The 72,089-nt window shown below is 39.9% G+C and overlaps 1 protein-coding gene across 1 annotated transcript; it reads left to right on the top strand.

The window, feature by feature from the left end:
* The first annotated feature begins 30,530 nt into the window (after positions 1-30,530).
* Positions 30,531-70,493, top strand: SMLR1 (small leucine rich protein 1). The gene is made up of 3 exons (XM_060167666.1): positions 30,531-30,603; positions 65,424-65,675; positions 70,408-70,493. The coding sequence occupies exons 1-3, from the start codon at positions 30,531-30,533 to the stop codon at positions 70,491-70,493; spliced, it is 411 nt and encodes a 136-aa protein (XP_060023649.1).
* Positions 70,494-72,089: the final 1,596 nt, after the last annotated feature.

Below are 72,089 nucleotides of genomic sequence, written 5' to 3'. Positions count from 1 at the left end.
CTGAAGCCCGTGCGCCTAGAGCCCATGCTCCGCAACAAGAGAAGCCACCTCAATGAGAAGTCCGTGCACCGCAAGGAAAAGTAGCCCCCGCTCGCCGCAACTAGAGAAAGCCCACGAGCGGCAACGAAGACCCAACGCAGCCAACAAATAAATAAATAAACAAATAAAAATGGAGAACAGACTAAGGTTTTTAAAATCTACAACTGCCAGGAATAAATAAACTTTTTAAAATATTTTTAAAGATCCTTCCGCCCCTCCCTTTCAAAGCCCTCTAACAGTACAAAATAGCTCAAGAAGAAATTCTGCTTGAGATAGATGGCATATCAACTACAGAAATAATAAGGCTAGTTAACCTATGTCCATGTAAAACTAGAACAATCAATCAATCAGCAGACAGCTGAGTATCTATGAACAAAATACTGCTCTCACTGCCATGAAGCCATTCAACACTAAATGCTGGTGATGGAAAAATTTATCAGTCAATCTAAGAAAGAAATGGAAAAATTTTTTGAGTCAAATTGAGGATTATAACCTGGGAACAGCCTCTCAGAACACTCTCAGAACTGTTTCACTCATCAGAGGTCAAAGCACAGTTATATAAGGTTTTGAGACAGAGGGCTGTACCTTAAATGACGTATTATTGAGTTTACGCAATCCAGATCTATGTGTGCAAAGCGAGTAGTGAGTGAGTCATGGGTCATCATGGCCCCTTACAAGATTAAGGAGGAAGGTTATTGCCTAAGGAGTTGTCTGGTTGGTGCTGGGAGAATGTTGCTTTTTATGGTTGTGCAGGTATTTCTGCCAGTGGCGAGGTCTGTTTGATGCATAAAGTAGATACACAGTGCAGGGTAGAGGGCAGAGGGGAAGCCAAGGTCAGAGAAAACTTTTTTATGTTTAAATTTTCCTTGACCTCCCTTAGAATATGAATTTTTATTTCATCAATACAGTTCAAAACTGAATAAGCCCTCCAGGGGCTTTGAATTCTAGAATTGTGGTAAGAGATCCAATTTTTAAGATAAATTCAGAAAACAGAGAAGCTGTGTTGATGCTTGTTTAGTTTCATCAGGCCTGGATATCTTATCCAACCAATAAGGGTAATAGTGCCTATTCCAGGGATCACTGAGACAATTATGTCAGATGAATGTCTCTAAAACGCCCAGGGCAGTACTTGACACTTAATCAACATTCATTAAATGACAGTAGCAGAGGCCAGCATTGCTGCTACTCTTCTTGCTGCTGATGATGTTAATGAAGAGATCACACTGAAGAGGCCAATTGGGAAACATTTGTTTTATACATGATTGGATTTGAAGGACAGATTATATTTGAATTCTAAATAAATGGGAAGATCGATGTGTCCTAAGGTCCTCTTGAAAAGCAAGTGGGGAGGGGGTTGCCTAAGAGATACCAGCTGTGACTGTGACCTCCTTCTAGGTCTGCCCTTGGGAGAGACCACACACCCACGGCTTGGGGAGATTAATCAGGGATTCGGAATCAGGTGGGAGTTGCTAATTCGATCTCTCTTCACAACGACATATTTCTTCCTGTTATCTCAGAAACTGAAAGGCCTAAAAGAGGAAAACCAAGATAGATCTTTTCCTAACTAACACCTCTCAGAACCTGAATCTTCCACGTTCCCCTAGAGTTAAGCCCAACACACAATAGTGTGCGGAGTGGATGGGGAAGCAGACTGGGCCTCTGTTTTTCCCAGTCTCTCTCCCTTTATCTCTGGTTTTCCATTTCCCTGTCTCACTCAGAAAAATCTCTCCTCCCTGTACTCCAATCCCCAGACTTTTGAACTCAAAACTGACTTATCCTTATCCTAGTCACCACTATTGGATGCCCCAGAGAGGATATCTTGAGGTGTGGCTTTCAATTATGTAAGGGAGGAAAAAAACTTTTTCCTCCACACTCTTAGCTTTATTGTCTGGGGCCCTGCAAATTAGACTGATATAAGACAGACTAACAGAAGAAAAGGCATATGAATTTTATTTGATGTTAATTTTTACATGACATAGGGGTCTTCCTAGAAAAGAAGCGAAAACCCAAAGCAGCAGATAGGTCTGAGAGCTTATATACCATTTTTAACAAAGAGCGATACACTGTGGAGATGTGACAACACAAAGGAAAGGGGACTTTAGGTTTCTAGGGGCTTTACTGTGGAAAAATAAATATACAGGGAAAGTTAACAGAAGATGGGGCTTTTGAAACCGTGGGTAATCATTAGTCAAATCCATTTCACCTGGCTTCATTAATCAAGGTCGTTTTAACTGTTGCTACAAAAGACTTGCATGTCCTCCAAGAGGCATGTAGCCTAAACAGTAAAATGCCTGAGTTATTTTCCAGGAACTTGGAGTCAGCTGTACCTAGTCCGAGCTGAGCTATTTAAGACTAGAGAGGACCCCAGACTCTCCAACTGGGCATGCGAAAGTGTCTGCTTGGTGATCTTTTGACGTCAGAGGGCTGAAAACTTCACCCTCAGGTCACACTAAGCACCTCCGTTTTCGAATGTGCAGAGGCCTGCAGCTTAGTTACACCTGCACAGAACGACAATTACCCCTTTTTCCAATCACCTTTCCTCACGCTCCCCATGTGCTCCTGACTCCTCAGACCACCGTGCTTCTTTATCCCATAAATACCCTGAGCCCCTTGCCTTCAGGGAGGTGGATCTGAGACTTGCTCTCCCATCTCCTCCCTTGGCTGCCTTGTGAATAAAACTCTTTGCTGGAAACCTCGGCAACTCAGCATTTTGGCTTGCTGTGCGTCAGGCAATGTGAACCTGGTTCGGTAACACCATCAGCAAAGGTTGTTTGTGCAGGTCCATCTTGGTGCCAACTTTCCCTCTTCTTCATGGCCATAAAACTTCCCCGGGAGAGGGGATTTATAGCTGTTTTTATTTCTCAGGAGTTTCTGCTTTTAGTCAGATAAGGGAAGTTCCGGGAAGGATTTTTTCTGCATCTGTTGAATCTCAGATGTCTTTAGCTCAAAATAATCCTTATGCCAAAGTGATTTGTTTTGGGGGTGGTGTATTCTGATCTCCTTCAAATTACGACATGTAAGCAAGACAGTATTAAACTTTCAAAGCCTGATTTTGGCTCACCCCATTCATACTCCATATCCCATACGAAAAGGGTAGTAAGATTGTCACAAAGGTAATACTTTTACTGTTGAGTGGTTATTTTAAGGTCTCTGGGAATACAGCTTTAGAGGGAACTTCTACAAGGCACCTTCACTAACACAATCTGAACTGCAGAATACACATAAAATCATCTAGACGGACTCTGCTAAGGTTTCAAGGTTATGTGTGTATATAACCACACAGGCACGTGGCATAGGTTGTGATGAAATTTAGAGAATAGGAATTTGTCAAAGTCATGATCTCATTTCTATTCTTTTCATGATCTTTAATGGAACTATGATTCCAAATTTATTTCTTAGGATATTCCTGATGCAGAGAGAAAAATCATCAGTGTAGGCATCACACACAACCTTTGGAATTTCTCGCCCACACCTAACTTCTCCTAGAAAAAGCAGAAGCCAAGCTTTTCTTATGATACAAAAGACCACACAGAAATTCTCAGTAATTTTTGGTTCAACTTATGGTGCTGCATTTTCAAAACCAAATGCTTTTTGCGATTTAAAATGCTTATTACAAGTTTCATGTCAAGGTCACTGTATGTCAATGGTAGCATCTGTGTGTTTCTGCACTCCAATACTGCCAACATTTCTCTAGTACTCCATTACTTCAACGCACTGGGTTAAGTTCAAACTGCAAGTTACTGTGACAACAGAGATAACTGTGGCTGCTGACCAGTGTGCTCCTCTGTAAATCACACTTTTAAGGGTAACTTTTCTAACGAAGCACTGTTTAAATTGTTTCAAAGTTACAGCAATTATGTTTCAGAATGTAAACATCAGAGGAGAGAGAAAAGCAAGTTCAGTAACTCTAGACCAAGATTATAACAAGGCATACTACAGACAGATGCAGTTTTAGTGGGTGAGGCTCCCTGCTCCACACACACTGCTGTTGGTTCTGGGCAGAGTAATGCTGGCATCTCATTTCAACCAGGTGTACAGAGTGGTAAAATCATCCATGCTGGTCTTGCCTTCCATTTCAACTTATTGTCATACTGTGATTTTTCAGTATGTTGCCATGGAAATGGCTTCTTTGATACAAATGAGATGGAAATAACTCATTTTCTACTATTAATTTCATCCATTCAAATGGCACAGTACTTAAAGGGTCACTTATGGTTCCAACTTCTTCTATATATTGAGTGATCTCCCATGAGATTGCAGAGGAACAGGGCTGCAGTCATCTCATGGCTCAAATGGGCTGAAGGACCTGCTTCTAAGATCATTCCCATCATTTCTGATAGACCACAGTTCCTCATGGGCTGTTGGCATCCCTCAGTTCCTCTCCCATGGGCTCCTCCCCAGGACAGCTCACAGCACGGAAGCAGGCTCGCCCCGGAGCAAGTGATCCAAAGAAGAGAGAGAAAGTATTCAAAAGGAGGGAAATTAAGTTCTACTTCTCGAAAACAGGAGGATCAAACAATTTGTGGGGGCTTCCCTGGTGGTGCAGTGGTTGAGAATCTGCCTGCTAATGCAGGGAACACGGGTTCAAGCCCTGGTCTGGGAGGATCCCACATGCTGTGGGGCAACTAGGCCCGTGAGCCACAACTACTGAGCCTGCGCCTCTGGAGCCTGTGCTCCGCAGCAAGAGAGGCCGCGATAGTGAGAGGCCGGCGCACCGCGATGAAGAGTGGCCCCCGCTTGCCACAACTAGAGAAAGCCCTCGCACAGAAACGAAGACCCAACACAGCAAAAATAAATTAATTAATTAAAAACAAAAGTACCAATGCCACCGTGGATGTGAGGATTAAATTAGTCAATGCTTTAAAAAAAAAAGAAAGAATTTGTGGAGATATTTTTAAAACCACATCAGAGTTATGTAAAGTGTCAACTAGTATTACCCTTCTGATACTTTTACCAAATCTATTGTGGCTAGGTAACAAATCTATTGTGGTTTTGTTGTTCTCTTGTATCTTTCCTTTTCTCTTTCTGCCATTCAACAGGTAGCTGGTTGACCGCTCGTTTCCTCTAGGGACTTACGTGGCTTGGGGAAAGCAGAACTGGCCTACCAATCTGCTTAGGCAAAGCAAAAGCATAATCCCTTAGAATATCAAATATTCTTAGACATTATTTTTTTTTTTTGGCCATGCAGCTTGCAGGATCTTAGTTTTCCCGACCAGGGATGGAACACGCGCCCCCTGCCGTGGAAGCACGGAGTCTTAACCACTGGACCACCAGGGAAGTCCTCTTAGACACTTTCAAAAGGAGTGATATCTGCGGGTACAAACAAAATATTTGGGGGGAGAACACCGGAGGGAAAAAAAGAAAAGGAAGGTTCTAGGGAGGGCTAAGAAACGTTGGCACTGCACCAGGCTCTCTGAGCTACGTATTAGGCCATGAGATGTCAGAGAGAGGTGTGGCTGTGGTTCACCTGGAAGATGGCACATGGGTCACCTATGCCATCGTACATATAAAAGATCCCCATAGGGCTGGTGGCAGAGAAAGCTGAGGGAGCCTGCAGACCAGAAAGGGCCAAGGAGGCAAGACTAGTGATGTTGAAAAATGACCAAGAAAACTTCTCCTCCAATGCCTGCCACTCTTTGTCTCTGAAAACAATGGAGGAGAACTGAAAACTGGAGGAGAACTGAAAACTGGCTTGAATAAACACTATGTTTGATTGTTAACTATTATAGTTACTGTCGCAATCATTACAACTAAAACCACATCACACTTAATATTAGGATCAACAGAATCAGAAACAATATAAACTTAATGTGTTGTCTTTGTCTTTAGCTTCTAGGCACCCCTGAAATATTGGAGTCAAATACTGAGTCAAGGACACAATAAGAATTACCAGCAGTGTTTTAATCCCTGTGCAGTATGTGTAAGATTTTCCTTGCTTCACATCCTTTACAAACTGTAATTTCCATGATGTTAAAGTGTTTTCCACTGTGACCTTTAGCATCAAGGCAGGGCCTTAGCAAATGAAAATTTATGCCATTTCATAATGTCTAGAAATGCAACAGGAATATATTAGTAATGAATCTTGTTTCAAATCTTTGAGTAATTATTACTAATTTCCTTTTCACTACATTTTCACCCAAAAGATACAGCACAGGAATAATAAAATCACCCAGAGACTCTGTAGCCAAAAAAACAACTATAAATTGGATTTAATTTATGGCATTTATCTATTTTTAATGCTGTAAATACTCAGTCTTTTTGTATTAGAAGGACTACTAGAACAGACATCTGAATGGATAGGAAGAGGTTCAGGACTTGTATTAAGCCGTTAGTTCTGAACTAAGCAACACCCCCAAGCAGTAGTCTCATCAGAAGGAGGCTGACGAGTGGGTGGGCTGCCCCCACCCTTACTTCTCTATCCATTCAGAAGCTGCCATTTCTCCATTCAATAAGATATAAAGTAGGGGAACACAGGTTGATACCTGGGAGGGATAATTCCCACGAATGCTGTACTTCAGACAGAAGCAGAAAGTTTGCTATTAGTATATGCACATTTTCTTCTGTTTTATTTGCTCAGAGTACCAAATTGAAAGGAAAAAAATTCCAGAGAAAACATTCCCATCTCAGCACCCTGGAACTAGATGAATATGCCCAAACCTGGAAACTGGGTTGGAACATGCACACGTGGACTTGGCCCCCAGCTATGGATCTGAGGGGGGAGTTCCGCCAGCATCCAAGGAGACTGTGAGTCACACCTAGGGGAATCCACTCACTTGCAGATGGACACTGAATCTAGAGTTCTCTCTTGTTCCAGAGGTTAATTTAAAAGCCTGCATGAAGGGTTCATCCTCAAGATTCAGAATGAGACTAAACTTTTAAAAACACGTACTTCATGAACCGAAGTTTCCAAATTGTTTGATATCCTCGGTAGACTGCAAAAGTATTCTGCCTCTATTATATATTTTAAAAAGAACCAAAAGTCATAGGAACCAGTTGATATTAAAACAAAATTAGAAGTAAATGAAAAAGGAGATAACTGGGATAATAAAGAACTACAAGGAAACAAAATTACAAGAGAATGTCTAGGGTCTGCATGTATGTGTTTTCCCCCAAATTCCTGTGTTGAAATCCTAATCCCCAAGGTTTTAGGAGGTGGGGGCTTTGGGAGGTGATTAGGTCATGCAAAGGCACAATGAAGGAATTTCTTTTGAAACTGATAAAATACCTGAATGTGAAGGTTACAGGTGTTTACTGAGATACAAGCTCAATCAATTCAACGACAGTATTACATCCTGAGTAAAACTTTCAATTACTGCCATGTAATTAGACCAAAATGTTTGTGATCCTCAGTCTTTACCACACACATTCAGCTGTTGCTTTACTTGTAATGTTCAAGTACTCATTTTGGACTGTGATGGATTCCAAGCCAAATGTTCCTCCTTCTCTAGTTCATCAGGGATTCACTGCAAAATCCCCTTCTCCATCTTGACGTAAATTCTATCAATCAGTAAGTGAAATATTGCAGTCAAAAAGACCAGTCCAGGGAGGTCATCCTTTTCTAGAAAAATGATTCATCTTAAACTTCAGTCTCACTATGACTCAGAAAAACCACCCCAGCCAGAGGCCACTGGCATAAGCAATGCTTATATTAGAAACACAGCATATTAAGCTGAGGGTTGGTGAGCATATCTGGACATGAGGGCACATGTGCCTTATGTGCCCACTGCATAATATTCTTGTTGCACATATAGTCTCGTGGTATATAAATCCCTGATGAATGCTTTGGGATTTAAAGGCAAGCCAGTTCTTTAGTTTCAATACCAAAATCCAAATGAGAGTTAATGGACCAAGACTGAAAAATAAAGGGAAAAAAATCTACAAAAGATCAAGCAGAAATTACCCATTATTTACAAATATACAAAAGAAGACGACTTAAAATGTCTCCCCAGCAAGACCAATTGGCAAAAGACAATGGAGCAATGTCTGTGGAATTTAAGAGGAAAAGAATATAAACAAAGAATGTCCAGAAAGTCAGTCTCAGGTATGAAAATGCCCAGAAAGACTACACATAGGTTCTGGGGGGGAAAAAAACCAAACAACTTAATAGAGTACTCCAACCAAGATGAATCAAAAATGTAAAAACTTTATAATGGCCCAGCTTTATAAAGGTCTCTTGAGACTTAACTTATTTACTTAGAATTCCAAACTTGGAAATGCAATTGGATATGTGTTCTTAGAAGTATTCAATAGCCTGGGGACACATCTTTCTCAAGTATTTCTCCTTTGCTTCTGGGTTGTTGGGCTTCTTCCCATAATTCTAGAAAATGTGTTTCTTGAGCCCCATTCTTCACCCCCGAGTTCAGCTGGAATCCTTTGTTTGCCATATTTAATGATCATTTGAAAGACTACTTGACAAAGTTGGGGTCCAGCAATGCTAACAGTGACTAAATGATTTCCTGCAGTTATGACACCGACTGGGAGAAACCCATAATGGGAAGTTTCTTCTCTCCAAACTCTGTCTCCTCTTCCCTCAACACATAATCAGAATTTCCTGGAAATAAGTGGGAACTATTTTCATTGCCAAGTAAACTGAAAACTTATTTTCAATATTTTAATTCATTTTTGATGACCTAACTCATTAAGTTTTTCTATGAAAGATAAATAAACATATTATCTGTCACTACCCCCACTGCACAGCATCTTCCACCAAAGTTCTGTGATATTCTTCTGCTCATTATGCCATAAAAAATTACTATTTATTGTGTATTTTTCTTTCTTTCAGTGTTACCTGTATCTTTATTAACATTAGCCTCATCCATGATTTACATAACAATCCATTATTCATTATTAGTGTGCACTTTTAAATATACACAAATATGCAAAGAAAAAATATTATAATTAGAAGTAAACTATTGATAGTTGTTATCCCTGGGTGGGATTTGAGATTAGTTTTATCTTCTTCTTTTTTTTATTTTCCAAATGTTCACTAATGTTACTACATTGCCTTCATAATCAGAAAGAGATGTTTTAAAACCAATTTATACAATTTATATGTCATATAATCCCGATTATTTCTGAATATAAACAAAATATCTGGGCCCAAATACACAAAAATAATATTAAAAGCTATTATCTCTGGGTGATGGATTATGGGTAGTCTTTCCCTCTTGTGTATTTAAAAATGTTTTTCTATAATGATAAACTATTTTATTATAGAAAAGGCTATCCTTATAAAACTCAAGGGTACAGAATGGCTCTGAGGAACATGTAATCACCCATACCATAAAATATTTATTGTGTTTTATTTCTGTTTCACACTTAGAATTTAATAGACTGCAAGACCCTCTACAGAGAAGCCACCTGGTGCCCAACTAGCTATAATAAAACAGGCAGAAGCGGAGAGGTGACATATCAGGACTGTTTTGAGATGCTGCATATGTCACAAGAGAGCAAGCACTGCTTTAATTACTAGTCATTTGAATTTCCGATAGATATTATGGCAAAATTTAAATCTTGTTAATTTACTTTGGCAGCTTGACAAGGGGCTCATTTACAATCCTTTGAGGGAATTGCAAATGTCCCATGCTTCGACTTGGGGTGAGGTGGCATTACTCATACAAGAGCATGTGGTGGAATTAAGGGTTGAACATTACTCAGAATATATTTTTAACCCAACAGAAGCCTAAGTCATGATTTTTAATGTTTGGAAGAAATGGTACAGGAAAAAAAATCAGTTACAAGCTTATAAAAATTCAAACATGGTCCAACACTGATATTTATAACTTTTTAAATCTAAAATTTTATCATTGGAATATTTTCATAGAACTATAGGATAAATGCTAAGTTAAACGGACCCCTCCCAAAAATCTTCCAAAATTCTTTTGACTAATATCTTGAGTAGTGTAGGTTCTTAAAAAAAAAAACTACACTTCCAATTTTAGAACTTAAACCCCACAAACACAGAAATTTTCCCTTTCCTCATGTTTACCTCCATCCAAGCCCCCCACTTCAATGCCATGAACATTAGGAATGCTAAATGAACTCTGTATCTCAGGAGTGGGGCAGAGGTGAGGCCCAGGCCAAGTTAAAGAAAAAAAATATGAAAAGATTCAAATGCAATTTGTGGATGCTTTGAGAACAGTGAAAACTTTTCATTCATAGAAGAGACTTAAAGCTTCCAGGTTTTGACTTAGAATCTTCTTCACACAGGCCAAATGTCAAAAGGGACTTGGGTTAACATTTATAAAGCAGACGTGGAGGGGAAGATGGCGGAAGAGTAAGACGCGGAGATCACCTTCCTCCCCACAGATACACCAGAAATACATCTACACGTGGAACAACTCCTACAGAACACCTACTGAACGCTGGCAGAAGACCTCAGACCTCCCAAAAGGCAAGAAACCTCCCACGTACCTGGGTAGGGCAAAAGAAAAAAGAAAAAAACAAGACAAAAGAATAGGGACGGTACCTGCACCAGTGGGAGGCAGCTGTGAAGGAGGAAAAGTTTCCACACACTAGGAAGCCTCTTCGCGAGCGGAGACTGCGGATGGCGGAGGAGGGAGCTTCGCAGCCGCGGAGGAGAGCACAGCCACAGGGGTGCAGAGGGCAAAGCGGAGAGATTCCTGCAAAGAGGATCAGGGCCGACCGGCACTCACCAGCCCGAGAGGCTTGTCTGCTCACCCGCCGGGGCGGACGGGGCTGGGAGCTGAGGCTCGGGCTTCAGTGGGAGCGCCGGGAGAGGACTGGGGTTGGCGGCGTGAACACAGCCTGAAGGTGTTAGTGCACCACAGCTAGCCGGGAGGGAGTCCGGGGAAAAGTCTGGAGCTGCCAAAGAGGCAAGAGACTTTTTCTTCCCTCTTTGTTTCCTGGTGCGTGAGGAGAGGGGATTAAGAGCGCTGCTTAAAGGAGCTCCAGAGACGGGCGCGAGCCGCGGCTAACAGCGCGGACCCCAGAGACGGGCGTGAGACGCCAAGGCTGCTGCTGCCGCCACCAAAAAGCCTGTGTGCGAGCACAGGTCAATATCCACACCCCCCTTCCGGGGAGCCTGTGCAGCCCGCCACTGCCAGGGTCCCGGGATCCACAGACAACTTCCACGGGAGAACGCACGGCGTGCCTCACGCTGGTGCAACGTCACGACGGCCTCTGCCGCAGGCCCGCCCCGCACTCCGTGCCCCTCCCTCCCCCCCCCCCCCCCCCCGGGCCTGAGTGAACCACAGTCCCTGAAGCAGCTGCTCCTTTAACCCCGTCCTGTCTGAGCGAAGAACAGACGCCCTCCTGCGACCTACACGCAGAGGAGGGGCCAAATCCAAAGCTGAGCCCCTGGGAGCTGTGAGAACAAAGAAGAGAAAGGGAAATCTCTCCCAGCAGCCTCAGAAGCCGCGGATTAAAGCTCCACAATCAACTTGATGTACCCTGCATCTGTGGAATACATGAATAGACAAAGAATCATCCCAAATTGAGGAGGTGGGCTTTGAGAGCAAGATTTATGATTTTTTCCCCTTTTCCTCTTTTTTGAGTGTGTATGTGTATGCTTCTGTGTGAGATTTTGTCTGTATAGCTTTGCTTCCACCATTTGTCCTAGGGTTCTATCCATCCGTTTTTTTGTTTTTTTAAATTTTTTTCTTAATAATTTTTATTTTAATAACTTTATTATATTTTATCTTTATTTTATTTTACTTTATCTTCTTTCTTTCTTTTTTGCCTTCCTTCCCTCCTTCCTTCCTTCCTTCCTCCCTCCCTCCCTCCTTTCTTTCTTTCTCTTTCTATCTTTCTTTCTTTCTTTCCTTCTACTAATTCTTTGTTTCTACTTTTTCTCCCTTTTATTCTGAGCCGTGTGGATGAAAGGCTCTTAGTGCTGCAGCCAGGAGTCAGTGCTGTGCCTCTGAGGTGGGTGAGCCAAGTTCAGGACACTGGTCCACAAGAGACCTCCCAGCTCCACATAATATCAAACGGCGAAAATCGCCGAGAGATCTCCATCTCAACACCAGCACCCAGCTTCACTCAACAACCAGCAAGCTACAGTGCTGGACACCCTATGCCAAACAACTAGCAAGACAGGAACATAACCCCACCCATTAGCAGAGAGGCTACCTAAAATCATAATAATTCCACAGACACCCCAAAATACACCACCAGACGTGGACCTGCCCACCAGAAAGACAAGATCCAACCTCATCCACTAAAACACAGGCACTAGTCCCCTCCACCAGGAAGCTTACACAACCCACTGAACCAACCTTAGCCACTGGGGACAGACACCAAAAACAACGGGAACAACGAACCTGCAGCCTGCAAAAAGGAGACCCCAAACAAAGTAAGATAAGCAAAATGAGAAGACAGAAAAACACACAGAAGATGAAGGAGCAAGATAAAAACCAACCAGACCTAACAAATGAAGACGAAATAGGCAGTCTACCTGAAAAAGAATTCAGAATATTGATAGTAACGATAATCCAAAATCTTGGAAATAGAATAGAAAAAATGCAAGAAACATTTAACAAGGACCTAGAAGAACTAAAGATGAAACAAGCAATGATGAACAACACAATAAGTGAAATTAAAAATATTCTCGGGCTTCCCTGGTGGCGCAGTGGTTGAGAGTCCGCCTGCCGATGCAGGGGACACGGGTTCGTGCCCCGGTCCGGGAAGATCCCACATGCCGCGGAGCGGCTGGGCCCGTGAGCCGTGGCCGCTGGGCCTGCACGTCTGGAGCCTGTGCTCCACAGCGGGAGAGGCCACAACAGTGAGAGGCCCGCATAACGCAAAAAAAAAACCAAAAAAAAAAAAAAAAACGAAACAAAACAAAAAAATATTCTAGATGGGATCAATAGCAGAATAACTAAGGCATAAGAACAGATAAATGACCTGGAAGATAAAATAGTGGAAATAACTACTGCAGAGCAGAATAAAGAATGAAGAGAACCGAGGACAGTCTCAGAGACCTCTGGGACAACATTAAACGCACCAACATTCAAATTATAGGGGTTCCAGAAGAAGAAGAGAAAAAGAAAGAAAATATTTGAAGAGATTATAGTTGAAAACTTCCCTAATATGGGAAAGGAAATAGTTAATCAAGTCCAGGAAGCACAGAAAGTCCCATACAGGATAAATCCAAGGAGAAATACACCAAGACACATATTAATCAAACTGTCAAACATTAAAAACAAAGAAAACATATTAAAAGCAGCAAGGGAAAAACAACGAATAACACACAAGGGATCCCCATAAGGTTAACAGCTGATCTTTCAGCAGAAACTTCAAGCCAGAAGGGAGTGGCAGGACATATTTAAAGTGATGAAGGAGAAAAACCTGCAACCAAGATTACTCTACCCAGCAAGGATCTCATTCAGATTTGATGGAGAAATTAACACCTTTACAGACAAGCAAAAGCTGAGAGAGTTCAGCACCACCAAACCAGCTTTACAACAAATGCTAAAGGAACTTCTCTAGGCAAGAAACACAAGAGAAGGAAAAGACCTACAATAACGAACCCAAAACAATTAAGAAAATGAGAATAGGAACATACATATCGATAATTACCTTAAATGTAAATGGACTAAATGCTCCCACCAAAAGACACAGACTGGCTGAATGGATACAAAAACAAGACCCATATATATGCTGTCTACAATAGAGCCACTTCAGACCTAGAGACACATACAGACTGAAAGTAAGGAGATGGCAAAAGATATTCCATGCAAATGGAAACCAAAAGAAAGCTGCAGTAGCAATTCTCATATCAGAAAAAATACACTTTAAAATAAAGACTGTTAGAAGAGATAAAGAAGGACACTACATAATGATCAAGGGATCGATCCAAGAAGAAGATATAACAATTGTAAATATTTATGCACCCAACATAGGAGCACCTCAATACATAAGGCAAATACTAACAGCCATAAAAGGGGAAATTGACAGTAACACATTCATGGTAGGGGACTTTAACACCCCACTTTCACCAATGGACAGATCATCCGAAATGAAAATAAATAAGGAAACACAAGCTTTAAATGATACATTAAACAAGATGGATTTAATTGACATTTATAGGACATTCCATCCAAAAACAACAGACTACAGTTTCTTCTCAAGTGTCCATGGAACATTCTCCAGGATAGATCATATCTTGGGTCACAAATCAAGCCTTGGCAAGTTTAAGAAAATTGAAATCATATCAAGTATCTTTTCTTACCACAATGCTATGAGAATAGATATCAATTACAGGAAAAGATCTGTAAAAAATACAAACACATGGAGGCTAAACAATACACTACTTAATAAGGAAGTGATCACTGAAGAAATCAAAGAGGAAAAAATACCTAGAAACAAATGACAATGGAGACATGATGACCCAAAATCTATGGGATGCAGCAAAAGCAGTTCTAAGAGGGAAGGTTATAGCAATAAAATCCTATATTAAGAAAGAACAAAAATCTCAAATAAACAACCTAACCTTACACCTAAAGCAATTAGAGAAAGAAGAACAAAAAAACTCAAAAGTTAGCAGAAGGAAAGAAATCATAAAGATCAGATCAGAAATAAATGAAAAAGAAATGAAGGAAACGATAGCAAAGATCAATAAAACTAAAAGCTGGCTCTTTGAGAAGATAAACAAAATTGATAAACCATTAGCCAGACTCATCAAGAAAAAAAGGGAGAACACTCAAATCAATAGAATTAGAAATGAAAAAGAAGAAGTAACAACTGACCCTGCAGAAATACAAAAGATCACAAGAGATTACTACAAGCAACTCTATGCCAATAAAATGGACAACATTGGAAGAAATGGACAAATTCTTAGAAAGGCACAACCTGCCAAGACTGAATCAGGAAGAAAGAGAAAATATGAACAGACCAATCACAAGCACTGAAATTGAAACTGTGATTAAAAATCTTCCAACAAAGAAAAGCCCAGGACCAGATGGCTTCACAGGCAAATTCTATCAAACATTTAGAGAAGAGCTAACACCTATCCTTCTCAAACTCTTCCAAAATATAACAGAGGGAGGAACACTCCTAAACTCATTCTACGAGGCCACCATCACCTTCATACCAAAACCAGACAAGGATGTCACAAAGAAATAAAACTACAGGCCAATATCACTGAGGAACATAGATGCAAAAATCGTAAACAAAATACTAACAAACAGAATCCAACAGCACATTAAAATGATCATACACCATGATCAAGTGGGGTATATTCCAGGAATGCAAGGATTCTTCAATATACGCAAATCAATCAACTTGATACACCATATTAACAAACTGAAGGAGAAAAACCATATGATCATCTCAATGGATACAGAGAAAGCTTTCGACAAAATTCAACACCCATTTATGATAAATACCCTGCAGAAAGTAGGCATAGAGGGAGCTTTCCTCAACATAATAAAGGCCATATATGACAAACCCACAGCCAACATTGTCCTCAATGGTGAAAAACTGAAAGCATTTCCACTAAGATCAGGAACAAGACAAGGTTGCCCACTCTCACCACTCTTATTCAACATCGTTTTGGAAGTTTTAGCTACAGCAATCCGAGAAGAAAGGGAAACAAAAGGAATCCAAATCAGAAAAGAAGAAGTAAAGCTGTCACTGTTTGCAGATGACATGATACTATACATAGAGAATCGTAAAGATGCTACCAGAAAACTACTAGAGCTAATCAATGAATTTGGTAAAGTAGCAGGATACAAAATTAATGCACAGAAATCTCTGGCATTCCTATACACTAATGATGAAAAATCTGAAAGTGAAATTAAGAAAACATGCCCATTTACCATTGCAACAAAAAGAATAAAATACCTAGGAATAAACCTACCTAAGGAGAGAAAAGACCTGTATGCAGAAAATTATAAGACACTGATGAAAGAAATTAAAGATGATACAAATAGATGGAGAGATATACCATGTTCTTGGATTGGAAGAATCAACATTGTGAAAATGACTCTCCTACTCAAAGCAATCTACAGATTCAATGCAATCCCTATCAAACTACCACTGGCATTTTTCACAGAACTAGAAAAGAAAATTTCACAATTTGTATGGAAATACAAAAGACCCCGAATAGCCAAAGCAATCTTGAGAACAAAAAACGGAGCTGGAAGAATCAGGCTCCCTGACTTCAGACTATACTACAAAGCTACAGTAATCAAGACAGTATGGTACTGGCACAAAAACAGAAAGATAGATCAATGGAACAGGATAGAAAGCCCAGAGATAAACCCATGCACATATGGTCACCTTATCTTTGATAAAGGAGGCAGGAATGTACAGTGGAAAGGACAGCCTCTTCAATAAGTGGTGCTGGGAAAACTGGACAGGTACATGTAAAAGTATGAGAGTAGATCACTCCCTAACACCCTACCCAAAAATAAACTCAAAATGGATTAAAGACCTAAATGTAAGGCCAGAAACTATCAAACTCTATCAAACTATCAAACTCAAACATAGGCAGAACACTCTATGACATAAATCACAGCAAGATCCTTTTTGACCCACCTCCTAGAGAAATGGAAATAAAAACAAAAATAAACAAATGAGACCTAATGAAACTCCAAAGCTTTTGCACAGCAAAGGGAACCACAAACAAGACCAGAAAACAACCCTCAGAATGGGAGAAAATATTTGCAAATGAAGCAACTGACAAAGGATTAATCTCCAAAATTTATAATCAGCTCGTGCAGCTCAATAACAAAAAAACAAACAACCCAATCCAAAAATGGGCAGAAGACCTAAATAGACATTTCTCCAAAGAAGATATACAGACTGCCAACAAACACATGAAAGAATGCTCAACATCATTAATCATTAGAGAAATGCAAATCAAAACTACAATGAGATATCATCTCACACCAGTCAGAATGGCCATCATCAAAAAATATGGAAACAATAAATGCTGGAGAGGGTGTGGAGAAAAGGGAACACTCTTGCACTGCTGGTGGGAATGTGAATTGGTACAGCCACTATGGAGAACAGTATGGAGGTTCCTTAAAAAACTACAAATAGAACTACCATATGACCCAGCAATCCTACTACTGGGCATATACCCTGAGAAAACCATAATTCAAAAAGAGTCATGTACCATAATGTTCATTGCAGCTCTATTTACAATAGTCCAGAGATGGTAACAACCTATGTGTCCATCATTGGGTGAATGGATAAAGAAGATGTGGCACATATATACAATGGAATATTACTCAGCCATAAAAAGAAACGAAATTGAGCTATTTATAATGAGGTGGATAGACCTAGAGTCTGTCATACAGAGTGAAGTCAGAAAGAGAAAGACAAATACCGTATGCTAACACATATATATGGAATTTAAGAAAAAAAAATGTCATGAAGAACCTAGACGTAAGACAGGAATAAAGACACAGACCTACTAGAGAATGGACTTGAGGATATGGGGAGGGGGAAGGGTAAGTTGCGACAAAGCGAGAGAGAGGCATGGACATATATACACTACGAAACGTAAGGTAGATAGCTAGTGGGAAGCAGCCACATAGCACAGGGAGATCAGCTCAGTGCTTTGTGACTGCCTGGAGGGGTAGGGAGGGTGGGAGGGAGGGAGGCGCAAGAGGGAAGAGATATGGGAACATATGTATATGTCTAACTGATTCACTTTGTTATAAAGCAGAAACTAACACACCATTGTAAAGCAATTATACTGCAATAAAGATGTAAAAGAAAAATATTTATAAAGCATGTTTATTCATCTCAAGGGGAAAACTTTCAAAGCAAAAGACGATTTAGATATTTTTCTTTTTCAAAATGCAAATTCATCTTTTTCCTGGCTTTTTTGTCCATGGATAGTCAGTACCTGATTCTTTTCTTAAAAATCAATAAAGCACAAGTTCATAGGATGATAAAAGTAGGCAATAAATTTAGAATGATCGTATTTCTAACTTTAAGTTTTTGGATCACAAGAAAATCAACCCATTAAACCTAAGATCAGAAGAAGAATTAGCTCAGTACCTAAATATATGTTGGAGCAAGATATTAGCTCTCTGATGAGAGTGTTTTCAACTTGATCATCACTCTCTCTGATTTCCAGGCACCTCTTGATGTAGTAAACTGTGTGCACATGCTGTACATTATTCAAAATCGACGACCTGCATACGGGAATAAATATGGACTGGTGCATTACTTTTGTTCATTTCTTCTTCTGAGTCTCTTATCTCAGTGGACTTTCATCTAACCTAGGAAGACAAAGCTAAGAAAGTATCGACCTTTAGCTTCTTAATAAGTAACTGAAAAGCAAAGACAAATGCAATTAAATAATACATTTTCATTATTTAGACATCAGTATTCTCATGTGATCAACTTGAAATATGCAAAGTTTAACTTCAATCTGCCAGCTTTGAAATTTGTTGTAGGTTTTGAAGAATGCCTTTTACTTTATTTTATTTTACTTTGGTATTTGGGGTCCTTGATTTAACAGCAGTTACCCAATTGCCACCTCGTTTCTTTGATGCTGTAAATGCCCTGGTCTGAAGACTCAGCCCTCTTTTCTCTAACTCCTGAGACTTGCAAAGTCCTTGCCATCAGGCATCTTTTCATCTTCTTTCTGAACATCAGTCTCAATTGGAGAGTTCAACACTGTGTAATACAAAAGAGTCAATTAGTTGTTATTGGTATAGACACTTAATGCTTCAGCAACCCAGACCCGTGAAATGATTTCCCCAATACCCCCCAGCGGCTGCAGATCGAGGGATTGAACACAGCCTCTCTAATGGGGACAGCAATGCTATTTCCTCTTTGATGTAGATCTGTGATAAAAACAAAAACAGAAACAAAACAAGTCTTATGCAGAAATAGAAAAAAAAAGCCCCTACACAAATGTAAAGAGAGCTCTAATAAAATTAAGGGCTACCATTTATTAAGCTGGCATTGCTCTAACCCCTTTGATAGATTGAATGGATGCATTGTAATCCACGTAGCAACCTTCTAAGAGAGGATCTATTCTTATCTCCATTCCACACATGAGGAGAGCAAGGTTGCACACAGCTAAAAAGGCAGCATCAAGAGCCTGGACTCCAAACCAGATCTGGCCCAGACCCCATCCTTTTAACCACTGAGTACACGACCTTCCCATGACTGGCCTTATACAAACATATTTTTTTAATGTTAAGTCATACATTGTCAATGTTTCCCGAATCCCAAATGAAAACACATACCTGGTTAAGTGACTTTTTTCAATTTCTGGATTTGCTTGAATAAAAATGAGTTTACTTATATTTTTAAAAGCCATAAAAACTAAGTTGCTCAGTTACATGATTAATGAATCACCTTAACTTGAAATGAATCAAGTAACATGAAAAGTTAAATGTCTGGTTGCCAGAGTCCAATGAAGGCATAAATTTGTAAATTAAAATGTATGTCAGCAATATAGCCCTAAATTTTGTTCACGGTTGGCCTTCTTTCCTTTTTTTGAAAAAAAATTGGTCAAGCATGTTATCAGCGGGCATGTCTAAGTTTAAAGCATCTCAGTGCATTTGCCCCCTTTCTATTAGACCCAATTAAGTGCTAACCTCTTCATTGTCCATCATTTTCTTTGCCCTTGGCTTAGTCACTTAATGGCTCTGATCCTTAGTACCTGTAGGGTTGTGGAACAGCTCTGAGATAATGTGTGTAAAGGGCTCAGACTGTACCTGCATAACAAATCTCAGTTATTATCAATGTTGTCATTTTCATGATTAATAACGCTTCTCTCTAGATGATATGTGGAATTTTTCTGCTCTGTTTGCCTCCCTTCTTACTTCTCCTGGCATCTGCACCTCCCACTCCTTTCCTCTGAGGGATTCTTCCCAGCTCTGCAGGGTTTGGAGGGGCTGTCAGTCACAATGCCCACTCATGCTGGCTACAAGGGTGGGCTATGATTCATAGTGATCCAGATGAAGGCTTACCTGGAATTCCCAAATGGGAGCTGAAGCCAAGTTCTTCTTTTACTTTGAATTAAAAGCTCTAAGGATGTAACTACAAAGCTGTCTAGGGTCACATTCATGTGACATACCTGTAAAGGAGCCAGAGAGACTCTGAAGCCAATTCATGGGCAGCTAAGCAAAGGGAAAATACACCTGAGTCCAGTTTAACCCTCAACCTTCCAGGTACAATAATCAATATTGCCCTATTTATATTCAGTTTTCAGAAACTTGCAATTGAAAAACTCCTGGCCGAATATATTATTCATGCCTTCACTCATTCTTTCTTGCATGTATTCATCAGATGTTTATTAGATGTCTACCACATGTTGGATTTAAACGGAAAATCATATATCCTGTTCGTTTTTTTATATTTATATATTTATTTATATGTATATAAATATTTTAAATTAATTAATTAAAATATTTTAAATAAATATTTTGTTTATATTTATATATTTATAAGAACCTGAGCAGTTGGACAGTTTTCAGAGGAAAATTACAATTCTGGGTCTGTTTGAATTTTTTTAAGGTCTTAGGCTTTAGGGATGGTTTATGGCTTTCTGAAGCAGGGCTCTGAGCCTCAGTTCCATGTTGAAAGCAGGACCCTAAAGGCCAGGCTACCCTATCTCTCCTTTTTTAAAAATCTGAGTCCAAAAGTAATATATATTATTTTTTTAGAATACAGAAAGTACAGGAAAACACAAATAAGAAAATAAAAACCATCTATAGACTAACCACCAAGAAGTAACCTCTGTTAATATATTGGTATATCTGTTTCCAGTAAGGAAATGTTTGCTTATTTTGTGAACAAATTCATGGGTCGGTATGTTGGAATTATTCTGACCCATCAAGATATTCTATTCATTTTCTTCCCTCTTCTGTCACAATGAAATTAGATGGCTGTTTAGGGTATAATAAAGGCGCTTCAACTTGATAATCAGGGCAGCAGTTAGCTGTGCCTTCCCATTAGGGGACCAAGTCCTGCCTAACTGACAACCGTCCGCGGTCAGTTGGCTGTCTTCAGCAGGAGACAATTAGAAAAGCTGCCTGCAGCCGCCACTCGGGCGGCGAAGCATGAACTGGATGGCACATGTGAAAATTTGTCCATCCTGGGAGGCCAAAGAGGAGGCAGCAGAAACCTGGAACATCTAAGTTTTGAGGCTTAATGAGAGCTCCAGCATGCTCTCCCCACATACAAAGAACACCAGTGGACCCGTTAGTCTGCCCATAAATGAGCTCCACAGAAACTGAGCCATTAGTTTTCTCATAGAATTTAAGGTCACCCAGTCCTGGCTGATGTTTTGACAAACTGTACAACTCATTGCAGGAAAAAAAGTGAACTTTCCCCTCCAGCTTAGGGATGAGTGGAATCTGTGACACCACATTCACCCAGATCCTCCTCAGAAGAGGATGCTTCTCCAAAAGCATCAAGGGTGGATATGACCAGCCCGTTGCAGGTTTGGACTAATTCGCAGACAGAGTGCACAACTTCCCCTTTCACATGGCATCCTTAGTCCTCAAGTGCTCATCCCAGTGAGGTATTCCTGATAGTGAAATGAGCAGGCTCTACAGGTAGGTCCCTGGGTTCAAATTCCTGAAGCTGCTACTAATTTGATCCACTTTCTCTTTTGTTAATATTAAAAGAGCTCATACTATAAAGCTTTTATTATAGTACCTGGCACATAATAAGTGCTCAAGCAATGTTAACTGTTCTCACTATTTATCCAGCAACTATCACCATGGTAGTTACATGTTTAGAAGTATATATTACGAAGAATTTGATGTTTTTAAAACAAAGTACAAAAATTAAAATGACCAGAAAGATATAGGATTTTCTCCTTAGGTAGTTGAAGAACTATTCTTACGATCCTATTGATAATATTCATTTCCTTAAAGAAATTACAGCTAAAGTTCTGTCTGAATTATCACAAATTCTGAAGTGATGGTATCTTAATTATTGATTCTGAACCTCTTTCTTAATGCTTATCTTTCACACTCATATAATGTTATCATGAAGTCTTCTGACTCTGGTAATGGTAGTATCTTCTTTCAGACTAACCCTCCTACCAACTACGTTTTATATATACATATATATATATATATATATATATATATATATATATATTACATATTCTAGACAAAATGTAAAGAGCAAACATTTAAAGTCACTGGAGAGTGACCCAAAGGAGGCAGAATTGGGAAGGCATTCAACGCTTAAAAGAGGCAACTAAAGTGAGTAAGACCCACGTTATTCTTTTTTTTCTGGTGGGCACACTCTGATCCTGGGCATGGAAGATAAGCTCCAGTAGACAGCCTTAATATTACTAGCGTGAGTATTTGCGGACTACCATAGTAGCTAGAAATTGTAAGAAATCTCAGAAGGGAGTCACAATAGTGGGAGCCCCAAAATCTGTGCATTAACTACCCCCAAGTTCTCTGTTAACCTTTGAACTGTACTTGTGCAGGGTAAGATTCTAAGGACTCAGGAGGGAAGTGATAGCTGGAAAGCTGAAAGGCCTGTGCATAGATTTCAGTGGCCACTCACCACAGGGGATACAGAGTTTGAAGTTCAAGACCCATCAAATTAGAAGGATTTGGTAAATGTCTTTGGCGTCAATTAAAACTCCAGAATGGCCATGCCCTAGGGACAAAAATTTCTTCTCAATTTCTAAAATGAAAGAACCTAGATGCAAAAGCCACATATTTTATGATTCTATTTATATGAATGGTTAGAGAAAGTAAGTTTATAAACACAGAAAGCAGATCAGTGGTTGCCTAGGGCTGGGGGAGAGAGTGGGGATTAACTGCAAGCTGGCATAAGGGAGTTTTTGGAGTGATGGAAATGTTCTAAAACTGAGCTGTGGATAAACAAAATGGGGTATATATACACAATGCAATATTATTTAGCCTCAAAAAAAAGGAAAGTCTGACACATGCTACAACATAGATGAAACTTGAAGGTATTAGTATATTAAGTGAAACAAGCCAGTCACAAAAGGACAAATACTATATGATTCAACTTATATAGGTACCTAGTGTAGTCAAATTCACAGAGACAGAAAGTAGAATGGTGGTTTTCGTGGCTGGAAAGAACAGGGAATGGGTAGTTATTGTTTAACAGGCATAGAGTTTCAGTTTAGCAAAATACAAAGGAGTTCTGGAGATGGCTGCAGTAATAGTTGCCCAACAGTGTGAATTACTTAATACCAATGAACTATACATTTAAAAATAGTTAAAATGGTAAATTTTGTTTTATCTGTATTTTACAATTTAAAAACACTGTATTGTGATTATAGTTGCACAACTCTATAAATTTACCAAAAATCATTGAATTATATACTCACAATGGGTGAATGTTATGGTATGTAAACTGCTCCAACTAAGCTATTAAAAAGACCCTGAAAGAAAAATAAAGACCTTATCCCCAGGCTGAGAGATTTGCCTTAGGAATAATGACAAAACTAAAACAAACCTACTCTGAGAAAGACTAGAACCAAGATTTCCCAGGCTCAAGGTGACCTTTCTGCAGTACAACTACCTGTTAGAACAAAATTACACACTCTTCAGAGGAAGATAACAGAATTCCCCACTGTCTATAATTTATTATTACTGTAGCAAGTATGTATGCAATTCAATCTCACTACATGTGGGGAAAATAGAAAAATGTGACTCATAGTCAAGAAAAAAAATTAGTTAATAAAAACAGGCCAGGAGATGGTCCAGATGTTGGAATTAGAAGAAAGAGACTTTGAAATCACTAAAAATATTTAAGGATTCTACAGGAAAAGATTAGTAGGAGAGATGAGAAGACACAGAATTTTAGAAGCTATATAGAATTTGTAGAAAATTTGAGAAAGAAAAGAATCAAACGAAAATATTAGAACTAAAAAATATAATATCTGAAATAAAAAATTCAGTGGATCGCTCTAAAAGAAGATTGGCCATAACAGAGAAAATAATTGATGAATTTGAATGCAGCTCAATAGAAGTCATCCAAACAGAAGTGCAGAAAAAGAACATATTTTAAAAAAATAAACAGAACATGAATTATCTGTGGAATAGCATAAAGCAGCCTAAGACACATGTCATTGCAGTCCCAGAAGGAAAGAAGGGAAAGCACTGGGCAGAAAATATAGTTAAAGAAATAAGGACCAAAATTTTTCTAAAGTTGATCTCAACCCACAGATCCAGGAAGCTCAGTGAAACCCAAGCAGGATTAAAAACAAATAAAACCACACCTGGTAACCTCAAAGGAAACTTCTAAAAACAAAAGATGAAAGAAAAACCTTTAAAGCAACCAGAGTTTAAAAAGACTCATCCCATAAAGGGAACAAGAACAACAATTAGGGCTTTTATCAAAAAGAATAGAATTCAGAAGACAATGGAACCACATCTTTAAAAAACTGAAAAAAAAACCAAAACTGTCAAACATTCTATACCTAGCAAAAACATTTTTCAAAAATGGAGGTGAGTCTATACTACAAAGCTACAGTAATCAAGACAGTATGGTACTGGCACAAAAACAGAAATATAGATCAATGGAACAGGATAGAAAGCCCAGAGATAAACCCACGCACATATGGTCACCTTACCTTTGCTAAAGGAGGCAGGAATATACAGTGGAGAAAAGACAGCCTCTTCAATAAGTGTGCTGGGAAAACTGGACAGCTACATGTAAAACTATGAAATTAGAACACTCCGTAACACCATACCCCAAAATAAACTCAAAATGGATTAAAGACTTAAATGTAAGGCCAGACACTATCAAACTCTCAGAGGAAAACATAGGCAGAACACTCTATGACATAAATCACAGCAAGATCCTTTTTGACCCACCTCCTAGAGAAATGGAAATAAAAACAAAAATAAGCAAATGGGACCTAATGAAACTTAAAAGCTTTTCCACAGCAAAGGAAGCCATAAACAAGACCAAAAGACAACCCTCAGAATGGGAGAAAATAATTGCAAATGAAGCAACTGACAAAGGATTAAACTCCAAAATATACAAGCAGCTCAATATCAAATAAACAAACAACCCAATCCAAAACTGGGCAGAAGACCTAAATAGACATTTCTCCAAAGAAGATATACAGATTGCCAACAAACACATGAAAGGATGCTCAACATCATTAATCATTAGAGAAATGCAAATCAAAACTACAATGAGATATCATCTCACACCGGTCAGAATGGCCATCATCAAAAAATCTACAAACAATAAATGCTGGAGAGGGTGTGGAGAAAAAAGAACTCTTTGCACTGCTGGTGGGAATATAAATTGATACAGCCACTATGGAGAACAGTATGGAGGTTCCTTAAAAAACTAAAAATAGAACTACCATACAACCAGCAATTCCACTACTGGGCATATACCCTCAGAAAACCATAATTCAAAAAGTGTCATGTACCAAAATGTTCATTGCAGCTCTATTTACAATAGCCAGGACATGGAAGCAACCTAACTGTCCACTGACAGATGAATGGATAAAGAAGATATGGCACATATATACAATGGAATATTACTCAGCCATAAAAAGAAACAAAATTGAGTTATTTGTAGTGAGGTGGATGGACCTAGAGACTGTCATACAGAGTGAAGTAAGTCAGAAAGAGAAAAACAAATATCATATGCTAAGACATATATATGGAATCTAAAAAAAAAAAAGTTTCTGAAGAACTTAGGGGCAGGACAGAAATAAAGACACAGACGTAGAGAATGGACTTGAGGACACGGGGCAGGGGAAGGGTAAGCTGAGACGAAGTGAGAGAGAGGCATGGACATATATACACTACCAAATGTAAAATAGATAGCTAGTGGGAAGCAGTCGCATAGCACGGGGAGATCAGCTCGGTGGTTTGTGTCCACCTAGAGGGGTGGGATATGGAGGCAGGGAGGGAGACACAAGAGGGAGGGGATATGGGGATATATGTATATGTATAGCTGATTCAGTTTGTTATACAGCAGAAACAAACACACCATTGTAAAGCAATTACACTCCAATAAATATGTTAAAAAGAAAAAGAAAGAAAAAATGTCTGGGCAAGATTAAGAGAAAATTTTCATACTTTTCCATTTTACAATGTGATTTGGAGATTCATCCCCACCAGTGCATAGAGGTGTTTACATTCCCTTTTTTAATTCATCTTTTTTTTTTTTTTAGAAAATTTTCAAAAGATCTCCATTGGCCCAGATTGGTTGGTATTCTAGCTTGTATTCTGTAAGTTATTTTACATTCTAAATAAAATTATCTTTCTACTGTTCTGCATCTTTCATGTGCTCACAAGGCACTGTTCAGGATCCCCTGCACTCCACTCCAGTTACAACTTTATTCTCTATCTCCTTGTCTACAGTACTAGCATTATAATGTTTATGAATCTTCTCCAATAAGATGAAAATGCAACTCTTACATTGTCTGCCCAGTCCAAGACTTCCCCTGATCAGAGAGCTGCCTACATTTAGGTGAGCCTCTTATATTCACACAGAACTCAGTCATTCAACAAATATTTATTAAGCACATTCCATCTGCCAGGGAGTGTTATAAGAGCTAGAAATCAGCAGTGAACAAGACAGAAAATAGCCTATTCTAATCGGGTTTTGGAGATAGACAGTCAGGAAGCAAGCAATAAATGCATGTTCTTATATATGGCAAAAATAAAATGGGATGATTGGATAGGGCATACAAAAGTAAAAGGTACTTTATATTAGATGCCTATAGAAAGTGTCTCTGAGGTGCCGTTATAACTGACACTTGGAAGGTGAAAGAAAACCAGACACATGGGTACCCGGAGTAGAATATTCCAGGCACAGGAAACCATAGGACAAGGGAATGACTGGCCTAGCTCAGTGACAGAGAGAGTCAGAATGGCCAGAGATGGGGAGAGAACTGTGAGGTCTACGAGATCCCCTCCCAATAATGTGGAGCTAAGACCTACGAGAAACTAAGACTAGGGGTCCTATGAGCAAAATCATTAACTGCCCAACTTTTTGTGTTCTCCTAGACCTATCTTAGAATTGTCAGGTCACCAGAAAGCGTAGTCCCAGAATCACTTTATGTCAGTTTCTCAGTAATGGATATTCACCAGGTTTACAAACAATTATAAGACACACTATTTCACTTCGGTTTTTTCTGTTCTGTCATGTCCTGTCCAACATAGTAACATCTCCGGAGGTAGAAATAACAAAGAAAGCATAGAAATTAATTCTATGACACCAGATAATGGTGTTAGGGAATTAAATATTGTTATTGATGATTAAGTAACATCAGAAGAAGCCAGAAACACTGTATAAGCCCCCTTCAGCCCTGGGATAGAGAGAAGAGATGAGAGAGAAAGGATCCTCCAGGGAACCAGCATCAGATCCTGCAAGAATATTAGGGCCTTAACTCAGGAAAGGCTGTTGTTTAGAGGACTAGAGGGAAAGAGGACAAACTTGGTCACTCCCTGTTTCCCTTGGGTCAGTCTTTCCACTGGAGAAGAGAAATGAGTGTCAAGCATTTTTGTTGGAAGCATTTTTGCTGAAGACATTAAAGCTGACTCCGGGTCTCACACAACTAAATTAGTTGGAGAAGATAGAATGCTCTTTTCGTATTTTTATTTGTTGTTAAGTATTAACCAGCAAGCAAATTTTAAACCCAGAAATTATTGACCCCATAATTCTATCTTTTTAATAAAATTTAATTCAATAAAAATTTTAATTTTTTCAATCTCCATTTCCAGTCTTTTTTCCTAGACTCACTTATAGGTAACATTGTAGTAATGGTTTTATAGGTACAATCTCATGATTTTTAGTGCTGGGGGGTATTTTGAAAGGAGGAAATTGGCTCCATTTCTGGTCATCTGAGAAGAAGTAGGCTGGACGGTCTGGGTGGAACACAACTCTGGTTTTTCAATTTTCACAACAGAATGACAATTTTGCCTTCTGTGCATCTGGTCTCTAAGCATGTGGTTCTCACTTTTATCAGTAACATAAACTGCATGTAGAATAAGCACTTGTCAGAGAAATTGACTGTCATCCAAAAGCTCTTATATCCAATAGGACAGAATCGAATGGACAAGCACACCACCTATTTCTTTTAGATTTACCAAGCTCTATCTTGGTATTGTTAGATCAATAGAAAGTACAGGTCCAGAATCACACTATCTCAGCTCTTCATTTCACACTGTATTCTTTATAAAGGGTTGATACTGGAAGATTTCATGCAAGAAGTACCTTTGTCCCCTTTTCACTGTGAACTAGATTTACCTATGAAAAAAGACGCACACTGTTTATCAATCGTGAGTTTTCGTTCCAGAAAAATGTTGCTTTCTGCGGAGCTTTCTCATATGCTTCCCTTTTCTAAAAATTAAACCATAAAACGAGGATGATGTGACCCAATGCACCTCGTGGTTTGGCTCAGCTGCTTGGAAAGTCAGACACGTTTGTGACCCAGTAGAGCAAACATTTCACCTCAGATTATCTGTTAACACCTCTTCCTGCTCTTTATAAACAGTTTTAGTTTTCATCATTAATTTTGTGCTGTGCTAACTTTTACAAGTCATATCGAATCTTCTATAATATATTTAATACGTACCAAAGGAGTGGTACATACTCAAAGTCTAAAGGAATAGTTCAGGGAGTCAGGACAATTCTGTGGACCAAAGGCGCCAAGCTTTCAGTGACCTCATTGCAACTCTATGACTAGAGAAAGGAGGACATTCCTGCAGGAGTATTGCTTAAACAAATACAGTGAAAAAATATTCTCTGTAGCAGTGAATACATGCCTGACCACAGTGAAGGATTGGTGGGGGGAAATATTGAAGCAGGAAGCTGGAAGGGCATCAGGGTCGATCTGTAGAATGCTTTGAACATCAAGTTTATGAGTTTAATTTCCCGTAAGTAATTTTTGAGCAGGAAGGAGACTGATGAAATTACCTTGACGATTTTGACCAAGATGGCACCATTAATAGATCTACATCCCTCTGGAGGATAGGTTGTTTGTTTTATGGGATGTTGAGAGTTTATTTTTAGATATTAAATTTTACATCCCAGTAGGATATCTTGGTGGAAATGCCCAATAAACTCTGAGATAGGCATCTGAACCTGCTATCAATGTCAGAAAGACAGATTTAGGAATTATCTGTATAGAGGAGCATTAGAGAAGCAGTGAGAAGAGATGAGTGCTCTGGGCGCATTCTCCTTCAATAACCATTTTAAATAACCCCAGAGAGCTACCACATCCAAAAAGAAGACTAGACTCTGCTCAATTAGAGGGCAGGTGGTGACAATAGGGCACTCGAATGCCCTCAAAATGACGCCTCCTCTCAGTCCAACAAATAGGCTAAATTTAGAACAGTCTTTAGTTGCTTCATTACTAGGATTAAAGAGTTCATGAACAATTTTTTTTTTTTGCAAGGGGGTAATAAATAATGAAGCTGAGATGCTGAATGAAGAAGAAAATGTATGCTGTCTATAAACTGAGAAAACAAATTCTTTAGAGAATAACAAAAAAGCAATACTGCCAACTCAGCTGGGGGAAAATGAATAGGAGGCAGTGCCTCAAGGTTGGTCAGTGACACCCTTAAATTGCAAATATTACCTCATGTCAAGGGAAATAAGCTCACACTCTGAGAAGCCACAGCCCGCTGTTAAAATCACTTGAGAGAATAGGAGGAAAGAGAAAAATAAAGGTAACACTGGCACCTTTATAGCAAATGTAAGACCTTTGGGAAGTGGGACTCAGGCATTATAAATGAGCAATGTAAGTTAAATTCAAAAATAGCCTGGTTCTAATAGTACATTGTCAGAACTGGTTAGCCTGAAGTTGGCCATGTGTAAAAGGGAATGTTGCAGAATGGGAAGCTCAGTGTGACCTATGGGGAGGTGAGCATTAGCGTGTGGAGATGAGGCTCTAGGAGATGAAACTGGAGAATTAAGGGACACAATGACAGGTCAAAGAGTTTGGCCGCCACCCTGAAGGTAATGGGATTTATCAGAAATTTGTAAGGAAGGGGAACAACAGATTCCCATTTATGTTGGAAAAGGGGACTCCAGTGCAGGTGCATACAACTGCCTGGAGTGGGCCAGAGACCAGCAGAGGGAGGCCAGCTAGAGGTCTTGCAATAAGCACTGCTGAGGACTTGCCCTAGGAAACCACTGGGAAACAAGCGTGGTGTGGGAAGAAGGGGTAAGTGATCATTATCCTTTTAGTAGAGTCATGGGCTTTAGAAAGCCATTCTCTAAGTCATCTTTTTAATCACCATCCCTCTTATCCTACATGCTTTTTTTACAAATCAGTCTTCCAGGCAATACAACTTTCTTGGAAGTGAGGAGAAAGGGCATATAGAAGCAATAACACCTCACTTAGCAAAATATACTATAGAATCTTCAGGGTTATTGTAGAGCTCAAGAAAGGATGCTGATTCATGAAGTGTCCTCAATTTCCTCTTCCTTTTGAGAGTTTTTCTTTTGATTCTCATGTTCCCAATACATGGATCCCAAAGGATGTGGAGTCTACCTTCAAGCTCTGATTATACCAGACAAAGCTCTTCCCAGGTTTCCTCTTAGCACTGCAAAGAAATGCTATGACGATGGAGATCCAAAATGGAAATCTGGAGAGAGATACCAGATCTTCTAAGCTCAGCCCCTGGAGCAAGCCTTCAGGTCAGATCACAAGTGTATTGGAAACTTTAGCACTTGAATGCATACAGACCTGAGTTAAGCTCAAATCCTAACTCTCCTAAATATTCTTATGACCTTAGCCAGGTCCTCAAATGCTCTAAATCAGTAATATATGACTCAAAGGGCAGTTGAGACAACTTAGAGATAGATACCATTTAAAAAGCAACTGACACTACACGGGCATGTGTATAAGTTAGTATTTTAATTTGGCTGCTGGCAAAAGAGATCCAACTCCTGTGGATTAAACACGCAAGGGTTTATTCTCCTACAGAAAAGAAGCCCAGGGGTAGGAAGTCCAAGGCTGGTATGACAGATCCAGAAGTCTTTAGGAGCCCAGACACCTCCTATTTTCAATCTCTTAAGTCATCACATAGTCAAGATGGCTGCTGGGCACAGTAGAGGGGAATAATTCAACCCTCCCTTCTGGGAGCCTGTCCAGAAGTAACTGTCACTTACATCTCCGACCAGAAATTAGTCACACAGCGATACCTAACTGCAAAGTAGACTGGAAAACCTAGTTTTTCAGCTGGGCACACTGCCCTGGGTTCTTTTACAAAAAAGGAAGAATTGGCATTTGATAGGTTCTGTCTGCTACAACTTTCATTAAATGTTAGTCCCCTTCACTTTCAATATAAAAACATTCAACGTAGAATTTAATATCACATCCTTAATTTTTACTGATCAGTGACACACTAAATGGCCAAAGAATATTTCTGCATCTTTCAAGAAATTCTTAATATATCATCCAAAGTGTTCACTGTTCCTTGACTTAGGCAATAAATTAGTGCCAGATCAAAAATCCATTTCTTCTGATTGAAGAGATTTTCTGGTTTGTTTTTCTTTTTATCAGATAAGAGCTACATTTTGTATTTTCTTATATTTTGCTTTGGCTTACCATTGTGCACTTCCTTTTAACACAAACCTTAGTCTAAATTCCAGATACAATCATCTCCAATTAATTTCTTAATTGGTTCTTGAACTTCTACTCTTATTTGAATAATTCTTAGAGAATTTGCATGTCGGATTCTTTTGAAAGTTTAAGGAGGCTGAAGTAAGAAATCTAAAGATTTGGCACTTGTTCAGAGTTCCTTTGAAGTGTTCTTCAGCTCCAGCGCTTAAATAATTAATAGATAGTTGAAAACTTAGTTTCCAAGGTGCTTTATGAAGAGAATTACCATTAAGCTAATACCAATAATGTCTTAAGATCTGGGAGTACAATTGTTTTCATTCATTTCAAATCTGATGTTACTGAGTAGGCAACAAACTATAGTGAAATCCATTTTAAGGAACATTAAAGCCTCATACAATTTTCCAGAACTAGAACTCTGGTGATGGCCAAATACTTTTAAGGAACTAAGTCTAAGATGACAAGAAACAAGAATTGCTACATGACAGCACTGAATAAAATGGACATTTCAGGGAGGAAAAAAAATCACAAGAGAAATGGAAACATTCATAAGATAAAAGCAGAATGTGCCGTATGATGCTATTTAGAGGGCAAAATGCTGAAAAGTTAACAAATGAAGATTATTCAATGGTCCTGGCTTTAAAATAACAAAACACAAAAAAGTACGATTCATCTGCTTAGGACAACTGGAGACATTTCTTTTTTTCTCAGCTGCCCACTGTAAGAGAGCATATATTAAGAGATGAAGGAATAAGCTGAGACCAAAAAGAAAAAAAAAAATGAGTTCTGATAATCTTCAACTAGAAAGAAAGCGGATTTTTAAAAATGAATCCGCTGTCCTTTCTCCTCACCTCACATGTCTCACCTGATTTCCCATGATGCACTCTAACTCCCTATCCTCTCCAAATTGACCTGTTTCCTCCCAGAGCCCCAGCCAAGCTGTGCACCTCTTTAATGTGCCCTATACATCCCTGTCTTCATGTCTTTCCTCAACATCTTCCTCCTCGGGAAAGTCTCACGTAGCTATATCTTAACCACCCTTTCGGGACCAGCTAAAAACCTATGTTTTCTGACAGTTTCTGCCCTTATTATAATCTTTTCTCTAAATTCTCCTGCACTTGGGTCTGCCATAGAACACAGCCTATGTACGGACTAATAGTTTTGAGGTTCTTTTACATACGCTGGTCTTTTTTGAGGGGAGGCCACACATGGTATGGAAACCACATCCCATGTTCTGATGACGTAACTGTGCCTGACGCAAAGCTGAGCACAGATAGTGCTACTATCGAGAGGGCAACGCAGAATCCAGTGCTTTCTGGATGCATTTTCTCCTTCTCTCTCTGCATGCAATTATTAACTCTCCCAGTAACAGTCTACCATTAGCACCTGATCATCTTTTGACTTCCTTGGTGGTTCTCCTCCTTGAGAACCAAAGCATCAGGGAGAGAGAGGTGAGTTGAGGGGTTTAAATTTCAAAGACTGAACTGGCTTTGTTCTAAAGTACTTTGCCCTTTGACACCCTCCGAAGGATCCTCTGTCTCATCCTATAGGATTCTAACAGCCACACTGCCACTGTATTTGGTATTTGCCAGGAAGTCCAGGGATCACTGTATTTTATGGCCTTTTTTCCTTTATATCATTCCACAAATATTTATTGAGCACCCACTATATCTTCAAGGAATCATCCTATATACTAGAGATACAGCACTGATTAATATAGTTAAGCCCCTGCAGTGGGGTAAATAGTGGCCCTCCGAAAGATATGTCCATCTGGAACCTATAAATTCAATCTTATTAGGGAAAGGAACCTTTGCAAAGGTAATTAAGTGAAGGCTTTTGAGATAAGATCATCCTGGATTAGGATGGGTCCTAAATCCCACGATAAGTCTTTAGAAGGGAAGGGGAAACAGAGACACAGACACAGAGAAGCACAGGGGAGCAGGCCATGTGAACACGGAGGCAGAGATTGAGGTGATGTGCCTAGGAGCCACGCAATGCCAGGATTGCCAGCAGTCACCAGAAGCTGGGAGAGGCGAGCAGGCACTCTCCACCAGAGCCCTCAGAGGGAACTCAGCACTGCTGACACCTGGGGCTCAGCCCTCTGGCCTCAGAACTCTGTGAGAACACATTTCTGTTGTTTTAAACCACCAGGTCCGTTATCATTTGTTTCAGCAGTCCTAGACAACGAATGCCTCCTCTCATGGTACTTATCATTACAGCGAAAAGACAAAATAAACTAACAAGGAAGTGCAATACAGTGAAAGGTAAGTGCATAAAGAGAACAAAGCAGGACAAAGTGAAAGATGTCACCAAGAGCTACTTTAGGGAGCGAGGAAGAATGACTGAATCTCTTCTAGTACTTCCTGGGAAATAATATTTGGAAAGAAAATTTATGAAGTCCAAATTAATTAACTTGTTAAGTAATTTTTCCATGGGATTTCTCGAGTATTTTCTTCTGGTCATTTTAAGGCATAAGTGAGGTGTTAGTTTTTCCAGATACCTGGTCTAGGGCACCATTAACACTTATCTAATGACCTGGAATGGACAGTACAGGTTACTCTGAGTGGTGGCCGTATCATGTAACTTAAGACTAAAATAAATGATGAAATAAATCACTTATTCAGGAAATAGATAACAAATGTCATCACAATTAAACATCATCCACATTATATTTCTTCATATAACAATTAGTTGAGTACCCATTGTTTTCATGGTATTATGAAAATGTTGGGGACACAGAAGATACAGTAATAGAGATGTGATCTTGTGCTAGGGGGGTCTGCAGTCTATGGGGAAATACTGACACTGAATAAGTAATTTCAAGTAAAAAAGGATGTTTAAATATACATTCCTTTTTTCATATATATATTCTTTTCCATTATGGTTTATCATAGGATACATACTTCAATTTAAAAAAAAAGAATGTTTAAAAATAAGACAAGTGGGAATTCCCTGGCAGTCCAGTGGTTAAGACTCTGAGCTTTCACTGCCAGGGCCTGGGTTCAATCCCTGGCCGGGGAACTAAGATCCTGCAAGCCCTTGTGGGATACCCATGGTGCGGCCAAAAGAAAAAGAAAAAAAGAAATGATTTTAAAAAATAAATAAAAATGAGACAAGTATAGGATAAGGCAGGGGGTGGGGGTCATACAGAGAGGCGGACAGTAAAGACCTCCCTGGCTTGTATGTTTCCTGAATTCAGCAAATATTTCCTAAGGGCAACTACACCCCAGGCACTGTTTTAGTCATCTGGGATACATCAATGAACAAAACAAGCCAAGATCCCTGTTCTCATATGGATCCACCTACCAGGGGAGACAGGCAATAACAGACCCAGTACATGGATTATTTAGTGTTGTACAATAGGTAGGTGCCACGGGGAAAGGAAAAAGTAGAGCAGGGTAAGTAATGTTGGGAGTGAGAGGTAGCAGACAGGCTTGCCATGTATATAGGACAGCAGGAAGAGTGTCATTGAGAAGGGGACATTTAAGCAAAGATTTGAAGGAAAGGATGAAGTTAGCCCAGCAGACATGTGAGCAAAAAGAATTCCAGCAGGAGAAACAGCCAGTGCAAAGGCCCTGCGGCAGAGCGTACCAGGCTTGTCCAAGGAACAACCAGGAAGCCCGTGTGGCCGAAGTGGAGGAAATGAGAAGAGAGTAGTGGGAGGCGAGATCAGAGATGTAACCTGGGACCAGATCCTTTAGGACCCTGTAAGCTATTGTGACACTTACTTCTCTCATGATGAACGGAGCGCCACCATGAGAAGTGCTCTTTCCTTATCTTTGTATAGTCTCAGTGACCTCACGGCTCAACTTTAATGTGACTCCTAACTTGACTATCAGAGATATTTGCTGTTGTCGACAGGAAGTTTGTAATTCCTTCCAGTAACAGCCACATATATTCTTCTCCTCCCCCCGGTGCTACCCACACGCAACTAGGAAAATTGCACCCCGATGAATAGAAGGGCTTGCCAGGACTCTGACAGGAAAATGGCATGAGTGCATTTATTACAGGTGAAAGAATAAAGCCCATTCATAAATCAAAGGGAGCTAATTTTGAAATGTCACCTAGCGTCACTCTGGGAAGGTGTGGGAGCAAAGATGAACGGTCTTCCAATTGACATGCGGGTCCGGGACATCTAAGCACCAAGTCACACGCCAGAGTGTTTTTCATCCTGTCAACAGTATGATAGAACTGGGCCAAGGGAACGTTTTTCACTTTCAACAGGACAATGAGAAAAGTGTACGCTGAAATATGAAGAAAAGAGGAGAATTTCTCCTCGTTTGGAAAACCATTCAAAAGCATGGCCCAACAAGAAAACAAAGTGACCCAGGAGACAACCAGGCTTTGATGTTGTTCTTCAGATGAAAGTTCTGAGAGAAACAGGACTGCCCTACTCGCCCAGAGGAGTGCTATTAGATGAGCCACAAGGAAAAGAGGACTCCTGCACAACAAGTTCTATTCTCCACGTAGAGGACCCACCCTGAACCAGAAACCGTGATGCAGTTTTCTTCTTCAAATAAAACAAAGATCCAGAGTCTCTACAATGACATAATTGCAAGCCAGGAAAACTCCGGGGTAGGAACAGGACTTGCAGAAGTGGATCTCAGGCGAGTAGCCTCTTACACCTAGAACAAGCAACCCAGGTATCGTGCCCTAGGTATCAGCTACATAGCCTACACTACATTTCCAAAACAGGCTCAAATGTCTTCAGATACCGTGTTTGGCTTCCGGTTATAAATAAATAAGTCCTGGGGATATAATGTTCAGCATGGTGACTGTAGTTAAAAACACTGTATTGTATGTTTGAAAGTTGCTAACAAAGTAAATCTTAAAAGTTCTGATCGCAAAAAGAAAAAGGTGTGACTGTGCAGTGATGGATGTTAGTTAGATCTATTGTGGTGGTTATTTCACAGTATATACAAATATTGAATCATTATGTTATACACCTGAAATAAACATAATGTTATATATCAATTGTATCTAAGTATTTTCAAAAATTACCCTTTGTATTTTTAGAGAAATTCCTTATAAATTCTTAACCTTGTCGGGGGCAGGGCAGTGGAGAAGGGGACGTTGTGCTTTGCTTTTATCTGAACTACAACTCCTATAACTGCGAACAATAAAAAACACATCAATCCCCATAAATATAGAGTCTTCTAAACAAAACGTCCTGGAGATTATCTTAGACAATACCATCGTTTTACTGAGGAAACTGAGTTCATTAAACAGTATATAAAAGAGTTCCATGTCTCTGTCAACTGGCTGGTGTTTTTAAGAGGTGAATTTTGAAGCTTTGAAGAAGTCAAAGTACTAGAAACTCTGCTTAATTTGTTTCTCCTCATGTTAAAGTCAATTCAGTTCCAAACAGGGATAATTGTACCATGGAACTCCAGGAGGTATCATTCATACTGTAGCCAACAGCAAAGCTCCTTCTGGAATTATGCAGTGCAGAGTCTGGGCAGATCTACTCAATGGTCCTTCCCAGAGATTCCCTTAGTTATTAGTCTTGGGTTAGGTAAAAGGATGCTTTGACTTTCAGTGCAGATTTTGAAATGAGCTGCTTTGACTTCATTCTTTCAGAAGTTGGTTAAGTGCAAAGTTTGACTAAAATAAAATAAGAAGAGCTATTCAGAAGACATTGCCTCTGTAGGGGAGGAAAAAAACTCTTCCTCTACCTTACTAGGTTCTCTGGCTGGGGCCCTAGAAATTAAACTGACAAAAGACAGATTAATAAGAGAAAAACAGTTTATTAATATGTGTAGCACACATACACTCAGAAGAAACTGACAAGTAACTCAAAGGGGTGGTTATAACTTGGGGCTTATATAGCATCTTAACAAAGAACAGTGCATTTGTAGAGAAGTGACAAGACAGAGAAAAGGGGTTCAGCTTTTGGGGGCCAGAAACTGTGGAAAAATAAGTATATGGGAGGAACTAATGGAAGATAAGTGTTATTTTAGTAAGGTTTGTTATGCAGATTCCTCTTGTTCTTCTCTGGGCTGATTAAGAGTCTAGAGTTGTCTCCCTTGACTAAGAACCTAAGAGGTGTCCTCTTCCTGGTATGAGAGGGTGAGACACCTTTACAAATGGAAATTTATGTCCTGCTTTTAGGCAAATGAGAGGAAAGAGGAGAGTTTTTTGAAATCTGCTGTTTCTCAATTGTTTTCAGCTCAAAATAACCTTTATACCAAAGCGGCATATTTCTAGCTGAAGAGTCGACAGCCACTGTGAATAGGAGATCATGGTCTCCCCAGGCAGAAATGATCTCCTCTTCTATTTCCACCGTCGCTATTCAGGCTGTCCTTAGACAGATCTATTGCTATGGGTTCTTCAACGTGATACAGAGTTGCCTCAGCCTCATCCCCGGGCTGCTTTGCTGTTCTTACTTTATTAACACCAAATTGTAGCTCTCTGGAACCACCTTCCTGTTTTCTGCCTCTAAACTTTGCTCATATTGTTTCCTTTGCTTAGAACCCCTCCCACTCATGCATCACCTGGCCAACTCTCACGCATCTTTCAGGACTAAGTTCAGATCTGACCCTTCAGAAAGTCTTCTCAGGCATCTTCTCCTCAAACCACTGGCTATGAGAAGTGATCCTCCTTTAAGCAGAAGTACTCCATGCATTAAAATTTCTTGTTTCCTTCTACTAAATCACAAGCTTCTTCAAATCATAGTTACAGAAATTGCGGAGATTAGCCAACACATTGTGTCTTTATATCCTGCTCCTGGTCAAGCTTTCACGCCCAAGCAACTGGGGAGTTAATCCTCAGATAGCATTCACCATTGGCTATACTCACTACCCCGGAACATCCCCAAGTAGGTTATAATCACATCATCCGATCATTTCTTGTGGGCAATGAGTTGCATATTCTGACTCATTCCCTGATCCCCTAATATCTTTAATCCTGAGATTCCATGGCCAGTCAGAGAATCCATTTGGGGAAGTGAGTAAGCCAAATATTTAAAGTACCCAAGGGGTAAAGATGGCCTTGCTTATAGGTGTGGTCAGCCATTGCTCACCTATCTGGGTGACTTTGATTGTGATAACTGCCTTGGAGACTGAAAGACCATTATTAGAGATAAATCCCTGAATCAACGGTCAACTGATTCAGGGAGGACTAGTTCACGTTGCCCTAATTTTTACAAGTCTGGCTGTTACCAGAAAAGAAATATGTATTAAATTCCACTGGTCTTGCATGGCTTCAAAGGCTATTCGGAGAGCCAGATCAATAATAGTTCATGAATCATTCTCACATAGAAGGATGTTTGCTGACCAGGAGAGAAGACTCTCCCCGAGTCAAGTCTAAAGAAATATTGAAAATTTTGTGCCTATAACTGAAAGTTGTTTGTCATGGTTAGATAGAATATACTATGCAAAATTACTCAGAAAACTTTAAAGCAGTATATAATTATAATAATTAAATTCTTTCTCTCCAATTCCCCTTTCTCCAGATTTCTTGGTATATAGAAAAAATTATCCACCTTCTTTATTTCTTTAATATATTAGACATTGATTGGCATAGAGAAGGCACTCAAAATATATTTATGGGGTAAATGAAGTGACGAAAGAGCAAGAAAGATACAAATTAAAAACGACTGAATTACCTCCTTCTAAGAAACACCAGGAAAGCAGTGAGCACCATGGCTCTCAGTATCCTCATCTTTATCACGAAGGGGTTGAACTAGTGTAACTGAAAGTGGAGGCTAGCTGCTCGCCACTCAAAAGCCCAAAAGCCAACAAAGAGGCAATCTTGGTGGAAAGGAAAGTTTGCTTTATTTCGGACGCCAGCAACCAGGGCGGGAGGGTGGGCTCCTGTCCAAAGGCCGACTCCCCCCACCTGCCACTATCAGGGGACAAGAGTTTTTATAGGCAGAGGAAGGGGGCTACATGTAGAAACAGCACAGTCAGCTCTGACAGTCATCTTGAAATTGGTCATGTGGTGGTCTGACCAGTGTCATCGAGAGAGATTGTTTTAGGTACAGCTAATTTTCAGTTCCAGGGTCAGTTTGTTCCCATTTCTTTGAGGCCAGCTCTCGGAATTGTGGCAGCTTATGTCATGGCTACAGTCTGGTCATGATGTAGTTAACTTCTTCTGCCTGGTGGGGATTTCAGTATCTACAAGACAGCTCAGAGGACATGGCTCACAATATTATCTATAGCCCTTGAAGAGGAACTAAGGGTCCTTGACTATGCTTGATGATTAAACTATTATTATTTAGTCTTGTTGGACTGTTTTCCTCTGTTCTGCATTTTCTCACTTCTCTGATTAAAATTATTCTTTGGCTAAAGTTCTTCCATAGACAAAAGGCAGACAGAGGACATGTGGGGAGGACCATAGCATCCTGCTCTGTTTCACTAGGTGATCTTGAAAGCTCTCTTCAAGAGCTTTGTGACCCTGGACCTAGCTTCTATGTTAACCATCTTCTTTTTATTTATATTTGTTATTGTGAGGCCCCTTTCTTCTTTCAAGTTGCTTTCAGAAAATGCTAACATGCCTATGTTTACAGATGATTTTTCATTGGGAACACTTAAGGTAGGCTGTTTCCTAATAGCATCTAGACAATTACAGCTCTCTCATCAGTAAATTGAATTTACGCCTTACTATAAGTGAGTTTCCTCCAAAGAGTTAATATTGTTCAACAGATAAAGATTCATGGCAACTTCAACCAATGGAGATGGCACTGACTGACTTAAAAGATGGATACTATCCCATTCTCATATATACTCTGTTTCAAGTCCATTTCCATTCAACAAGTATTTCTTTAGGACTGATCGCGTGTCAGGCATTGTGCAAAGCACTGTCCCCTTGGTCCACAGCCTGTATTTAGTTTGCATTACATACACAAATTTAAAAAAATAAATTAATTTCCTGCATGTAAATAAACCTCCAGATAGTCTAAGAAACTAAGCTTTAAAGTGCTTTTTGTCAAATATATAATTACCTTGGAGCGGCCTTATAAGTCTTAAGAGGCCAACAACCCAAGTCACAGAGGACCATAGGCTCACTGCAGTGTCCCCTAATCTACCACGATTACCAACAATGATGCCTATCTTCCCTACACATTATGTGGACTGTGTACCAGACAGGGTATGTGTACCCAAAAGAATCTCGAAGCACAGCCTGGCCTTCAAGGATTTTATGACACTGTAAAGAATTCTTTGTTTAGTCAAACCTCGGCTCTGTTGAAGGTCAGCAATCTACACAACATGACAAAGGAAAAGCATCCACACATCCACGGTCTGCAAAGAGAAAACACACAATGGCTATCAAGAAGAAGCTGGTTCTTCTTGATAGCCATTGTGTGTTTTCTCTTTGCAGACCGTGGATGTGTGGATGCTTTTCCTTTGTCATGTTGTGTAGATTGCTGACCTTCAACAGAGGGTGAAACAGGAATAAAGACACAGACTTACTAGAGAATGGACTTGAGGTTATGGGGAGGGGGAAGGGTAAACGGTGACAAAGCGATAAAGAGGCATGGACATATATACACTACCAAACGTAAGGTAAATAGCTAGTGGGAAGCAGCCGCATAGCACAGGGAGATCAGCTCGGTGCTTTGTGACCGCCTGGAGGGGTGGGATAGGGAGGGTGGGAGGGAGGGAGACGCAAGCGGGAAGAGATATGGGAATATATGTATGTATATAACTGATTCATTTTGTTGTGAAGCTGAAGCTAACATACCATTGTAAAGCAATTATACTCCAATAAAGATGTTAAAAAAAAAAAAAAAAAGAAGAAGCTGGAATGAGACAGGAGAGAAACTGGAAAGTGAGCTAGAGAGCTAATGATTCCACAATTAACAGAAGATTAAAATGCCTCAAAGAAATTTTTGCTTAGGGCATCCCAAATATCTACACTGCTGTCAGTCACCATTCCACGAGTTGTGAATTTTTGCACTTAAAACAGGATGTCCAAAGACACCATAAAATACTATGAGGGGCTTGTGGTATAGTCACTTAATTGTATCTGAAACAGAAAGTGACTAATCCTTATTAATCTTTCAGAAGGAAAACATTCATACTATCACATTTGTAATGTCAATATTTAACGCCTCACTTTTAATTTATTTATTTATATCTTTATTGGAATATAATTGCTTTACAATGGTGTGTTAGTTTCTGCTGTACAACAAAGTGAATCAGCTATATGTATACATATACCCCCATATCCCTTCCCTCTTGAGCCCCCCTCCCACCCTCCCTATCCCACCCCTCTAGGTGGTCACAAAGCACTGAGCTGATCTCCCTGTGCTATGCTGCAGCTTCCCATTAGCTATCTTTTTTACATTTGGTAGTGTATATATGTCCATGCTGCTCTCTCACTTCGTCCCAGCTTCCCCTTCCCCTGCTGTGTCCTCAAGTCCGTTCTCTAGGTCTGTCTTTATTCCTGCCCTGCCACTAGGTTCATCAGTACTGTTTTTTTAGATTCCATATATGTACGTTATAATGTCTCACTTTAAAAAAAATCTTCTTAAAAATAATCTTCTTATGGGGAAAAATCCTTGCTACTTATTTGGTATACTATTGATGAAGAAAGAGAACGTAATTGGGGGAAGTTTAAGGAAAAGTGAGCAGAGAAAGAAAAGGTGTCAAATATTAAAGAAAAGTCTACCAGCTGTTTTTTCATAAAAGAATCTAGCTCTGGTAATTGTAAAGCTACTTGACAACAGTTACAGTTGTATAACAGTCAAGTCTCATTAGTTTGGAATTCAGCAAGTCGGAGAAATAAAATCAACTTTCAGCACTGGTGTGAATAATCCAGGGCGTCTTTTACCTGTTCTATAACGAAGAACCCACTAAGCCCTTCTTCAGCTGGGAAACGTTTGAATAAGACAAGCTGACAGTGAGAAGAATTAAATTATTCTGCTGTTTACACTCCCCTCCTATTGGCAAACCATGATCATTATTCATCGAACTTTCTTTTTCTAGTCTTGGCACTGATGCTACACTTATAAAAGCAGACAGTTCTAAATACCTGTCATGCAGAAACTCAGAACCCTTTCCTGTTGGCTGTGAAATGCTTTCGGCTTTCAAGAAGGCATCACTGAACCCATCAAATATATGCAGCTAAGGCAATACGGGGATATAATAAATACTTTCAGGGGGTAGAGGGAGGAGAAAAAGAGAGAATGAGAAATAGAAGGGGGAAAAGGAAGAATATAGTGTCTTACATAAGCATTAAGACAATCAGGATGTAAAACACTTCTTTCTCCTGGATTCTAATACATCAACCTTTCTAACTCACTTAACTCGTGTAAACGGTTGTCACGAATTTCCAAACTCAGCTGGAAACAAGTAAAGGAAAACCCAGAAGGCACTCAAGTAATGTGTAGTCACCTTAGATATACTTTTACTCACCCACTTTTTTCAGGGAAGGCTTTTGTGAAGCCAGGAAGTTTACTGTGGCAGCAGATACCATACGGAAGGGTACGGAGGCTTAAATACTATTCCTGATTCTCTTCCCAATGCCCTGTCTGACCTTTACCTTTCCTTGATTCAGGTTTTCGCATTTATAACTGAACTCCTGAGACAGCCTTGAACTAGCCTCCCCGGCTCCAGTCTGTTCTCTGCTCAGTCATCCTCCATGCAGTGCCCGGGTTATCTTTCTGTCACATATACCCACTCATGCTGCTACCATGATTGAAACATCTGCTACCGCCTCAAACAGATAGGATAAATTCTGGCTTCTTAGCAGGCCCTTGGCAATCTAATGCTACCAATATTTCCATCTTTATCTGCCACCTCTCCCCTTGTCCCGTCCTTAAGCCACCCCATGTATCCATCCTTCCCTGAACACACCACACTTTTACTTTCATATGGGCTGTTCCCACTTCCTGGATCCCCTCCTTCCCTCACCCCCCGACATCTCCATGGTAACATCACAGTCACGTGACACTCAAGGTCCTTTCAAACCCTAGATTTCATTGGGGATGCTTTCTCCAAGCTTACAGGGCAGCGTAGCCCCTTGTTTTAAAATGCAGGTTTTAGTATTATTCAGGTAAGGCCAAACAGACCAGGAGATGATTGCTATTGAAAAGATAGCTTGAGAGAGGAACTTTAAGATGGCGGAAAAGTAAGACGAGGAGATCACCTTCCTGCCCACAAATACATCAGAAATACACCTACACGTGGAACAACTCCTACAGAACACCTACTGAACGCTGGCAGAAGACCTCAGACATCCCAAAAGGCAAGAAACCCTCATGTACCTGGGTAGGGCAAAAGAAAAAAGAAAAAACAGAGACAAAAGAATAGGGATGGCACCTGCACCAGTGGGAGGGAGCTGTGAATGAGAAAAGGTGTCCACACACTAGGAAGCCCCTTCGCTGGAGGAGACTGCGGGAGGCGGAGGGGGGAGCTTCGGAGCTGCAGAGGAGAGCACAGCAACAGGGGTGCGGGGGGCAAAGCGGAGAGATTCCTGCACAGAGGATCAGTGCCAACCGGCACTCACCAGCCCGAGAGACTTGTCTGCTCACCCGCCGGGGCGGGCGGGGGGCTGGGGAGCTGAGGCTCGGGCTTCGGAGCTTAGATCCCAGGGAGAGGACTGGGGTTGGCGGCGTGAACACAGCCTGAAGGGGTTAGTGCACCACAGCTAGGCGGGAGGGAGTCAGGGAAAAAGTCTGGACCTGCCTAAGAGGCAAGATACCATTGTCTCTTGGTGCTCAAGGAGAGGGGATTCAGAGCACCGCCTAAACGAGCTCCAGAGACGGGCGCAAGTCACGGATATCAGTGCGGACACCAGAGACGGGCATAAGACGCTAAGGCTGCTGCTACAGCCACCAAGAAGCCTGTGTGCGAGCACAGGTCACTATCCACACCTCCCCTCCCGGGAGCCTATGCAGCCCGCCACTGCCAGGGTCCCGTGATCCAGCGACAACTTCCCCGGGAGAACGCCCGGTGTGCCTCAGGCTGGTGCAACGTCACACTGGCCTCTGCCGATGCAGGCTGCCCCGCACTCCGTACCCCTCCTTCCCCCCGGCCTGAGTGAGCCAGAGCCCCTGAATCAGCTTCTCCTTTAACCCCGTCCTGTCTGAGCGAAGAACAGACGCCCTCAGGCGACCTACACACAGAGGCAGGGCCAAATCCAAAGCTGAACCCCGGGAGCCGTGAGACCAAAGAAGAGAAAGGGAAATCTCTCCCAGCAGCCTCAAGAGCAGCGGATTTAATCTCCACAATCAACTTGATGTACCCTGCATCGGTGGAATGCCTGAATAGACAACGAGTCATCCCAAATTGAGGACGTGGACTTTGGGAGCAACGAAATATATATTTTTTTCCCTTTTTCTCTTTTTGTGAGTGTGTATGTGTATGCTTCTGTGTGTGATTTTGTCTGTATAGCTTTGCTTTTACCATTTGTCATAGGGTTCTGTCTGTCCGTTTTTGTTTGTTTGTTTGTTTAGTATAGTTTTTAGCACTTCTTATCGTTGGTTGATTTGTTTATTGGTTTGGTTGCTCTCTTTGTTTTTTTTTTAATTACTTAAAAAAAATTTTTTACTTATTTTAATAACTTTATTTTATTTCATTTCATTTAATTTTATTTTACTTTATTTTATCTTCTTTCTTTCTTTCTTTCTCCCTTTTATTCTGAGCCGTGTGGAGGACAGTCTCTTGGTGCTCCAGCAAGGCATCAGGGCTGTGCCTCTGAGGTGGGAGAGCCAAGTTCAGGACACTAGTCCACAAGAGACGTCCCAGCTCCACGTAATATGAAATGGCAGAAATCTCCCAGAAATCTCCATCTCAACGCCAAGACCCAGCTCCACTCAAAGACCAGCAAGTTACAGCGCTGGACACCCTATGCCAAACAACAAGCAAGACAGGCACACAACCCCATCCATTAGCAGAGAGGCTGCCTAAAATCATAATAAGGTCACAGACACCCAAAAACAACCAGACGTGGACCTGCCCACCAGAAAGACAAGATCCAACCTCATCCATCAGAACACAGGCACTAGTCCCCTCCACCAGGAAGCCTACACAACCCACTGAACCAACCTTAGCCACTGGGGACAGACACCAAAAACAAAGGGAACTACAAACTTGCAGCCTGCGAAAAGGAGACCCCAAACACAGTAAGTTAAGTAAAATGAGAAGACAGAGAAACACACAGCAGATGAAGCAGCAAGGCAAAAACCCACCAGACCTAACAAATGAAGAGGCAACAGGCAGTCTACCTGAAAAAGAATTCAGAATAATGATAGTAAACATGATCCAAAATCTTGGAAATAGAGTGGAAAAAATACAAGAAACGTTTAACAAGGACCTAGAAGAACTAAAGAGCAAACAAACAGTGATGAACAACACAATAAATGAAATTAAAAATTCTCTAGAAGGGGTCAATAGCAGAATAACTGAGGCAGAAGAATGGAAAAGTGACCTGGAAAATAAAATAGTGGAAAAAACTACTGCAGAGCAGAATAAAGAAAAAAGAATGAAAGGAATTGACGACAGTCTCAGAGACCTCTGGGAAAACATTAAATACACCAACATTTGAATTATAGGGGTCCCAGAAGAAGAAGACAAAAAGAAAGGGACTGAGAAAATATTTGAAGAGATTATAGTTGAAAACTTCCCTAATATGGGAAATGAAAGAGTTAATCAAGTCCAGGAAGCACAGAGAGTCCCACACAGCATAAATCCAAGGAGAAACATGCCAAGACACATATTAATCAAACTATCAAAAATTAAATACAAAGAAAACATATTAAAAGCAGCAAGGAGAAAAACAACAAATAACACACAAGGGAATCCCCATAAGGTTAACAGCTGATCTTTCAGCAGAAACTCTGCAAGCCAGAAGGGACTGGCAGGACATATTTAAAGTGATGAAGGAGAAAAACCTACAACTAAGATGACTCCACCCAGCAAGGATCTCATTCAGATTTGATGGAGAAATTAAAACCTTTACAGACAAGCAAAAGCTGAGAGAATTCAGCACCACCAAACCAGCTTTACAACAAATGCTAAAGGAACTTCTCTAGGCAGGAAACACAAGAGAAGGAAAAGACCTACAATAACAAACCTAGGGATTCCTTGGTGGCGCAGTGGTTGAGAGTCCACGTGCTGATGCAGGGGACACGGGTTCGTGTCCCGGTCCTGGAAGATCCCACATGCCGCGGAGCAGTTAGGCCCGTGAGCCATGGCCACTGAGCCTCCGCATCTGGATCCTGTGCTCCACAACGGGAGAGGCCACAACAGTGAGAGGCCTGTGTACTGCAAAAAAAATAAAATAAAATAAAAATAACAAACCCAAAACAATTAAGAAAATGGTAATAGGAACATACATATCGATAATTACCTTAAGTGTAAATGGATTAAATGCTCCAACCAAAAGACATAGACTGGCTGAATGGATACAAAAACAAGACCCGTATGTATGCTATCTACAAGAGACCCACTTCAGACCTAGGGACACATACAGACTGAAAGTGAGGGGATGGAAAAAGATTTTCCATGCAAATGGAAATCAAAAGAAAGCTGGAGTAGCAATTCTCATATCAGACAAAATAGACTTTAAAACAAAGACTATTACAAGAGACAAAGAAGGACACTACATAATGATCAAGGGATCAAGCCAAGAAGAAGATATAACAATTGTAAATATTCATGCACCCAACATAGGAGCACCTCAATACCTAAGGGAAATACTAACAGCCATAAAAGGGGAAATTGACAGTAACACAATCATAGTAGGGAACACTAACACCCCACTTTCACCAATGGACAGATCATCCGAAATGAAAATAAATAAGGAAACACAAGCTTTAAATGATACATTAAACAAGATGGATTTAATTGACATTTATAGGACATTCCATCCAAAAACAACAGACTACAGTTTCTTCTCAAGTGTCCATGGAACATTCTCCAGGATAGATCATATCTTGGGTCACAAATCAAGCCTTGGTAAATTTAAGAAAATTGAAATCGTATCAAGTATCTTTTCCGACCACAATGCTATGAGACTAGATATCAATTACGGAAAAAATCTGTAAAAAATACAGACACATGGAAGCTAAACAATACAATACTTAATAACCAAGAGATCAGTGAAGAAATCAAAGAGGAAATCAAAAAATACCTAGAAGCAAATGACAATGAAACAGGATGACCCAAAACCTATGGGATGCAGCAAAAGCAGTCCTAAGAGGGAAGTTTATAGCAATACAATGCTATATTACGAAAGAACAAAAATCTCAGATAAACAACCTAACCTTACACCTAAAGCAATTAGAGAAAGAAGAACAAAAAAACCCAAAAGTTAGCAGAAGGAAAGAAATTATAAACATCATATCAGAAATAAATGAAAAAGAAATGAAGGAAACGATAGCAAAGATCAATAAAACTAAAAGCTGGTTCTTTGAGAAGTTAAACAAAATTGATAAACCATTAGCCAGACTCATCAAGAAAAAAAGGGGAGAAGACTCAAATCAATAGAATTAGAAATGAAAAAGGAGAAGTCACAACTGACACTGCAGAAATACAAAGGATCATGAGCGATTACTACAAGCAACTCTATGCCAATAAAATGGACAACCTGGAAGAAATGGACATATTCTTAGAAATGCACAACCTTCTGAGACTGAACCAGGAAGAAAGAAAATATGAACAGACCAATCACAAGCACTGAAATTGAAACTGTGATTAAAAATCTTCCAACAAACAAAGCCCAGGACCAGAAGACTTCACAGGTGAATTCTATCAAACATTTAGAGAAGAGCTAACACCTATCCTTCTCAAACTCTTCCAAAATATAGCAGAGGGAGGAACACTCCCAAACTCATTCTACGAGGCCACCATTACCCTGATACCAAAACCAGGCAAAGATGTCACAAAGAAAGAAAACTAGGCCAATAGCACTGATGAACATAGATGCAAAAATCCTCAACAAAATACTAGGAAACAGAATCCAACAGCACATTAAAAGGATCATACACCATGATCCAGTGGGACCCAGTGGGATTATCCCAGGAATGCAAGGATTCTTCAATAAACACAAATCAATCAATGTGATATAGCATATTAACAAATTGAAGGAGAAAAACCATATGATCATCTCAATGGATGCAGAGAAAGCTTTCAACAAAATTCAACACCCATTTATGATAAGAACCCTGAGAAAGTAGGCATAGAGGGAACTTTCCTCAACATAATAAAGGCCATATATGACAAACCCACAGCAAACATCGTCCTCAGTGGTGAAAAACTGAAACCATTTCCACTAAGATCAGGAACAAGACAAGGTTGCCAACTCTCACCACTATTATTCAACATAGTTTTGGAAGTTTTAGCCACAGCAATCATAGCAGAAAAAGAAATAAAAGGAATCCAAATCAGAAAAGAAGAAGTAAAGCTGTCACTGTTTGCAGGTGACATGATCCTATATATAGAGCGTCCTAAAGATGCCACCAGAAAACTACTAGAGCTAATCAATGAATTTGGTAAAGTAGAAGGATACAAAATTAATGCAGAGAAATCTCTGGCATTCCTATACACTAACGATGAAAAATCTGAAAGAGATATTAAGGAAACACTGCCATTTACCATTGCAACAAAAAGAATAAAATATCTAGAAATAAACCTACCTAAGGAGAGAAAAGACTTGTATGCAGAAAATTATGACACTGATGACACAAATTAAAGATGATACAAATAGATGGAGAGTTATACCATGTTCTTGGATTGGAAGAATCCACATTGTGAAAATGACTATACTACCCAAAGCAATCTACAGATTCAATGCAATCCCTATCAACCTACCACTGGCATTTTTCACAGAACTAGAAAAAAAAATTTACAATTTGTATGGAAACACAAAAGACCCTGAATAGCCAAAGCAATCTTGAGAAAGAAAAACGGAGCTGGAGGAATCAGGCTCCCAGACTTCAGACTGTACTACAAAGCTACAGTAATCAAGACAGTATGGTACTGGCACAAAAACAGAAATATAGATCAATGGAACAGGACAGAAAGCCCAGAGATAAACCCACGTACATATGGTCACCTTATCTTTGATAAAGGAGGCAGGAATACACAGGGGAGAAAAGACAGCCTCTTCAATAAGTGGTGCTGGGAAAACTGGACAGCTACATGTGAAAGAATGAAATTAGAACACTCCCTAACACCATAGACAAAAATAAACTCAAAATGGATCAAAGACCTAAATGTAAGGCCAGACACTACCAAACTCTTAGAAGAAAACAGGCAGAATACTCTATGACATAAATCACAGCAAGATCCTTTTTGTCCCACCTCCTAGAGAAATGGAACTAAAAACAAAAATAAACAAATGAGATCTAATGAAACTTAAAAGCTTTTGCACAGCAAAGGAAACCATAAACAAGACGAAAAGACAACCTCAGAATGGGAGAAAATATTTGCAAATGAAGCAAGTGACAAAAGATTATTCTCCAAAATATACAAGCAGCTCATGCAGCTCAATATCAAAAAAACAAACAACCCAATCCAAAACTGGGCAGAAGACCTAAATAGACATTTCTCCAAAGAAGATATACGGACTGCCAACAAACACATGAAAGAATGCTCAACATCATTAATCATTAGAGAAATGCAAGTCAAAACTACAATGAGATATCATCTCACATCGGTCAGAATGGCCATCATCAAAAAATCTACAAACAATAAATTCTGGAGAGGGTGCGGAGAAAAGGGAACCCTCTTGCATTGTTGGTGGGAATGTAAATTGATACAGCCACTATGGAGAACCGTATGGAGGTTCCTTAAAAAACTAAAAATAGAACTGCCATATGACCCAGCAATCCCACTACTGGGCATATACCCTGAGAAAACCATAATTCAAAAAGAGTCATGTACCACAATGTTCATTGCAGCTCTATTTACAATAGCCAGGACATGGAAGCAACCTAAGTGTCCATCGACAGATGAACAGATAAAGAAGATGTGGCACATATATACAATGGAATATTACTCAGCCATAAAAAGAAACGAAATTGTGTTATTTGTAGTGAGGTGGATGGACCTAGAGTCTGTCATACAGAATGAAGTAAGTCAGAAAGAGAAAAACAAATACCGTATGCTAACACATATATATGGAATCAAAAAAAAAAAAGTCATGAAGAACATAGGGGCAAGATGGGAATAAAGACACAGACCTACTAAAGAATGGACTTGAGGATATGGGGAGGGGGAAAGTTAAGCTGGGAGAAAGTGAGAGAGTGGCATGGACAATATATACACTACCAAATTTAAAACAGATATCTAGTGGGAAGCAGCCACATAGCACAGGGAGATCAGCTCTGTTCTTTGTGACCACCTGGAGGGGTGGGATAGGGAGGGTGGGAGGGAGGGAGACGCAAGAGGGAAGAGATATGGGGACATATGTATATTATAACTGATTCCCCTTGTTATAAAGCAGAAACTAACACACCATTGTAAAGCAATTATACTCCAATAAAGATGTTAAAAAAAGATAAATGAAGGCCCTAGAAAAAAAAAAGAAAAGAAAAGAAAAGATAGCTTGTTATTCACAGTTACCAAGTGAAGGAGGCAAGCCATGCCACACAGGGTCACACAGGGAAGCACGAGGGTCAGCTGGAAAGCAGAAGAATGAGGGAAAAACGTGAACAAGAGCCTTTATTGTCCTTTCTGCCAGAAAGGCAAGCCAGGGCAAGGTAAGAAGGCTTAGTGTTGGTTACTTTGAATAACTTCAGCAGGCTCTGGCGTATAGGGGATGTTTCTAGCTGTCTAGTACCCGGCCCTGGAGTGATTAGGGCAGAGGAATATTAGCCCTGAGTCTGAACACCCAGTAGAGGAGAGTTGTGTGATCTCTGGATTGGTGAGTTTACATATGAAAGGCATGCTCTCTGGTAGTGAAGTTGTTTACTATTTCTAGGAATTGTCTATCTCTGGGAAGAGCAGCCTTTCCAGCATCAGCAAGGCTCCAAGATGTCAAAGCACTAAAATTACAGAAAATAGGGCTTCCCTGGTGGTGCAGTGGTTGAGAGTCTGCCTGCCAATGCAGGGGACACGGGTTCGTGCCCCGGTCCGGGAAGATCCCACATGCCGTGGAGCGGCTGGGCCCGTGTGCCATGGCCGCTGAGCCTGCATGTCCAGAGCCTGTACTCTGCAACGGGAGAGGCCACAGCAGTGAGAGGCCCGCGTACCGCAAAAAAAAAAAAAAAAATACAGAAAATAAAAAGGCATGATTAATATCCCCCTCCCCACTGCAGTTTGTTCAGTACCTTTATAACATTTTATATTTAAATTGTTTGCTCCTCAAGAAGAGAGGTCTCACTTTTGGAGCTTGGATACATGAAGATCTAAATGTAAAGAAGCAAAAAAGTGAAGGCAGATTGTCCTTGACAAAAAACCAGAGATGAATATTTTAAATAGTCTCCTAATGTTGAACTGCCCAGGGTTTTCAAAATCAAAACGTTTAAAGTGATGACTTTGCACTGGGAATATTTGTATATAAAGTCTACATAGTCAGCCATTGGAAGATAGCACCTGCCAAGTCCCAAGATCCAATGAGCTCTCCTTGAGATATGACTTCTATAGGCCTATGGGCCTGGCCCTCCATCACGTGTATGCACTGAGTGGTACCTTATATCTATTCTATTTCTTCAATACAGGTTAAATCAATCACAACAGAAAACATAATATTCTTCTCTTACATTGTTCACTTAATCCCCCATATGAATATCCATTAGCCCAGACTCAGTTTTTTTTTTTTTCTTTTTGCGGTACACGGGCCTCTCACCATCGTGGCCTCTCCCGTTGTGGAGCACAGGCTCCGGACACGCAGGCTCAGCGGCCATGGCTCACGGGCCCAGCCGCTCCGCGGCATGTGGGATCCTCCCGGACCGGGGTATGAACCCGTGTCCCCTGCATCGGCAGGCGGACTCTCAACCACTGCGCCAACAGGGAAGCCCCCAGACTCAGTTTTAACAAGAATAATAAACCAGGAGAGAGGATGAGACACAGATTCCTGTTTTTCTGTGAAGCTATTTCTACTTTAAGAAACAAAAGGAAAAACATGCAAAAATAATTGCAGAATAGATCTCTCTTAATGATCTTGATTGAAGCCCATTAAATAAAAACCCCAGAGAGCCTCTGATGGAGCCCTGATTGGAGGACAGCCCTGTATAACAAATGAGGTCTGAGGGCTTGGAGACACAGCAGGTTACCGATACATGATGTTAACCAGAAATAAAGAAAGAAGGGGTAAAGCAGATCAAGAAAATCAGCAGGGGGAAAGAAAACAGAACCAGGACCAGTAGGTGAAAAAAGAAAGGAAAACATGGACTAATGAATGAGGTCATTTATTTAAGACCATCATTCACTGTGATTTGCAACTAGAAAAATATAGTCAAGCCTAAGTGAAATTCATTACTTCCATCCAGCAAAACCTATAACAGAAACATCCAACTCGTCCCTTCTGCCAATGACAACATCTTCCTCTTTAGGTCAAATGGAACAATTTAAGGATTGTTTTAAATGAGACAATGTATGTGAAGGCATCAGATGTTCTGGAGAGCAAACAGGGCTATTCAATAAGTGTTATTGTTCCATTCCCTTCCCTGCAATCTGAGAAGTGGCTGCAAGGCATCAAGTTTGTGGTCAGTGGATAAGTGTAGTGCTTATCCCATCAAAATTAAATTTCATGGTTGGCGAGAAATTAAAGATTTCAGAGTCATTAGCTCACAAAGGGACTCCATGTGTGGTCCTTTCCTACTATTACTCTGGCATTTTCTGGCATTGTCCTTGGCTCTTCCTCCCTGACAGCTGACAGCTGACAGCCTCACCCTTTTTCTTCGTGGCCAGAAGCTAAGTGAGTGCATGTTCATCCACTTGGCAAATGTGCTGTTTCCTTTGTGTCTTAGCCAACCAAAACATGCCATTAATGGAAGACATCAGCCAAAGATTTTCAGTGTCCGGCTCCCACAGGTCCCCTCACACCTGCCTTAGCATGTGGTAAATATTTACCTAATTTTCTACCTTTGATCTCCTTTGGGCTTTTTTCCACAGGAGAAACCATGCAACTGAGATTTAAATGACTCTAGTGAAGACCTCCTTAATTTCTCCCTCCAACGTTAATTTCACAATTAGTACTCATGCGTCTTATACTCATTGGAGGATATTAAGTCTATGTTTATCTCCTGGAAATATGTCAAATTATACAGAAACAAACTGCCCTAAAAGTAAAGAGGTCATCAGAGAGCTACCATGGCAGGTTGTACAAATAGTGCCCTGTACAAGGATTCCTGACCCAGGTGAGTGGGTTACGATGCAGGCTTTGCTCTGTTTGCCAAGCAATGCTCAGATGGGGAGAATTTCCCTAATTTATGCAAAGATACCATATTGAACAGAGTGATCCTGGACATGTCAATATTAATGTAAAAAAAAGAACTGAGTAAACATACCAAGCTAGGTGGACAAATAGATTATGCCAACAAGAATAGCAATGAACATTCACATTTTCTTCCAAATTATCCCTATGCAAATTCATTTTCCATCCAATTTATTTATTGACTAATTAAAAAAGAATAATCTCACCTAATAAAAATATCTGGACCTAAAAAGCTAAAATGGTATAAAGAGCAAAATTCATAAAATCCATTTTATTTCTGAAGTATAAATACCTAAAGGTAGAAAGGCAATACCAATTCTTCTCCCTAAAGGACAAAATTAATTGTGAAAAAAGATTAGAGACGTGAACCGAGTTCAAGGGCCACTATAAATAATGTAACACCAAGTACAGGCTTTGTATTCCTCTCCCATCCAACTGACTTACAGCAAATCTGAAAACATACATTGACAGGATATATTTTTAATAAGACAGAAAATATTTTTGCCCACAGAACATTTCCAAACATTAAACTCTAAAATGGCCTACCAAAAAGAATAAATATTAAATGCAAAACACTCTACTTGGTAATAGGAAGGACAAGAAGATATTAAAAGAAACCATCCTCTACCCTCCAGGGACTAAAATCTTAAACAGAAACAGATTTTAAAACCCTAATATTGCTGTCATAGAAGTACACATGTGTTGTGAAGGGAATGGGTGGGAAGGAAAAAGGATGGTCCTTGAGGGGTCAGAGAAAGGTTTTGTGACGTTTGAGCTGGTACCTGAAGATGAGAGAGACTGAAGGAGGGTTTACTTCTAAAGCTCCAATGTTCTACAGTCACAACACACTCAGGAAATGATGGCATTTGTGTGGCACATTGGAGTAAACTGAGGATGCTGATTCCTGCTGGGGCAAGGGCTCTAAGACTGGCTGTCCCCAGGGATGAATAGGTCTGTGACTCAGGACACCTGTAAGCCATTTTGGTCACACCAGGTTACCAAGGAACACATCATTGGTAAGTTCTGTAGAGTTTTGAGAGTAAACTGGTAGTTCTCAATGTTTTGTGACAACTTATAATCACCTGAGAGCTTTAAAAACAATCCATGCCATTTAAGTCAGAATCACCAAAGGAGCAGCCTGAACATGGGAATGTTTTAGAAGCTCTCAAATAAGGCTAATGGGAGACAGGTTGGGAACCACTGGACAAAATTTTCCTTCTCTTACCAGAACAAAACTGGCTAAGTCACACATCAAGTTTTGAAATAAAAATAAATTAATAATAATAATAAACTGGTAGATAATTAGAAATTAAATAGTGTCTACTTCTGTTTCTGGCCATGAAGGAGTAACAGGATGCAGAATTACCCTCCTGTTGTAAACTAGGAAACTTGATAAAACACAGAAAAAGCTATTTTCAAACACTGGACAGTAGAGGATTGTGATCCTTACAAGTAGGGTAAAAAATAAGGTGAGTCCTACCATTACCCAGGTTTTCTGCTGAAAGACAGTCTCTAGATTGCAGGACAGGGAGGGTGAACCCAAACAGAGCCTAAGAGTTTAAGATTAAGAGACTGGGAATTGGGGAGGACAAGGCAGCTGGAATTTGCAGAGCAGAGTCCCCAAGAGGAAAGAGCTAAGCAGAGAAACAGTTTCAAAAATCTGCCTAGGAATCCTCTTGAGTCATTTGTCCAACACAAATGTATGCATGCAAGATTGAAAGCGTGAGAAACTAAGCAGAATAACTTCCAAGGAAAGAACATTTATTACTTATTCAGTATTGTACTACAGGCCTTAGCCAGTGCAATTAGGCAAGAAAAAGAAATAAGCATGCAAATTAAAAAACAAATTTTTAAAAAAGAGGTAAAACTCTCTTTACGTACACATGACACATAAAAACCCCTGAGGAATTTACCAAAAAACAAAACAACAACAAAAAACCTCTTAAAGCTTACAAGCAAGTTTAGAAAGGTTTTAAGATACAGGGTCAATATTAAAAAATTAACTGTATTTCTATATACTAGCATCAAACAATTGGAAGTGGAATTTTTTAAACTCCATTTATAATAGTATCCAAAACATGACATACTTAGGAATAAATTAAATAAAATATATGCAAACCTGTACTCTGAAAACCACAAAAGATTACTGAGAGAACATTCAAAAGGTTAAATAAATGGAAATATAGACCATATTTATGAACTGGAAGGCTCAATACTACAAAGATTGTCATTCTATCCAAATTGATCTGTAGATTCAACACAATTCCAATCAAAATCTCAGCCAGTTGTTTTTTTTTTTTTTTTTTTGTAAATGTGTTTCTAAAATTTTTTGGAAAAGAAAAGGACTTAGAATAGTCAAATGATTCAAAATTGGGTGACTTACACTTCCTGATTTCAAGACTTACTGTAAAGCTACAGTAAGTCATCAAGAGAATGTGGTGTTGGCAGAAGAATAGACCTACAGATCAATGGAATAGAACAGAGAATTAGAAATAGACCCCCAAATATATAGTCAATTGATTTTCAGTAAAAATTAAAATGCCAATTTAATTCAACGGAGAAAGGAAAGTCTCTTCAACAAATGTTGCTTGGGGAAAAAATGAACCTTGACCCTTACCTCAGGCAGTATAAAAATTTAATTCAAAATGGATCACAGACTTAAATGCAATGTTTAGAACTACTAAACTTCTAGAAAAAACACAGGATTCAATCCCTGGTCAGGGAACTAAGATCCTGCAAGCTATGTGGCACAGCCAAAAAAACCAATAAAACAAAACAAACAAACAAAAAACCATAGGAGAAAATTATTATGATTTTAGTGTAGGCAAAGATTTCTTCTATAAAACACAAGAAGTGTGAAATAACAAATTAAGTGGGACTTCATCAAAATTTGAAACTTAAGCCCCTTGAAAGACATTACTAAGAAAATTAAAAGACATACTACAAAATGGGAGAAAATATTCACAATACAAATATCTGACAAGGGACTTTTGTGCATAATTTATAAAGAATTTAGTTATAACTCATTAAGAAGGCAACACAACAAAAATATAGGCAAAAAATTTGAACAATTTACAAAAGAAGCTATATGAATGGCCAATACACACATAAAAAATGCTCAACATCATTAGTCATTAGGGGTATTAATCATGCCTTTTTATTGTATATTTTTTATGTTTTAGGTCCTTGCTGACCCTTATAGCAATCATTTCCTGATCTATTGACCTTGTTATACCTGAATAATAATAAAACCTGTATTTTAAAACACAGGGAAATTCAAATTAAATGCATAATGAAATAGGACTCCCTACTCATTAGCACAGATAAAAATGTTTTAAGATGTCAATACCTAGTGTTGGTAAGAATGAGGAAAAATTAGAATCCTCCTCCTCCATTGCTAGTGAGATTGTGAAATGGCATAATCATTTTGGAAGGCCGTGTGATAGTTTCTTATAAGGTTACACATACATTTACCATAAGACCCAGAAATTCTGTTCTTATTCAAATCTGTACTTACTCAAGAGAAATGAAAAGATAGGTCCACACAAAGACAAGTACACAAATTCATTCATAATAGCTAAAAATTGGAAATCAAATGTCCATCTACAGGTGAATGGATAAACAAATTATGGCATATCCATAGTGATACAGAACAGATATGGACTGAAATACTACTCACCAATAAAGAGGAATCAATTACTGAAAAATGCAACAGTGTGGATGAATGATGCTAAGCAAACAAGTCAGACACAAAAGCATACATACTGTAAGACTCCAGTTCTATGAAACTGTAGAAACGGTCAATTTAATCTACACTGACAGATGATCAGAGGTTGCCTGGTGTTGGGGTAGTGAAGACTGACCAGGAAGGGCCACAAGAACAATTTGGGGGACCGACGGAAATATTCTATATCTTGATTGTGGTGATGATTCCATGAGTATGTGAATGTGTCAAAACACATTGAAATATAGACTTAAATGGGCAGAATTTAATGTGTGTGAACTATACCTCAATAAAGTGGATTTTTTAAAAACAGTGTCCTTGAAATAGAATCAAATTTATGTCAATCTTATTTATTATTCTTTTACCCATAATGAGGTAATATGTCTGATTTTTCTGAAGACATCATGAAAAGAAAAAAATTATATTTGGAAGCAATTACTGAGACCAGATGGTTTCCTGTTCTTTCAGGAGTTAAGACATTATTAACAGTATTGCTTTATATGTCTGTAAAGAGCCTTATCTCTGTGTACATTGTATTATTATGCATCTATAAAATACCACTTTATAGCAGTAGCTGTACTTTACAAATCTCTTTCTACGTGGCTTAACTGATAACTCTGACATACAGGCTCTCTTATACATCCCTCCCAATTCTGAAATTAGGGGGCTTTGGCTCACCAGCTTCAACACAAAAACCATGTTCCAGTTCAAGAATTCACTGTGTGGATGGGTATCTGCCCCGCATTCCCCAAGAAGAGGGCTGGGAACTCTGAGCAGCTGGATGGACGCCCAGGAAAAGACTGTTCCCATCACTGCTTTTTTTAGGGGCAATGGGCAAGATAAAATAGGACTGCCAGATGGCTACAACTCATTACTGCCTGGCAGCAGTCAGGGTGAAATGAGAGTAAATTAATCAGCATTCAGAAGGAATGAATGGCAAAGGGGTGATGTGTATTGATGCTATTTTAGCGCAAGTCAAATTAAACCTGTATAACTGACAACATGCATTAATCTCCCTATTGCCTCCAATAGCTGTGCAAATGAGCTCCTAGTTTCTTTATACAAACAGCTGTTATTTTCCTGTTACCACCTTGGCCAAAAGTTCTAGTAATGGCCTTCTAGGTTACCCTTAGTGATTAATACAAACTTGTGCATTATACCGACTCTGCTAAGGAAAGAATTTCGCCTATGTTGTAGCAGTGAATCCCTAAACTGCAGCTCTCCGACAGAAAGCAGGGCTTGTGCAAAACGATAGATTTGTCAGTCATCTGCAAACTCTCAGACTTAAGTGAACACTGGATTTACTGTTTGGATATTGCAGAAGTCACAAGGATTTTTTTTTAAAGGGAAATAGAAACAAAATTGTGGGGTTTTTCTCAAAGAAAATTTAGATTTAGATTTCAAAGGTCAGCTATAAACCTGTGTAATGGCATTACACTGGATTATCTTCTCCAGGATGTATATTTAAGCATAATGTTATATTGCAGGAAAGGCTGAGTCTTAATTTACAAAAAAAAACCCCATAAAATCAACTGATGATATCTGGGTTAAATTGAATTCTTGCTTGGGTAAAGCTCGTCTCTGACATAGAGTCTGCAGAACCACTTTCACCACCTCCCCCTAAATTAGAACTGCCTTTAAGAGCCTCCAAATAGCCAGGGAGACCAATGAGAAGCTGTCAGCCTCCTGAAATTATGGCAAGAAGCATAAACTAGAGAAATTAGAGCAATGTTCTCCAGTACTCGTCTCAGGCTTTATTCTTCTGGAACGTTTCTCTTCTTACCCAGCAGCAGACCCAGGTAATACAGATCTGAAGCTTATACATTTTGAAGGTCCCTATTTTAGAGAAAAAAATACAAAATTGAAAACACAAAAAACTGGATGAAAGTGAATATTTACATAGACTGAGAAAAGAAGTAAATTACAAATTTTAAAAAGCTGACAAGCAAATTTTTTTACATTCTGGAGTTTCTGTCAATCCTTCAGTTTTTTATTTTGGCCTCCACTGGGAACTTTCCCTCTCATCATATTTGAATTTTGGTATAATCCATCATTTTGAAACACACAAAAAATAATCTGAAATTAAGGAATTCCAAGAGGAATTAAATGTGCTTTTAATTGCCATTATATTATGTTGTGCTGTATAACCATATAATCAAATTTCCCTTATATTACACACTAGGAACTTTCAGAAATACATGTAGTTTTGTTATTGGAACACGGGTTTCCTCAGGTCCCAATTCAGTACTCTCTTCTGTCCAGAACTGCCACACTTTGTCAAGACAATATCTATCATACACCTAAAACGTAACCCAGTGCTTTGGGATCTTTAAAATGTGCAACATTACACAACGATGCACTTACTGTTTGTAGTATTATTGCTGATGGTTTTTATCCTCAGACACAGGAGTTCTGACAAATTCTATTCTACTCCATTAACACCAAAATGCATATTGTGTTTATAATTGTATACACTGCAGGAGAGAACTTTCATCTTGACTGAGCAGGAATAAAAATCAAATCTTCCACTTATAATTCTACATGCATGAGATTTGGAAGAATTTTCCACAGCAGCTTCTGGCCCCATACATTTCAAATCCTATTTCTCTCCCACTTCCCACATACTTCTGAAGTTAAGTGCATAGGACATGTTCAAATTGTGATACAACCTTTTGCCCCTGAAAATTTGGGTCACAATGCAAAGAATTATATCACAGGGGGTGGTAGGAGTACCCCTGAAAGTCATTGCTACACCAAGACAGCTAACTACAACTTAACGATATACAGAAATAACTGCAAAACACATAAACTTTCCACCAACCCAAATTAAATGTGTCCCCAACTCATCTTCCCCCTAGAGCTGTCCCCAAAATTTCCATGGCTGCTCCAACACTTCCTGCCATAAAGAGTGTGAAAGATGGGAATCTGGAGTGGAGAGATATCTATTGCAGCTAATATATCTTTTGTTTGCAAACTCTACAAAAACTAACACCACGTGTATATATTTTCGGTATCCCTCCCTGGGTCTTGGAAGGGTCCAGGCAAATGAGGGGTGCTGAAATTTAAACTTCATTAACTCAAATTAGCATATATCAGTCTCTGTTCTTATCTCTTATTTATATGAGAGATATAAAATAAGAGGTTATTTTATATCTTATTTGGTCATGTTGATTGACAAAAGCATAATGGGTGAATGGAGAGAAAAGCTGAATTGAACAGAATTTCCATCTCTGATGTTCTAAACATGTTCAAGTAACAAGTAATTTTTGGTTTGTCAAAGTGCCCTCCCCTCCCTGGAGACCCTGGGGTGCAAACATTCATCCTTATACTACTCCCAGAGAGCTACCCACTCCTGTCACAGCCCATTGCTAATGAAGAGAAACATCTAATTTGTATCACCACCCCAAATAAGACAGGATTACAAAGAAACTGTCAGGTGGGCATGTTCCAATGACCATTTTCCCATGAACAAAATAAACTTGCAAAGAGTTTCATGAATGAGACAAGATCATTTTCCTATAAACAAAATAACTTTGTAAAGTGAGATGGGCTGAAACTTGAAGAATTTAATGAAGCAGACAATGTTCTTCTTGAATTGTTGGGGCCAGTCTGTGCTAGTACAATTCACAAAAACTGAAGTAAAAAAGCCCCGTAATTTCTCAGAATAACTTGATTCCTATCCACCATTCCCTACCTAAGAATACCAATCCTATACTTTGATACTTAGGGTTAGGGTTGATACTCAGAGCACCAAGACAAATCTTATTACCTAAGGGCCGATACCCAAAAGCATGTTCTGCAGACCGTGATCTCCTGAGATTCTCCTGGCAACAAGGACTCAATGGTCCAGCAAGTTTGGGAAAGACTCATGCTGTATTCCTCTTGGGGATTCACAATGCGCCCTACCAAATTATAGGCTCTAAGAAACCTTGCAGTAAAGAAATCATCTTACCCCAGTATTCTCTACATTTATTTAACCATTTTCCAAGCAATGCCTAATAGAATGCGGTAGAATTAGTTTCACAGACCACCCTGTGGGCACGTTTTCTTGAGCGAGTGTCAGTGTTGTCATGTTTCTAGATCAGAGTTTCTCAAAAGTGTGTTTTCTACCAATTTTCCCCTTTCTCAATGTGCTCCAGCCACAGTAGGCCTACTTCTGCATCTCCTATCACACCAAAAACATTCCTATCTCAGGAATTTTGTACTTGCTGTTCTCTCTGCCTAAAACTCCATTCTTCTAAATATGCTCATGGCTCCATCTTTCTTCTCATTCAAGACTCTGCTCAAAAGTCTGCTTTTCAGAGAAACCTTCTGTAATGGACTGAATTGATTACTCCACCAAAATTCATATGTTGAAGCCCTAACCCCCAGTATGAGTATATTTGAAGATAGGGCCTTTTAGGGAGGTAATTAAGGTTAAATGTGGTCATAAGGGTGGGACCCTAATCCAATAAAATTGGTACCCTTATAAGGAAAGGAAGAGAACCAGGGGTGCCCAAGCACAGAGAAGAGGCCATGTGAGGTAACAGCAAGAAGAAAACCAGCCATCTACAAGCCAAAGAGAGAAAAAGTCTAAACAGAAACCAGCCCTGCTAGCACCTCAGTTTTGGATGTCCAGTCTTCAGAACTGTGAGAAAATTAATTTCAGTTGTTTAAGCTACCCAGTCTGTAGTATTTTGTTACAGCAGTTCTATCAGGCTAGTACTCCTTCCCTGACCACCCACCTAAAAGTAACACTTCCTGTTAGTCTCTTCTCTCCTTGCCCTTTTTTTTTTTTTTTTCCCCTGCAGAGCACTTATCACGACTTGACACTATATCTCTAGGAGGTTGAGAGGCAGTAGAATATAATGGATAAGTGTTTGGGGTCTGGGTTCAAATTCCAACTGTGTCACTTTCTAGTGGTGTGATCACTGATGAGTTATGAAAGCTCCGTGGGCTTTACAGAATTGGTACTTACTTCAAAGGCATTGTTATAAGACCATAATGAGATAGAATATGGGAAGTGTTTATACTACTCCCTGGGGTGTACACTACTACACACCACTGGAATGTAAGTTCCATAAAGACAGGGACTTTGTCATCCATGATTATGTTCACACCCCCAAATCAGTGCCTCCAGGGCACATGTTAAACCCTCAATAAATATTTGTTACTTGAAATATGAATAAATGAAGACCTGTGGACCTTTTCTCAAAGTTCACAAAGAATTTAAATTCTTCATTGTCACTTCCATGTCTCTTTTTATTGAAATAGTACCTTATAGGGCTTCCCTGGTTGCACAGTGGTTGAAAGTCCGCCTGCCGATGCAGGGGACACGGGTTCATGCCCCGGTCCGGGAGGATCCCACATGCCGCGGAACGGCTGGGCCCGTGAGCCATGGCCGCTGAGCCTGCGCGTCCGGAGCCTGTGCTCCGCAGCGGGAGAGGCCACAGCAGTGAGAGGTCCGCGTACCGCAAAAAAAAAAAAAAAAAGAGTACCTTATAACCTACCACTGCCACATGATTTCAGAGCCCTTATTTTTGTGCTGACTGTAATACTGGTGCCAAGTGATACTACTTTAATTGACATGGGCTAATGAGCCAAGTTCAGAAGGGCAGGTAACAAGGGTCAGAGGATATAGACTTTCCTACCCAAAAGGCCCACACTGGAGCAGTCCTTACTACACTTACAGTGAGCAGTACTTCATCAGCAAAGCATCACCCATATAATTAAATCAGAGCACTTCATTTAAAGTTTGTTAGTTTCATTTGTATTTATTTTTCTGTGTTGGTTTTGCAGCTGTACATGATTTGATCCTCCAGATATCAGTCAACACCACTTTGGCACCTTCCACTGACGGACTTCAGAACCTTCACTGCTCTGCGCCATGTCACTGGAATGAGTCATCCTTTATGGCTTATTCAGATGAATACAGAATCCAAATCAGAGGCCTGGTGGTTTTGGTATCACCTTCAATAGGTCACAGTTATCTAAAAAAGGCTTTTGTCCAGCTGTCACTAAAAGCATAATAGGTGGTATAAGAGTAGTTCCCTAGGGACTCACATCAACATCTGCAATCACTTGTGCCATAAACTGTCATGTAAATCAACAGTGGGCTCATTCACTACTAAGGAAGTCAACAGGAGAATTTAACCCCAAATGGAACATGTCCCTCTATTTTCCCAGATGTACATTTTCCAGTGACATTAATGATTACACCCACCACATGGTGAAAAGCTAGGTAAAGAATCTGCTGTCATTATAGTAACGTATTGCACACTCTATGGAACCCCACCCCAAATTCTGGTCAATCAAATAGACTGATTACCAGTGTTTCAAACATCTCTATCCTTCTACCTGCTAGGCCTAGTTAACCCAAGCAACCAGTGTGAATTTGGAAAAGAGTCTTTATTGATAAAAGCTCTTAAGCTCTAAAGGGTGTTTAACAAAACCTAATATGTAATCTTCTAAAAGTTCCCAGTGATGTGATATATTTAATAAATTAAGAAAACCTTTAATACCAGCAACAAACAATCAGGAATTGAAATTTTAAAAGCAACGCTCTTTACAACAGCATAAAATATGAAATACGTAGGGGCAGATCGGACAGAAATCTATTTGCTGTTTACTGCTTAGGAAGCCAGCTGGGCATCCCAGAGACCCTACCCATTCTTATTGTTTTATAGATTAGGGTGCTGACTTTACAGCTGGGACTAAGACTCTGCATGGCCATGCAGAACCCTTGATGGAAAAACGCAGGAGGCATTGACAGCAGCACGCCCTTCATAGGGCAGCCACTCACCCAAGTGGCCATGGGGAACAGGGTGACAACATGAGAAGAGAAAGCAGCCCAAGGAGGTGGCTGCCAATCTCCCTCCCCAAGTTTTCCAAATCCTCCAGGAGGCCTTTTAATGATAGAAAGGATTTTTTAGTTGGTTTTAGTTTAGTAGATCAGTATCTTCAAAATGTTTTCACTAAAGCAGTGGATGGCAACTCAACTCAGTTTATAAACCAGCATCAACATAGTCTATTGTCCTTTTAATCTTTTCCCAGAAACTTGGTAGTTACCACACCAGCCACATCACTATCATTCAGGGGGCACCTTCTACTGCTAAGGGTGGGCCACAGGACTGTGTGAGCAGGAAACAGCTGAGAGTACCAGCTACTAAAGCAGCAAGCACAAACTGATGCACTGGGGCAAGAAGGAACAGGGCCCGTATTACCATCCATTCCACCATTATGTCTTATGGCCATTCTCTCTCTCTCTGTCTGCCTCCACTCTCAGAGGGAAGGTACCATGACTTTTTCTTGTACATCCAGCATCTAGTCAAGAGGTTGGGTTGTAGTAGAATTACATTTTTGTTGAATAACTGAATAAACGAGTATACCCTCTCAGAAAAGCATTCGGAGTAGGACATATTAGGAAGAGATTTTATACATGGAAAGAAAATTGTTTCTCCTTCCTTGCTATTAGTTGTATAAACTATGTATGAAGGAAAATTCACTTTTTCTCGACACAGGTACATTAACATAGCTACTAATTAATAGTTTCTCTGAAGTTTAGAAAATGTAGGAAAAATTCTTCCTACATCTGGGCATATATTGGTAGAATATATACAACAAGGAGGTTTGCTTAAAGTCAGGTACTTTTCATATCAGATAAACTGAATACAAAGAAATTTAGGTCTCCTGGTGTCATTCCCAACCTTGCCAGATAAATACTCATCTCTGGAATGGCCTGGGAGAATCACCTTTCAATTCCTCGACACTTTGTAGCTGAGTTACAGAGTAACCTGCCAGCAATCCTCTCAGAATTCATGGGGCTGTTTAAATAGAGCAAAGTCCACAAAAAGTTCCACTGAGATGTGCTGAGCAAAGGCCAGAGCCCCAGAAGAAAACAAGTGTGGACTCAGCGAAGCTGCCCTCATCTGAGGGCGAACCCCACCAGCCCGGGGTTGGGGGGGATCGGTGGTCTGTGTGATATGGCAATGAGCCCCGTACTGTCGGAGTTCCTGAGAGAGCTCCCAGGCTGGCTCCTGTTCTCTGGCATCTTCCTGCCCGTGACTTTGCTGCTGTTCCTTCTCATTGCCTACTTCAGGATCAAGCTGATGGAGGGTAAGTGAGAAGCCACACACGGCAGGGGTCAGAGTCCTTCCCATGGCACACGTTTGGAACAAGTCCGTGTACCTTCCATTTTTCTGGGAGGCCTAGAGCCACACCGTTTTGATATATAGGTGCTTCCCGATACGCACCCCTCTTAAGATATCTTCCGTGGTGAACGTGGCAAAATTTGATCTTTCCAGCAATGTGGATGACGTGCTAGGCTCTGAAGGCCCGCCGTGGGCACCCTTAACTGCAGCCCCTCGCAGACAGGCGAACTGCGAATCAGCAATTGGGACACATGATTGCTTGTCTGTGTCTCTCAGGCCGATAGATTCACAAACATTACAACGTGTTTCTTGGTCTGCCATCTCAACCTGACAGGTGTGTGTGTGTGTGTGTGTGTGTGCGCGCGCGCACGTGCCCGTGTGTTCCTGTGTGTGTGCACACAATCCTCATCCGCTGAACTTCTACTAAGGAAATGTGCCAACTTTGTGCTATCACAGTGTTTGGCAAATGTCAAGCCTTAATAGATATTTGATGGCTTGATGTAAATTTACCATGAAACTGGGGTCTTAAGGTTGAAAGAAAAAAAAAAACAACAACAAAAAACAAAGCCAAACCAAAAGAAAACCCTCAGGAAGTTTAAAGTGACTGGGACATGAGAAGCTGGGTCCTGGATTGAGCCTGTTTATTCCGCTGTAATTGAAATGAATGAAACTGCACTGTGATTTGATAGACTATGTGTTAATAATGTACCCAGCAAATGTTAGATTAATATGAGAGGTTAATAGCTATTTTAGCAATATCAAAAACCAATAATATTTAAGTTGGATGATGTCATTAAAGTACTAAAAACAAATTTGAAAACCCCTCCTCAAACCATCCTTTGCTTATATATTTCCCTCCTCTCCCAATGGGATCTGTGTATCCTTTTTCCTGATTACATTTTCCAGTGTTAGCAGATTGACTAGACATGTTTTCATTTTTATGTGGATGTGATCCCTTTAATTCCAAATTTTCCTTTCTTATTAAAAAAACCCTGAGAACATGTGGTTTTTAAAATTATAGTTCTTTCTGTAGCTGCTTTCCTAAGGGCAAGTAATAATATCTTCTCTCCAGTTTGAGGGCAAATGAGAACACTTGGCTCCAAATAAGGTATCACCAGTTTGAATCTCTATTTAGCAGCTCTCACTTAAAAACTGTAAACAGATGGTCAAATGTCATGTCATTAATCTTGCAACCAGGGTTATGGCAAGTGTAATCATTCCTATTTTGTCCCTGTAAAGAAAGGGACGTTGACAGATAAACTAGTGTGTTCACGGAACCCCCGATTCCTGCGTCCTGAAACAGAAAGTCATGTTGCCTACCTCATAACCCTAGTCCACCAGACAAGAGAGGCATTTTAAGATGTGATGGAAAGCATGTGACGGTATCATAATCATTCATCATTAATCCCCATACTTCAAGGCTTAGGAGGTAATGGTGCATGTAAATTTAATTAGTATGTAGAGAACATCAATCTTCTCGCAAAGGAAGAAAGAAAATTCTTTAACATCCTGCACTCTTCAGTCTGTGTCAGTTGCCTTGAGGAGTAGCTCTTAAGGTGGAGGTCTGAGTGTTGAACTTTCCATCACCAAACCCTTCATCAACCACTGCCAGGGACATGTCACCTCTCCTCGGGTGGAAGTTTTGATTATCTTATCTCCCCAAGTCCTGAGATTCCTAAACTGCTACTTTCGGTGCCGCTCAAAATACTATCACCCTGATCATGAACAAATTGCTTGCTAAGATAACCAACATTGCCAAAAATAGTCACTATGGAAAAGAAATTGTGCCTCTTGAATGCTGAAAGTTTTTGTATGAAGCCAGATGTAAAATAAAATAAAATAAGGCCAGGTAAGTGATCAGGTTCTGGCCTTCAGCAACTGACATTCTAAAACAGTTAACTAAAGTATGGAAAATGTACAGCGCGGCTAGGCATCTCTCACCGAACTTTATACATATGTTTTGATCGTCAGCAATCCAAAAGGAAACAGATAAGCATTTCTAAAAGTCAAGAGTAAGTTAAGGGTTAGCAGAGTGAAACTGTTAAGATCTCAGATGACAGAGTCAAACCAGATGGAGGTTTGAGTTCCAGGTCTGTAACAATGGCCACACTACCTAATCTCCTGAAGCTTCAGTTTCTTCACTTGTGAGACAGAAATAATAGCAGGACACAGCTGTAGGGTTGGTGCGGAGATTAAGTGAGGCAATACACGTAAGGTTCTTAACAGTGCCTGTTCTGAACAACTGTTGGTCATTATGACCCCTGCTGACTTATAAATTCTAAGAAGGCAGTGTTTGTGTCATTATAATAACTATTATTAAAATATATCTAGTAGCTATTATTAAACTTAAAGATAAAATTATTGATCTTTATTTAGAAATAAAATTAATTATATAAAATTTACTTAAAATTAAGTCAATTACCCAAGGCCACTCACCGAGAAAATGGTAGAGACAGGATTTGAACCCTGGCTGTCTGGCTCCAGAGCTAGCTCTCTCAGCCAAAACACTACCCCTGGAGTATTGAACACAGAGTAGGTGTTCAGTAGGTATCTGCTGAATGGAGGAATCCTCTTGGCCCAGGCAAATAAAACATCACCAACATGAGAGCCAACAGTGTGAGAATTAAACAAGGCAAGAATTTTATAAAAGTTTTGAAGGGACTCGATCAATCTCTTTCTGTAACAGGGCTAATTACTGATGATGGTGATTCCTCTGCATAAAGACTTAGCTCTGAGTCAAGAAGATTACATTTCTTCACCTGTGGCCCAAGAAGGAAAACTTCATGGCCTGCAGAATATTCTACAGTTACAAACTCAGATGTTTTCATGGCCACCTGGCTAATCTCACCTGTCTAGTCTCTGCACTGTCCTTAACAGACCCATTAAAATGAAATGATGGACAAATTGCAAGCTCTTTCAGGAGAAGGATAAATTATTTCTCTAGCTCTCTTCATTGCGCCTGGCACAGACATTTGGTTCACTTGGTAGATATAACTCACTGAGGAATGATGGGTTTTCTCTTGCTTTCTCTCCTAGTTTTCCATTTTCTAGTTCTCTTCTTTCAACGTCATTATTCAGGTCACCCATTTTCACTCTAGAATTTGTATCCTGGCTCCTCCTTCAAAGCACCTGTTGTGCAGTTAGCCTTCAGTAATTAAGAATAAGAGAGAAGAAGCTACTCGTATTTCAGTGAGTCTATAATCTAAGGCATGAGCTATCTCAAGCAATACCTTTGAACGAGCAATAATCTCCATGGAAAGGCAGTGAAACTGAGTGGCTGAGCGTGTGGGCTCTGGAGTCAGACTGCCTGGGATTGAATCCTGAATCCATCAGTTTCTATGATCTTGGGCAAATTGCCTCATTTTGATTTCTCTACGCCTCTGTTTGCTCACCTGTAAAGTAAGAATAATAATGGTGACTACAACATAATTTCATCGCAAGAATTAAGTGAGAAAAGGCTTTTCACGGTGTCTGGCACATAAGTGATCAAGAAACATTAGCTGTTAAGTCTTGAGCCTCATGTAACCTAAGACCTGTTACCATGCAATGCATATATACCCTCTCTCAATTGAGATGACAAGCAGTGTGGAATCAGAATAGTTCAGAGAGAGTGCTCATGTCCTAGAGTACATGGCATATAAAGTGCCTGGCAAAGAATGAATTGCTGGGATTTGACGTGGGGACCAAAAAGAACATTTTCAGGTTCAATTCTATAAAATACATTATCTCCTAAGAGATTATGAACTCCTTGTCTCCGGCTTGGATGATTTGATTAATTATAATTCTGAAAATAAACTTTTAAGAGTAAAAAATAGTTTCAGTTATGCATGTTGGTGGTGGTGAGGAAGAGAATTTTTTTTTTTTTTGGATGTACCAGGAAGATCTCAAAGGATAATTGTCAGGATTTCAGGGCTAAAGTTCAAATTTGCTATTGCCAGAGAGGTAACAGGTGAAGCTACAGGAGCAGATAAGAATACACAGAAAGATGACACATAACAAAAGCCAAAGGGAGGAGTATGATTGGGGGTGGGTGTCATGGAAAGGGGGCTCGTGTCAAGTGCTACGGCGGAGAAAACTGGGGGTTGGAAAATGCCAGCAGATTGAGTAATTAGGACATCATTGATAAGTTTTAATATTTCAATAGCTTTAACTGAAGCTGTATTTTAAGGGGATAAGGAGTATGTAAGACGCGAAAAGTTGACACTCAGTTTTCAGCCAAAGATGCCAAAAGGTAAAAAGGAGACTGATTTGACTCGTCTAAAGACTTACAAACACCCAAACACATTTTTGGCAGGGAGGAACAGGACAGAGTCCCTGTCTTACTCATTTGCATATCCCTAGGTCTTGGGTAATAGACATGTTTAATAAATGCTTATTGAATGTGGGAGCCTTAATACATTTAATCAACACAATCTACTGAATATAAAATATATTTAGCATGTAATACCTTTTATTACAGTAGTAGGTTGCCCTCTCTAACCAGGACCACTCCTTAGAAATCAGCATTTATATTTCTTTTGGGAGTGGTTAAGGAGGAAAGGAGAGATGCTGCAATAGGACTTGCTCTGATGACGATGACTTCTGTAACTTGCTGGGGCCACCAGGGTAGAAATGCTGGCCAATAATGCCTGAGGAGTTGTAAATGACCAGTGGCACTCAGCTGCCTCCACAGTATTAACTGGTATTTTTCCTTTCAGTTAATGAAGAACTGTCACAGACTCCTGACCACCAACACAATCGTAAGGCTAGCTCTTCCTGGTACCAGAGAGAGAAACGGACGTGACCATTGGGGACTGATCAATGGCTGATCAATGGCTAAAGCAGAGTCAATTTCTACTGGTCAGAGAGCGAAGGTCAATGGCTTAGCAAATAGTTAATAAACTATAACCACAGCAAGACAAAAAGAATACCAAGATGCTTGTTCTGAAAAGTGGTTCAAGAGGACAGCTATGAGACTCAAGTAGCAGTTCTTTGGCGAGTCCCAAGAATGTAAGATTTTGTTGGATGTGCTCTATGGACTAGGCACATTGTAACTTTTTAACTTTTATAGGACTATGTCTACTCTGAAGGGCACTGTTTTCAAACTAAAATTCTTAAGCATCATTATTATATAATGCCATGGAAGCCCGCATTATTCTGACTTTGGAGGTGAAGATACTCTGGTAGAAATCAAATAAATAGCAGAAGATGAGCACCTGTGGATTCCTGCTGTGAGAGTTCCCACTTCCTCCCTTGAAGTTCGGCAACACTGAAATGACACCTTTTAAGGCATCATTTCTGGCCCTTGGTTTGCTTCTCCCCTTTTCCCAATTGCTTTCACAAATCGCATCATCATTGTGAGAACCCATAAAACAAGCAGAGTCTCTCAATACTCGGTATGGATCACCATGAAAGTAGTTTTCAGCATGACATGACTTGGAAGTATTGGCAATTTGGTGGGAAAAGGAAAGAACACAAAGTTCACGGGACTCATGTGGAGAATGACTCAAGACTTTGCCTCTAAAACCAAAACATCGGAGACCTACTCCTAAATATGGAAAGAAGTCAACATTTCACTAGCGCAATTCTTCTTTCAGTGGGAACCCCAATAGCCAACCTAGATAACTGAAAAGAAACATTTAATTCAAAGGAGTAGTTCAAATAGATTGTGCTTACTCCCAGGCTCTTCAGTTTTCCTAGCTAACATTAACAAAAGACACTTAACATGTCCTAAGTGTAAGTCTCATTGTATTCTTATGTTTGCATAGGAATCCAACAGGCTATTAGACTGATTAACTTTATAAAACATAATGAATTTGTTCACCTGTAAGAAATGCACCAATTTCTGCAGTGACATACAAACATGCAAAAGACTGGCCGACCCAAAGCAAGAATGTGCCACTAGTGCCAGATACGTTGTTTCTCTCCCCCTACCCCAGTCTCAAATTCTTCATATGCATCCAGTGAATTATTAGTCTCCATTTGCACTTCTTACATAATATAAAACTTACTGTTCTACTGGAGACACTCATTTCTGTATTTTACTGCATTTGATTACGATGAAAATGTCTCCTGGGGCTTCCAGACTGAGGTAATTTAGAATAAATGTGCATGCCATATGGAAGGAATGACAATATCCTTTCAATTCTGAGAGGGATCTCTTTTTAGCCTCTGGTGGAAATCAGCTTACGTAAAATGCTTTCTTGGACAGAAGGTGTGGAAAGGATGCATCATACTGCCAGCTGCCAGCCAAATCTGTGGCTCAGCCACCAGGGTTTGCTCCACCTTCTTCTGGAAACAGGCACAACAGAAGCCTGACTGATGACTCTGGTGGATGCATTCCACCACCTCTGCCTTACCAGGGAAAATGCATCTCAGCTACTATGGAAACAGAGGAGCT

The sequence above is a fragment of the Lagenorhynchus albirostris genome, chromosome 12 (genome assembly GCF_949774975.1).
Source record: "Lagenorhynchus albirostris chromosome 12, mLagAlb1.1, whole genome shotgun sequence".
Taxonomy (NCBI): Eukaryota; Metazoa; Chordata; class Mammalia; order Artiodactyla; family Delphinidae; genus Lagenorhynchus; species Lagenorhynchus albirostris.
The sequence above is the reverse complement of the archived record's forward strand: the minus strand, read 5'-3'. Positions and strand labels throughout refer to the sequence as shown.

What these genes read in the sequence shown, in the direction of transcription:
- SMLR1 (XM_060167666.1), top strand. Translation starts at nt 30,531, where the DNA reads ATGGAGATCCAAAATGGAAATCTGGAGAGAGATACCAGATCTTCTAAG. An exon ending in CCCCTGGAGCAAGCCTTCAG is followed by an intron (nt 30,604 to 65,423) that starts GTCAGATCACAA and finishes AGTTCCACTGAG; the next exon opens with ATGTGCTGAGCAAAGGCCAG. An exon ending in CAGGATCAAGCTGATGGAGG is followed by an intron (nt 65,676 to 70,407) that starts GTAAGTGAGAAG and finishes TTTTCCTTTCAG; the next exon opens with TTAATGAAGAACTGTCACAG.